The sequence below is a fragment of the Marmota monax genome, unplaced genomic scaffold, assembly GCF_021218885.2.
Source record: "Marmota monax isolate L192 unplaced genomic scaffold, Marmota_monax_Labrador192_F-V1.1 WCK01_AAM20220418_F8-fsc00128, whole genome shotgun sequence".
Taxonomy (NCBI): Eukaryota; Metazoa; Chordata; class Mammalia; order Rodentia; family Sciuridae; genus Marmota; species Marmota monax.
The window spans coordinates 4,605,201-4,675,167 of record NW_026693452.1 but is presented as its reverse complement, the minus strand read 5'-3'; the positions used below and the strand labels follow the sequence as shown (position 1 = coordinate 4,675,167).

Genomic DNA, 69,967 nt, shown 5'->3' with positions numbered 1-69,967 from the left:
ATATATATGACTATAAGTATAAATATATAGAAAAATTATATATAAAATATACATTGTATGTGCTTTTATCTCTAGTTAGGTTTATGGCAAGGAGAATTGTTAGGTTTTGTTTAAAGATAGGGTAAGCTGCAGAAATGAACATATATGAATGTATATATGAATTTGTATGTGAATTTATACGTATATATCTCACAATATGCAGAAATATTAATGAAAAGTGTTACTGTTTATATGTAACAATTTGTGAATCTATATCCCATAATATATAGGTGCATTCTCGTAAAGTGAGCCTGTCTATGTGAGTAGAGGTTTCTGTTGAACAGTAGATGTAAGGACAGGACTATGTTGTGAAAAAGGGTAAAGGTTAGAGTTAGGGTTTGAATGTTTATATCCATATATAAATACAATATGGATATATATGTAAAATATACATTAAAATATTTATATGTATCTGGATTTATACATAGTTTTGTGTTGAGATGGATGTTTACAATTTTATTTAGATATAGGTTATAAATATGTAACTGAATATGTATGAAAATTATATATAGTAGTTTGGTTACCAATAGGGTATATGTATATGTGTGTGTGTATATATGAATGTATACAACATAGATAGGAATATATGTATAAAAATATACATGGGAGGAGCTGGGGTTGTGGCTCAGTGGTAGAGTACTTGCCTAGAATGTGTGAGGCACTGGGTATGATCCTCAGCATCGCATACAAATACATAAATAAAAGTATTGTGTCCATCTATATCTGAAAAAAAAACCATTTAAAAAATACATGGATATTCAATGTAATGATTATAATTTCTGTGTAAAAGACTCATAGATATGGGAAGTATTAGGTTGAGGTCTGAGTTATAGAGTATGTTTATGGAGAGGGTTACCTTTGGAATGTATCTATCAATATGTTTGTATGTAAATCTGATGCTGAAGTAAAATTATACATGAAAATTTGTAAATATATGTAACTTTGACTATGAATAAAATAAATTAAAAAATAGATAAACAGAATAGAATTGACATCCTGAAATAAACCATATCTAAAGAAAATTTACTCAAAATGAGTCATCTAAATGTAAGAAATAAATCTATAAAACTCTTAGAAGAAAAAACAGATGTAAAATTTTGTGACCAGAGTTAAACAAGTTTCTTACACATGATTCCAGCATTACAAGTGACTTGAGAGTTAATTGGGCTCCATCAAAATTCATATCTGTTCTGCAAACAGTACCATCACAAAAGTGAAAAGACAATCTATATAAATGCAGATGAAATTTAAATGGTTCCTGAATACATTAAAGGATGCTCAACCTCAAAGAGAGAGAGAGAGAGAGAGGGAGAGAGAGAGAGATCAAAAAGACATTTTAAAAATTCAATGTGAAGTTCCAAGTAAACAATAAATACATCACTGAGGGAAGATTGTTTTTAGCAGTCTGCTTACAAGGTCTTTGTAACAACAAACTGGCTGTTTGTTGAAGTACATATGTGTAGATATATGTTAGAGATGAGATAATTTAAATTTTTTTTGTAGTTGTTAATGAACAAAATGACTTTATTTATTTATTATGGTGCTACGGACATAACCCAGTGCCTCACACATGCTAGGCAAAGTGCTCTGCCACTGAGCTACAGCCCCAGCCTGAAAAGGATTTTTTTCTCTTTAACTTTCTTTTTTTCTTTCTTTTCTTTTCTTTCTTTCTTTTTTTTTTTGTGAGGTACTAGAGATTGAACACAGGGCTTCACACATGCTAGGCAAGCACTCTACCACCGGATGCCCCCAGCCCCCTAAATGTTTTCCAAAACTTTGAAACAATTTTAGACATAACAAAAAAGTTTTAAAAATAGGATTTCAATATGTCCTTCATCCAGTTTCCCCCAAAGTTAACATGTCATCTACCATAGTACAGTGATTGAAAACAGGGAGTTAACACTGGTGCACTCTATTAACTGAACTGCAATCATTATTTGAATCTTGGGTTTTTCCACTAAGGTCTTTTTTCTTTGGAGGCTCCAATTCAGATTCCACATTGCATTTAGTTGTCATCTCCTTTAGTCTCCAGGGAATTTCCACAGTTTGTTTTGTCTTTCATGACATGGAAATGTTTGAATAGTACTGATCTGTTATTTTGCCAAATATCTCTGACATTTTCTCAGTAATCATATAAGAACATATGATGTCAGTATTTGTATTTGTCATTGACATATGCAAAGCAAGACTTGCAAGGTCTTTGGGGTTACTGGCTGTTTGTTGACACCCTTATTTGTTCATTCATTAATTGAAATTCTTTGTTGTTGTTATGTGTTGTATTATCTGTTTATTTTGAGATCACAGCAGTCTTTTCAACAAAAATCAATCTTTTGAACACAACTTTAAATGAGCTCAACTCTAGCCTATTTTGGAGCCATTCTAACATGGAGTAAGTTGAGAGGCACAGCCTTATCTCAGGTAAGGCAGGGCTTTCACAAATAACACAATATATTACATCTGAAACATGAATCAAACAAGGCTATACCAGCTTTTAACTTTCTTTTTGTGGAAAAAATGGCAAAATGTCCATGTTTTACAATGTCATCTTAAAACATATCAGGCTCTCCTTATTACCTTCCAAAAATACATTTAAATTCCTATTTTAGTGTAAAGAGTAACAAAAATTGTATACATAACTTATTGACAACACGATACCTTTATCCAGTTAAAAAACATCAAATGATATGAATAAATACAAAAATTTGTTATGTCTGTATAAATCTGAAAAAGACTATTGCTACACACAATTGCAGTTTGTAGGACACCAACTTGGTAAAGTACTCTCCTAAGCTTTACATTTAACTAACTTTAACTTTTAAAGTACAATTTAGAATCCATAGTACATGGTAACAAAGATTACAGGTCTGCATGGGTTAGCAATACTATCAAAAATCAAAGGATAACCTTAAATCTCTTATATATTTAGGAAAAAGTGTTAATGATAATAAATTGACTTAGTCAAAGCAAACAGATATCAAGACAGGTATTTAAATGTGGCCCTTCCATGTTAGATACAATATAGAAAAGAGGGCACTTATTGGTTACCTTGCCAGTAAACCTAGATAAACTCATTTTATAAACTTTTACATGACAGACAAGGGTCAGATGTATATACTTCTCAGATGTATACATATATCTAGTCACATTTATGTAGGGTGTCAACTCTATTGTTATAGTTGTTTAACCAGTTACAGAGTAATCATTTAAGACTTTAAAACAGCTACAAACCCTAATTACTTTAAGACTTATTTTCCCCAAGAATAAAATCTAACAGTTACAAACCTGGTGCAGTGGTGAACACCTGTAATCTCAGCAGCTGGGAGGCTGGGTAGGAGGATCATGAGTTCAAAGGCAGCCAAAGCAAAAGTGAGGTGCTAAGCAACTCAGTGAGACCTTGTCTCTAAATAAAGTACAAAATAGGGTTGGGGATGTGGCTCAGTGGTTGAGTGCCCCTAAGTCCAAACCCTAGTACCAAAATATAAAATAATAATAATAAAAAAGAAATAAAACCTAACAGAATCAAGAAAATTATCTTGATATGATAAGAGCAGATCAATGTTTCAGACTTTGCTTCATATCAATATATTAAAGTTTAAATAACTTTGACTAAGTGTGCTAATTTAAATACAAATTCTTTGAGATTTACCTTCTACAAACCTTCTGCGACTTACTTAGACATTCACAAGTTGTTTACATCTTTAGGTTTGTCCTCCTTCATCTTGGACTTTAGCACAAGAATATTATGTTACCAGACAAAATTACTTTCTCATCCAGAAATATTTCTTTTATTGTCTAATTTTCCATACCAAAATATATTTCCATATCTACACCTTTCTTTTATCTTTTCTAGTTTTGGACCCTTTCTTATATTCATAATGTGAAACAATCCTTATGAATGTTATCTGTGCATTTAATTTACACAACAAATTTCAGCCCAGGAGAGGGTTGGACTATCCAGCACATACAAAAACTGTGCCTTAATTTTTTCTCCCAGGTTTCATTCAAGGGGTTGGAGCACAGGATATTTCTGAGCCTGACCAGTCTCCCTTATAATTATCACAAAGTCATCAACTTTAAGGGAGTTCCCCACTGTCAATTGTACCCAGAGGCTCCTTCTGGGTCTTTTTCTCACACTAGGTATATTGATATGTCTTGGAGGGGGCCCTTTCCATCCTTTTCTTTAGGCTTCTTTGAAGATCCTTTCTCAGAGGCAGATGGTCAAGGGTGTGGCAACTTGACTGAGTTCAGTTTCGTTTTCCTCCAAATAGACCATGAATGAAATAGTTCCTCCAGTTCAACCCAAGGCAGACTTATCCATTTCCTAATTATCTTGCAGTTGGCTGAAAAGGTCAGTGCCCATGTGGTTTTGTTAGGTAATACTAAATTCCTTTCCAGAAAGGTCAAGCTAGTATCATTCCCACCAGAGGATTTATGAGAGTACCTTTTTGCTCTCTCACCAGAAAGAAAATGTTTTGCATATTTTAAACTTTTGCCAATTTGAAAAGTGAAAAAAAAAAAAAAAGTATCTCAGTGCTGTTTTCATTGGTATTTTTAAATTTTGACTTGAATATTTTTTTCAAACTCATCTTTGGAGCCTATTTTAAAATCTTTTTTTTTTAAATTTTTTATTGTTGGTTGTTCAAAACATTACAAATTTCTTGATATATCATATTTCACACTTTGATTCAAGTGGGTTATGAACTCCCATTTTTACCCCATATACAGATTGCAGAATTACATCAGTTACACATCCATTGATTTACATATTGCCATACTAGTGTCTGTTGTATTCTGCTGCCTTTCCTATCCTCTACTATCCCCCCTCCCCTCCCCTCCCCTCTTCTCTCTCTACCCCCTCTACTGTCATTCATTTCTCCCCCTTGTATTATTTTTCCCTTTCCCCTCACTTCCTCTTGTATGTACTTTTGTATAACCCTGAGGGTCTCCTTCCATTTCCATGCAATTTCCCCTTCTCTCTCCCTTTCCCTCCCACCTCTCATCCCTGTTTAATGTTAATCTTCTTCTCCTGCTCTTCGTCCCTACTCTGTTCTTAGTTACTCTCCTTATATCAAAGAAGACATTAGGCATTTGTTTTTTAGGGATTGGCTAGCTTCACTTAGCATAATCTGCTCTAATGCCATCCATTTCCCTGCAAATTCCATGATTTTGTCATTTTTTAATGCAGAGTAATACTCCATTGTGTATAAATGCCACATTTTTTTTTATCCATTCGTCTATTGAAGGACATCTAGGTTGGTTCCACAGTCTTGCTATTGTGAACTGTGCTGCTATGAACATCGATGTAGCAGTGTCCCTGTAGCATGCTCTTTTTAGGTCTTTAGGGAATAGACCGAGAAGGGGAATAGCTGGGTCAAATGGTGGCTCCATTCCCAGCTTTCCAAGAAATCTCCATACTGCTTTCCAAATTGGCTGCACCAATTTGCAGTCCCACCAGCAATGTACAAGTGTACCCTTTTCCCCACATCCTCGCCAGCACTTGTTGTTGTTTGACTTCCTAATGGCTGCCAATCTTACTGGAGTGAGATGGTATCTTAGGGTGGTTTTGATTTGCATTTCTCTGACAGCTAGAGATGGTGAGCATTTTTTCATGTACTTGTTGATTGACTGTATGTCCTCCTCTGAGAAGTGTCTGTTCAGGTCCTTGGCCCATTTGTTGATTGGGTTGTTTGTTTTCTTATTGTCTAATTTTTTGAGTTCTTTGTATACTCTGGATATTAGGGCTCTATCTGAAGTGTGAGGAGTAAGATTTGTTCCCAGGGTGTAGGCTCCCTATTTACCTCTCTTATTGTTTCTTTTGCTGAGAAAAAACTTTTTAGTTTGAGTAAGTCCCATTTGTTGATTCTAGTTATTAACTTTTGTGCTATGGGTGTCCTATTGAGGAATTTGGAGCCCGACCCCACCGTATGTAGATCGTGGCCAACTTTTTCTTCTATCAGATGCCGTGTCTCTGATTTGATATCAAGCTCCTTGATCCATTTTGAATTCACTTTTGTGCATGGCGAGAGAAAGGGATTCAGTTTCATTTTGTTGCTTATGGATTTCCAGTTTTCCCACCACCATTTGTTGAAGATGCTATCCTTCCTCCATTGCATGCTTTTAGCCCCTTTATCAAATATAAGATAGTTGTAGTTTTGTGGATTGGTTTCTGTGTCCTCTATTCTGTACCATTGGTCCACACGCCTGTTTTGGTACCAGAACCATGCTGTTTTTGTTACTATTGCTCTGTAGTATAGTTTGAAGTCTGGTATCGCTATACCGCCTGATTCACACTTCCTGCTTAGCATTGTTTTTGCTATTCTGGGTCTTTTATTTTTCCATATGAATTTCATGATTGCTTTCTCTATTTCTACAAGAAATGCCGTTGGGATTTTGATTGGCATTGCATTAAACCTATAGAGAACTTTTGGTAATAGCGCCATTTTGATGATGTTAGTTCTGCCTATCCATGAACAGGGTATATTTTTCCATCTTCTAAGATCTTCTTCTATTTCTCTCTTTAGGGTTCTGTAGTTTTCATTGTATAAGTCTTTCACCTCTTTTGTTAGGTTGATTCCCAAGTATTTTATTTTTTTTGAAGATATTGTGAATGGAGTGGTTGTCCTCATTTCCATTTCAGAGGATTTTTCGCTGATATACAGGAATGCCTTTGATTTATGCGTGTTGATTTTATATCCTGCCACTTTGCTGAATTCATTTATTAGCTCTAATAGTTTCTTTGTAGACCCTTTTGGGTCTGCTAGGTATAGAATCATGTCAACTGCAAATAGTGATAATTTAAGTTCTTCTTTCCCTATTTTTATGCCTTTAATTTCTTTCGTCTGTCTAATTGCTCTGGCCAGTGTTTCGAGAACTATGTTGAACAGAAGTGGAGAGAGAGGGCATCCCTGTCTTGTTCCAGATTTTAGAGGGAATGCCTTCAATTTTTCTCTATTCAGAATGATGCTATCCTGAGGCTTAGCATAAATTGCTTTTACAATATTGAGGTATGTTCCTGTTATCCCTAGTTTTTCTAGAGTTTTGAACATAAAGGGATGCTGTACTTTGTCGAATGCTTTTTCCGCATCTATCGAGATGATCATATGGTTCTTATTTTTAAGTCTATTGATGTGGTGAATAACATTTATTGATTTCCGTATATTGAACCAGCCTTGCATCCCAGGGATGAATCCTACTTGATCATGGTGCACAATTTTTTTGATATGTTTTTGTATCCGATTCGCCAGAATTTTATTGAGGATTTTTGCATCTAGGTTCATTAGAGATATTGGTCTGTAGTTTTCTTTCTTTGAAGTGTCTTTGTCTGGTTTAGGTATCAGGGTGATGTTGGCCTCATAGAATGAATTTGGAAGTTCTCCCTCTTTTTCTATTTCCTGAAGTAGCTTGAAAAGTATTGGTATTAGTTCCTCTTTAAAGGTTTTGTAAAACTCTGCTGTATACCCATCCGGTCCTGGGCTTTTCTTAGTTGGTAGTCTTTTGATGGTTTCTTCTATTTCCTCAATTGATATTGGTCTGTTTAGGTTGTCTATATCCTCCTGACTCAATATGGGCAGATCATATGACTTAAGAAATTTATCTATGCCTTCACTATCTTCTAATTTATTGGAGTATAAGGATTCAAAATAGTTTTTGATTATCTTCTGTATTTCTGAAGTGTCTGTTGTGATATTGCCTTTTTCATCCCGTATGCTAGTAATTTGAGTTCTCTCTCTTCTTCTCTTCGCTAGCATGGCTAAGGGTCTGTTGATTTTGTTTATTTTTTCAAAGAACCAACTTTTAGTTTTGTCAATTTTTTCAATTGTTTCTTTTGTTTCGATTTCATTAATTTCAGCTCTGATTTTAATTATTTCTTGCCTTCTACTTCTTTTGCTGTTGTTTTGCTCTTCTTTTTCAAGGATTTTGAGATGAAGTATGAGATCATTTATTTGTTGGTTTTTTCTTTTTTTAAGGAATGAACTCCAAGCAATGAATTTTCCTCTTAGAACTGCTTTCAATGTGTCGCATAGATTCCGATATGTTGTGTCTGTGTTTTCATTTATCTCTAAGAATTTTTTAATTTCCTCCTTGATGTCTTCTATAACCCATTGATCATTCAGTAACCTATTGTTCATTCTCCAAGTGATGTATGCTTTTTCCTTCCTTCTTTTATCGTTGATTTTCAGTTTCATTCCATTATGATCAGATAAGATGCATGGTATTATCTCTACTCCTTTATATTGTCTAAGAGCTTCCCTGTGACATAATATATGATCTATTTTTGAGAAGGATCCATGTGCTGCTGAGAAAAAAGTGTAACTGCTTGATGTTGGGTGGTATATTCTATATATGTCAATTAAGTCTAGGTTATTAATTGTGTTATTGAGTTCTATAGTTTCCTTATTCAACTTTTGTTTGGAAGATCTGTCCAGTGGCGAGAGAGGTGTGTTGAAGTCTCCCATGATTATTGTATGGTGGTCTATTAGACTCTTGAACTTGAGAAGAGTTTGTTTGATGAACATAGCTGCACCATTGTTTGGGGCATATATATTTATGATTGTTATGTCTTGTTGGTGTATGGTTCCCTTAAGCAGTATGTAGTGTCCCTCTTTATCCCTTTTGATTAACTTTGGCTTGAAATCTATTTTATTTGATATGAGTATGGACACTCCTGCTTGTTTCCGAAGTCCATATGAGTGATATGATTTTTACCAACCTTTCACCTTCAGCCTATGTATGTCTTTTCCTATCAAATGCGTCTCCTGTAGGCAGCATATTGTTGGGTCTTGTTTTGTGATCCATTCTACTAGCCTGTGTCTCTTAATTGGTGAGTTTAAGCCATTAACATTTAGGGTTATTATTGAGATATGGGTTGTTCTTCCAGCCATATTTGTTTATTTCTGTTACTAAACATGGTTTGTTTTCCTCTTTGATTATTTTCGCCCCCTTTACTGTCCTACCTCCCACTGTTGGTTTTCATTGTTATTTTCCATTTCCTCTTCCTGTAATGTTTTGCCAAGGATGTTTTGAAGAGATGGTTTTCTAGCTGCAAATTCTTTTAACTTTTGTTTATCGTGGAAGGTTTTAATTTCATCTTCCATCCTGAAGCTTAATTTCGCTGGATACACAATTCTTGGTTGGAACCCATTTTCTTTCAGTGTTTGAAATATGTTATTCCAGGATCTTCTAGCTTTCAGAGTCTGTGTTGAAAGATCAGCTGTTATCCTGATTGGCTTACCCCTAAATGTAATCTGCTTCCTTTCTCTTGAAGCTTTTAAAATTCTCTCCTTATTCTGTATGTTGGGCATCTTCATTATAATGTGTCTAGGTGTGGATCTCTTATGATTTTGCACATTCGGTGTCCTGTAGGCTTCTAGGATTTGGGATTCTGTCTCATTCTTCAAGTCTGGGAAGTTTTCTCATATTATTTCATTGAATAGATTGCTCATTCCTTTGGTTTGGAGTTCTGTACCTTCCTGTATCCCAATGACTCTTAAGTTTGGTCTCTTAATGTTATCCCATATTTCTTGGATTTTCTGCTCATGGTTTCTTAACAGTCTTGCTGAGCTGTCTATGTTCTTTTCAAGTTGAAATACTTTGTCTTCATTGTCTGATGTTCTATCTTCTAAGTGTTCTACTCTGCTGGTAGTATTCTCCATTGAGTTTTTAAGTTGGCTTATTGCTTCCTGCATTTCTAGGATTTCTGTTTGTTTGTTTTTTATAACCTCTATCTCCCTGTATAGTTGATCCTTTGCTTCCTGGATTTGTTTGTGTAATTCATTGTCGAAGTGATCTTTCATTGTCTGATTTTGCTGTCTAATGTCTTCCTTGAGACTCCAGATCATCTGAAGCATGTATATCCTGAATTCTTTATCTGACATTCCATCTGCTGCAGCTGTTACCTCTTCTAAAGTTGAGTTGACCTGCATTGCTTGTGGTCCTTTCTTTCCTTGTCTTTTCATACTGCTTGCGTTTCTTTCTGCTTGGTGAAACTGTTGTGTTTTTGAAATGTTTTTTTCCCCTATATATTTATATTGCTCTTGTATAGTTGAAAAGTCTCCCTTGCAGGGTCGGGCGGCGGTCTGGCTACCTTGCATGCGCGGGCGGTGGCTCTGCTCTCTCCTTACTCCAATTGGAGTGTAGTGACTACCACGCCGGCAGGTCACTGGGCCTGTTCCGGGCTTGGGCGGCGGCTCTGTTCTGCCCCTACTCCAATTGGGGTGACGAGTGTACCACGCCGGCAGGCCACCGGGCCTGATCCGCCGGTCGGCTGCAGGTCTGCCTACCCTGCAGGTGCTGACGGCGGCTCTGCTCTGCCCCCCCTCCAATTGGTGTGACTTGTCTACCACACCCGCGGACCGCTGAGCCTGTTTCGGGCGCGGGCGAAGGCTCTGTTCTGTTCCTACTCCAATTGGGGTGACGTGCCTACCACCCCTGCCGGCTGCTGGGTCTGTTCCACCGGTCGGTCGCAGGTCTGCCTACCTTGCAGGCACGGGCAGCGGCTCTGCTCTGCCCCTACTCCAAATGGGGTGACGTGTCTGTCGCACCGGCAGGCCACTGGGCCTGTCCCGCTGGTCGGTCGCAGGTCTGCCCAACTTTCGGGCACGGGTGGCAGCTCTGCTCTGCCCCTACTCCAATTGGGGTGACATGTGTACCACGCCGGCAGGCTCCTGGGCCTGATCCGCCGGTCTGTCGCAGGTCTGCCTACCTTGGAGGCGCGGGCGGCGGCTCTGCCCTGCCCCTCCTACCACGCCTGTGGACCGCTGGGCCTGATCTGCAGGTTGGTCGCAGGTCTGCTCACCCTGCGGGCACGGGTGGCAGTTCCGCTCCGCCCCCACTCCAATTGGGGTCACGTGACCACCACACCGGCGGGGCCTGATCTGGTCGCGGGCGAAGGTTCTGTTCTGCCCCTACTCCACTTGGGGTGACATGTGTACCACACTGGCAGGCCGCTGGGCCTGACCCGCCAGTCTGTCGCAGGTCTGCTTACCTTGCAGGCACGGGCGGTGGCTCTGCCCTGCCCCTCCTACCACGCCCGTGTACCACTGGGTCGCGGGTCTGCCCACCTCGCGGGCGCGGGTGGCAGCTCTGCTCCGCCCCCTCTCCAATTGGGGTCCCGCGACCACCACGCCGGCGAGCCGCTGGGCCTGCTCCGGGCGCTGGCGGCAGCCCGGCTCCTCCCCTCTGGCTCGACGACAAATCGAGAGAGACTCAGGTGTCTGTGTCTCACCCCCCTACCAGGAGACCAACTGTTTCTGTCGCCGCTGGTATTGATGAAGTCCTCTCCTCCGCCGCTTTCTGATGACATCAGATCTCTGCCATGTTGGTATCCTATGCGAATGGCAGCATTTCGTTCCCTTTGCCGGGCAACCAAAGCAACGGGTGATTCCTGACCAGTCCTCAGCAGGACCTGGACAGAGAAGCAGTTTCCGCGGGCTCCTTAGCCCTGGGCCAGGGCAGCTCCGGGAGCCGGAACTCGGCCACTCCGTGCTTGGTGTATGCTCTGATAAGAGCAGGCTCCAAGAAGCACTCAGGCACTGAGCCTGAGTAATCTGTCTGCAAGCTGCAGGCGAATGGCAGCCTGAAATTACCTGTTCTCCTATTTTAAAATCTTAAAATATGACTTAAAGTGTCACTTTTGTGCAAATTGTTCATCTTTATTTCATTCCTCTAATGTGTTTTTTGAACTTTGTCCCTCAAGTTTTAAGAGTTATTTATACATCATGGATCTTAACCCTTTGAAGATAACATATGCTGCAAATATTTTCTCCCAGTTTGTCAGCTGTTTTTGTTTATAGATTTCTTTGCCATACAATTAAAAATTATGTACTCAAATTTATTAATCATTTATGTTATTGCCTCTGAATTTTGACTTGTGGTTTAAAAGCCTCCCACCCTCCACTGAAATTAGTGTGACTTCAACCATGTTTTCTCTTATGATTTCACTTTTTAAAAATTTAATTAATTTACTTTAATTAGGTATGATGACAGCAGAATGCATTTTGATTCATTGTACACAAGTGCAGCACAATCTTTCATTTCTCTGGTTGTACACAATGTAACATTGCACCATATGTGCAGTCATACATGTACCTAGGGTAATGATGCCCATATCATTCCACCTCTTTCCTGCCCCCTCCCTATCCCTTCTTCCCCTTTGCCCTTTCTCCATTTTTCCCATGTGCCTCACTCCCCAATTAGGGAACAGCATTCACTTATCAGAGAGAACATTTTGCCTTTGGATTTTTTAGAATTGGCTTATTTTGCTTAGCATGATATTCTCCAACTCTATCCGTTTACCTGCAAATGCCATGATTTTATCCTCTTTTAATGCTGAGTGATATTCCATTGGGTATATATACCACAGTTTCTTTATCCATTCATCTATGGAAGGGCATCTAGGTTGCTTCTACAGTTTAGCTATTGTGAATTGAGCTGCTGTAAACATTGATGTAGCTGCATCACTATAATATGCTGACTTTAAATCCTTTGGGTAGGAGTGGGAGGAGTGGAATAGCTGGGTCAAATGTGGTTCCATCCCAGGTTTTCTAAGGAATCTCCATAGTGCTTTCCGTAGAGGTTGCACAAGTTTGTAGTCCCACTAGCAATGTATGAGTGTGCCTTTTCCCCCACATCCTTGCCAACACTTATAGTTGTCTCTATTCTTGATAACTGCCATTCTGACTGGCGTGAGGTGAAATCTTAGTGCAAAGGGGAAATCCCACATACATACAAATCTGAAATTATATATATGACATATATGTATATGTGGCGTTCCCTCTTGCACTAAATTTTCCGAGCAGGCTATAGGGACTCATCATGCCACACAAGAAAGGGAGAGCTGGTACTGCAGTTTGAAAACACACCACTGCCCTCCCCCCAATTTTTTGATACTTCTTTCATCTAAAAGTGTATCCTTGCCTCTTAAATCTGAACCCTGTGACTTTTATGGCCATAGAACAATGCAGAAGTGACTCTTCCATTTTCTGGGCCAGGTCTTATCAAATCAGTACCTTCTCTTTTCTGTATCTTGTGATGCTTGCTCTGGGAACCCAGTTGCCCAATGAGAGGAACTAAAACCCAGAACATTATGCTTTGTCTTAAGGGCCAGTTTCTAGCCCTTAATACAAAGGGCTAAAATCTTTAGCTCTAGCAAGGGCCTAGGAGATCGTGGCAGGAGGATTAAAAGTTCAAGGCCATCCTGGGTAACTTAGTGAGACCCTCTCTCAAAGTAAAACAAAAAGGGCTGAGAATGTGGTTCAAAGCACTTACTTAACACATGTGAAGCCCTGCGTTCAATTCCCAACACTGGGGGGGGGGGGGAGCCAGTTTCTGATGAACTTATAAGCCAATTAATATTTTTCTAACCAGAAAATTGGCCCTTATATGAGTATTTTCATAGAAAAGTTAAACACTTCTGGAAGCAGATGGGGACAAAATGTTTAAATTCCACAACAGACTTTTTATCAGGTCATGAATAAGTAAATCTTAATTTCCTTTGTTTATATTCTGGGTCTATTGCTATAAACATGGTTAGCAATCATGGCTTTTCTCCAGATGAAGAAATATCATTTCCTGAAAGGACTCTCATTCCAAAGATCATTTTGCTTTATTATCCTTTGTTTTTTTAGTTAAATATACAAACTAACTACAAGTCATTAAGTTTTATGAGAATAGAAGAATGAAGAATCTACATTCTTCACCTAAGGAAGAGCCAGCTTTGACAATTCATGCAGTTCAGAGAAATCATGCAGATCACACAGTTAAGCCCATCATTTTCTCAGAGGGAAAACGAAACAAAAAGACCACATGATTTACAACTCACTTGGTAAGGGAGAAGATGCATATTGCAAAAGAAGTATCAGTAAACATTTCTGTGCTTAGATCTATGCTCATGTCAGCAACTGGAGTCCAGTTACGTCTGATAGAAATACAACTCCTAGGCAGTAGTAAGTAGGAGTATGGCTTCATGATCATGAGTATGCACTACGGAAAATGGTTGTTTCTTTTCCCTGGGTAAATCATATTTTTATTGTGGGGCCCCTAATTACATACTAAATTTCGGACCTTTGTAGCTAGATGCAAGACTCAGTTTCTTGGGGAAGCAGTGCAGTTATAGGTAGGTGGAGCATTCTTCATGAAATTGGGAAATTTAGCTGGTTGCAGTGATGTATGCCTGTAATCCCAGTGACTCAGGAGGCTGAGGCAGGAGGATCATGAGCTCAAAACCCAGCCTCAGCAATTTAGCAAGGCCCTAAGCAACTCAGTGAGACCCTGTCTCTAAATAAAATATAAAAAAGGGCTGGGGATGTGGCTCAGTGGTTAAGCGCCCCTGGGTTCAATTCCTAGTATTAAAAAAAAAAAAAGGGAAACTCTTGTTAAGGGGAGACCATGAAACAGAAGGACACTTACCTGTTCCCTTCCCTCCTCCCAACTAAGACAAAAGAAAAGAAACAAGAACTTGAGGGCAGGGCTACAGATATAAATAGCTCTTAGAAATCACTAGAACCAGGAACTTGAAGAGTCAGGACATTGTGTTTCCCGGCTTTGTTCTATTTAATTACAGACTGGCTTTTCTGAAATAGGGAGTAGTCATATGTATCTGGGTGGACACAAATCACAGAAATGACAGGATTCCTCACTATAGGCTGGAGCAGAAACTGCAGAGATCCCACCTGTGAGAGCCTGAGCTTGCCTGGCACTGGGGAGAAGTAGGAGGAAGAATGAATCCACCCCAATGAATCCCTTCATCCTCTTGTCATTGGCTTTAATGGGACCTTTGCTGTGTGCTTCTGACATCACTGCCACCACACTACCCACCCTGTGGATTCACCTCTGTCTGGAATCTCCTCCCAAGTATCAAGGAAACCTCCTGATTCTTCCTAGCTTCTGCCCTATTCCAACCAGGAGAGAAAAATACTGTGCCAACCAGAAACTGTAGCCATGGTGGAAGTTTCCAGAAACTTTAGAAAATTCAGTTATGGCGCAAACCTGCCATCCTTGACATATAATTAAAACAGTGAGAGACCAATTTTTGGGGATCCCCTAGAAAAAGTAGAAATTTGTTATACCAAAACCAAAAAATGTATGTTTAGCACTCCAACTTCCTTTGTGTCATGAATCTTTTAAATCTTTAAAAAAAATATTTAGTTGTAGATGGACATGATACCTTTATTTTATTTATTTTTATGTGGTGATAAGGATCGAACCCAGTACCTCAAGTGTGCTAGGCAAGTGCTCTACCACTGAGTTACATCTCCAGCCCAAGAAATTTAATCTTTAAGAAGTCAAAAACATTATAAGAAGATAATGATGGCAAACTATAGTTAAAAACTTGACAATTGCAAGATTTTCTCCAGAAAAATTGCAAGCATGTATTTAAAAATGTTTTTAGCAGGGCATGGTGGTGCACACTTGTAATCCCAGTGACATGAGAGGCTGAGGCAGGAGGATCAACAAGCTCAAAGCCAGTCACTGAGGCCCTAAGCAACTTAGTGAGCCCCTGTCTCAAAATCTCAAAATAGGGCTGGGGATGTGGCTCAAGCGGTAGCGCGCTCACCTGGCATGCATTCGGCCCGGGTTACATCCTCAACACCACATACAAATAAAGATGTTGTGTCCACCAAAAAACTAAAAAATAAATATTAAAAACTTCTCTCTCTCTCTCTCTTAAAAAAAAAAAGAATTTGTACTTCATTGTAATGAGTGAATTCATTCTTAAAAAAAAAAAATCTCCAATAAATAAATAAATAAGGACTAGGGTTGTAGCTCTGTGGTAAAAATCCCCTGAATTCAATCCCCAGGACATAGAAAAAAAAAGTTTAAAATGTTTTCAAAGCAGTACATGGAAATGATTGAAAATTTTCAAAAACTTCAGAAGGTTTTATGGTGACAGACAGCAGTCTCCTGCTCTATTTTGCATGGTTGCATGATCTCATTCTTGCTATAGAAAGGGAATTAATTTTTATTCTTGTTTCTGTTTTTAGTTTTCTTGTAATTTATCTTAAATTTTTCAATAATATATTGTACTCTTATTTATTTTTTCTTTCTTTCTTTCTTTTTTTTTTAATTGAACCTGGTGTGCTTAACCATTGAGCCACATCTGCAGCCCTTTTTATATTTTATTTAGAGATAGGCCTTTGCTAAGTTGACTAGGGCCTCACTAAATTGCTGAGGCTGGCTTTGAACTCAGGATCCTCCTGCCTTCGCCTCCATAGTCACTGGGATTACAGGGGTATGCCACCGCACCCGGCTTGTATTCTTATTTCTTTATTAATAATTTTAGACACTAGGATCACCTGCATGGTGGAGGAGGAGTTATCTCACTTACAGGTTCCTGCATCTCTCCCCTTCCAGTACAGACATACTTCCATTTTTGATTCCTTTATAATTAAAGTAAAAATCTGAAAAACCAGCCTCTACCTCAGAGCAAAGCCTGTCCAGGGAAGGGACATGACCTTTGTCCTTGGAAAGACCCACAGAGCACTCCTAGGCACATTCCCAGCCTGCTAAGTTGTGTATCTACAAATAACAGGAGAGATCTGCTGCGCCAGGTGTCCCTGACTCAGTCAGGCTAGGTGGGGGCCCATAGCAACCCCCTAGCAGCCACCAATCAGCATGAGACAGGGAAATACCTGGGATGCCAGATGACCCTCCCAGTAGTTTATGGTGGTTGATAACATGTGGGAAACCATGTAGTACAGCATGAACACCCCTCTTGGCTTAAACCAATCAGTACCATGTAGTACAGCATGAACACCCCTCTTGGCTTAAACCAATCAGTTCAAACGAATCCCCTTCTTGTACTAACCAATCACCCCTCCCCAACTTGTTCCCACCAGTGAATGTGCTAATCATGTTTTAGAGTTGTTGTTTGATTTTCCCGCGGTGTGTGATGATTTGCTAAGAGATGCTACGATGTATGTGAAGTCCCTGCCTTCCCCAAAGAGTGTATAAAACTGCTGCAAACCCTGGTGCTCGGGGCCTCTCAGCATCACCAGTTGCTGTGGTGCGCGCGGAGGACCGAGCTAGCTCGCAATAAACACCTCTTTGCTGCTTACATTGATCTTGGTCTCTGGTGGTCTTTTGGGGGTCCCGAATTTGAGCATAACAAATCCACTTATTTTTGGTTTTACTTTGGACAGTATCCCTTGACTTCTTGACTTGTGGGAGGAGGAAAGCAGTATCCCTACCATTCTGTTCTTTCATTTCTATAGCCCAACTTCTGTTACCTATATTTTTAGGATTTTAGGTAAGTTTAAACCTTTCATATGTTTTCAAAGTTAATAAATCTTATATTCTGTTCTATAATCACAATTAAGTAATTTCTATTTTGTCTAATTGTTGAATCTAAGTAGTTAAAAAAGCACTGTTAACCTTATCGTGATTAGGTAAGTATTGTTACCAGGTTAGCCAGGCTTTATTTTCCTTTAACTCTTTAGAAACATTCACATAGCCCTTGCTATTTGCTGACCACTTCTCCAGCTGCTGTACAATCATTAACTAACTTAATCCAATAACTGTCTTATGAGGAATCACCTTAATTACTTAAAATAGTTCAATAAGGTTAATAATAAAGAAAACCTTACCTTAAAATAAGGTTAACAATAAATAATAACAAAATTAACTAATGAGGTTAGAAACTTTTTTTCTCTAAAGTTTCTTTTTCCTTATCCTTTGGTATCAGGGACTGAACCCAGGGGTGCTTAACCACTGAGACCCCCCTTTTTTTAATATTTATTTTTTAGTTGTAGTTGGACACAATACCTTTATTTATTTATTTTTATGTGGTGCTGAGGATTGAACCCGGGGCCTCGCATGTGCTAGGTGAGCACTCTACCATTGAGCCACAACCACAGCCCAATCTCAACCCTTTTTATGTTTTATTTTGAGACAGGTCTTGCTAAGTTGCTTAGGGCTTCGCTAAATTGCTGAGGCTGGCTTTGAACTTCCCATCCTCCTCCCTCAGCCTCCGGAGCCACTGTGGTTACAGGTGTGCGCCACTGCACCAGGCTCTCTAAAGTTTCTGATCATTTTTCTTTATTTTCTTACCTTACCTACTTTAATCATCTCCTTAATGTTAATTTTCAAATCTTTGGAATGCTGTTTTCCCTAGATAGCTCCTTCCAGAAATCTCTACCCTCTTGCTCCAATTTGGATTGACTATTCTCTACACCTGCTGTGCTTCTATTCATTTGAAACTGTTTTTTTCCTCCTCCCTGGAATCTCTAGATTCCAGGTCCTCTTTCATGATTTGTTCTCTTATTTAGCTAGATCACATTTGACTTTTTAAGATGGGGATGTGACTTTTCTTTCTTTCTTTTAGCTGTAGATGGACACATACCTTTATTTTATTTATTTTTATGTGGTGCTGAGGATCGAACCCAGTGTCTCATACCATACGTGTGAGGAGGCAAGTGCTCTACCACTGAGGCACAACCCCAGCCCCCACCCCACACCACTCCCAGCCTCGCCCGTGACATTTCTTGAGTCCTTCAATGTCTGAGAATAATTTTCTTTGCCTTCTACTTTACTAGTTTGACTAAATTAGAATTCCATGTTTTGAAAAAATTATGAGAGAGATGGAATAGAAGGAGGAGAAAAGGGGAAAAAGGAGGGGAAATGAAAAAAAATAGCAGAAAACATGATGGCGGGCACCTCCACACGTCAGCAATCACATTAGACATCTATGTAAAAATACAAAAGTTGTGAGATCAGATTTTAAAAATAAATAAATCTAGCTGTATGTTATTATCAAGATTTGTCAAAACATAATACACCGAACCTTTATAAGACAAAGAATAGATAAGTTCTATTGGACAGCTAACCCAAATTAAGCTGATATGGCTATATTGGTATCAGGCAAATAATGCTATAATGCAGAAAAAGTGAGTCACCTCAACTGTCTACCATATCATGGGTGAGCTCAAAAACACACAGTGGGTGGGGTAGCAAAAGTCAGAGGAAAACATGTAACAGATGATATTTATACAAATTTCATATGGTGAAAACATACTATATGGTAACATATATTTTAGCACCAAAATTAAATTGGCCACTAATATAGACATATGTGGTGGAACTGAAAGAAAATCAAAGAAGCTACTAGTGCAAAATTCAGATCACCACTGCCTGGGAAAGGGGGCTGAGCTCAGGGCAGGGCCCTGAGGTGTGTCACAGGTGCTGGTAGTCTTTAGCAGAGTGGTGAGTTCATATGTGTTCATTTTTAAATTATTATTTTAAAGCTGGCTTGTATGTTATGTGCACTATAGATTTCCTTTAGAATTTGGAAGATATTGCTCTAGTCTACCATTTGATGTAGCTGATGAGAAGTCAATTGAATTCTTATTCCTTTGGAAGCCATTTCTTTTTGGAAGCTTTTTTTTTTTTAAAGAGAGAGTGGGGGAGAGAGAGAGAGAGAGAGAGAGAGAGAGAGAGAATTTTTTAATATTTATTTATTAGTTTTTGGCGGACACAACATCTTTGTTTGTATGTGGTGCTGAGGATCGAACCCGGGCTGCACGAGTGCCAGGCGAGCGCGCTACCGCTTGAGCCACATCCCCAGCCCTTTGGAAGCTTTTAGGATTTTCTGTTTTCCGCCCTTTTTTCCCCCCTTAAATTTCACAATGAGGGGAGGGGTATAGTTACAGATTTTTCCCTTTTCCTTTTGCTGGGCCTCTCATGGAGACTTTTGCTTTATAGACTCATATTCAGTTACTGCTTCTATTTCTAGTGCAAGTATTTTTTTTAATTTAAAATTTTTATTAGTTTAGTAGTGTTAAGTATATTCATATTGTTGTGCAACAGATCATCTTATAAAGCTGAAACTCTACACCCGTTAAACAACAACATTCCATTTGTATCTCCTCAGACCCTGATAACAATCATTCAACTTTCTGTGTTACTTCCTGGTTCTTTTTAAAAGTTTAAAATTTTTTGTTCCTTTTATTTATACATGACAGTAGAGGATACTTTGACTTAGTTATACAAACATGGAGCACATCTTATTCTAATTAGGATCCCAGTCTTGTGGTTGTACATGATGTAGAGATTCACTGCGGTTGTCTTCATATATGTACATAGAAAAGTTAAGTCAGATTCATTCCAGTTAAATCTTAATTCCATCTCCCATTATTTTCTTTTTCTTTCTTTCTTTCTTTCTCTCTTTCTTTTTTTTTTTTTTGTTGTTGTTGTTTTTTATGTTTTCCAGTACTGGGGATGGAACCCAAGGCTTCGTGAACACCAGGTAAATATCTATCCCCAACCCTTCCATTGTCTTGAATGTTTCAAACAAGAATCTCCAGTGTTTTAACAAGGAGAGTATTTCCTACTTCTTTTTAATTCTTCTACGCATGCTGTAGAACATTGCTTCTTCTGTTTTTTTTTTCAACGGCTATTCCCCTACCTACTTTATCTCTTCCAGAAATTAATTCATCTCTGTCCCATTTGCTAGCGACTAAATACTAAAGCAGCCCATTACTCACTAATTGGGTAATCCACACACTGGTCAGTCCATTGCTTGGTTCCTTTCTCAGGGTTTCAGATTCCTGTAAAATGGAGGTAATAATGTTAGATATATCAGGGAGCAAGATAGAAAAAAAATCCTAGGCCTCATGCAATTTATATCAAATATCTTAACCGCAGATAAACAGATTGATGTTCCCTCACCTCATGGTTTAATACAATGAAGGAGTTAATTTGGCACACAGGGAAAATAGACTATTTTGATCATTATGTTAAGAGAAACTGGTGGCAGTGAGTGGGCATGTCTGTGTGCACTTGGGGTAGATGGGAGAGAGGACAGATAATATGGTTACATAACCCACATCTGTTGCTTCTGATTGCTTGACCCAAGGTAGCTTTCATTTGGGTTCTGCTTCATGGATTAATACTGGGAGATTTCAATCAAACAATTATCTTTACTGATGGGCTTCTTCTGATCTCAGTTGAAAAGATACTGAGGTCATTTGGGAGCATATCAGGGAGTAAAACTACTCTTAGTCAATTCTGTGTCTCTGGACTTCTGACTGATCATGATTTCTGCATTTCCTTGGGGTGAGGCCTGACTCCTTGGAAATTCCTTCTGTGGGATAAAACTTCTCCACTTCCTTTCTTTTGTGCCTTGGCTGATATGCATATAAAAATACCTCAGAACCATTAAGGTGTTACAAGTCTAGACCCTGTTTACTGAAGGAATGTGCTCTGGGCATGCTCAGTAGATTTTTACTTCAGTTGCTCCCAGGGAGGCCAATGTCAGAGTATATGTTCTCCTTGCACAGGGCCCTGGCACGCACTTACTCTTCCATTTGCTGCCTGTTATGCCCTTCCTGTATCTCTTGGCTCTTTAATCCCAGTTCTCCAGATCTCAGTTCAGCTGTCTGTATCCCCAGGAAGCTTTCCCCAACCTTGACCGTGTCACTGTGCTGTGAGTTCTCAGTCTGTATATTGCTTCCTTGCTGTTCTTCTGTTCATTACCAGGGTCTGCACTAGGTCCCCTCTGTCATCTGGCTGTATTAAGACTGTTCCTCCTGAATTTCATGCCTTCTCTTCCTACATTCTCCCTTCCTCCTGTTCTATTGTTCTCTCACTCTTTTGTGACATTTGTTAGAATCAAAAGGGAGTCACTTGTGTGGAAACCTAACAATAAGAAAATAAAGTCAGGAGATGATGAAGGGGTTTGTGTGAGTGTCTGTTTAACAAGAACTGACATAAAAGACTCTGCCAGAACCATAACCTTGTACAAAGGCTATCACAGCCTTACATCTGCCCAACCACTGCTTGGACTACACTACCCTTATAGCTAAGGATCATTGTCTGAGAACAATGTCTGTAGCTGTCCTCACTTAACCTTTAAGAACCCTCATCTGACCTGGCCTCCTTGGGTACGCACATGATTTACTATAGCACAGTTTCCTCATTGCAGTGCTCATTTCCAGGTAGATTCATTATCTCTGGAGAATCTCTTCCTATTATTTTAGGTTGACTCTTCCTTTCTGAGAGTTCAACTTTTCCTGCCTGATTGCTCCTCTTCAGTTTCAACTTCAGGACTTTCATACACAAGATGGAATTTTCATTTAAGAATGATAGAAGTAGAAACACCCGTTTGAGGAAAAACTAAAGCAATCTAATATTTAAAGATCAGCTCTGAAATACTTAATGGAAGGTAAATTGACCATGAAAGTACTAGTTTGGCATTTGAACACAAAATGGAAGTGACTAAACTATGAGGAAGTGGCTGAATTTACATGCAGTATTTTATTATGTCTCTGTGTCCTCCTCCGTTGTCACATTCTGCACTCTGGATTCTGTGGGAAGGCACTGTTCTCTGTTTCCCAGGAATTTTGTTGGTCTGGTTTTTTTTACTTCTGAAAAAGATCTCTTTTTGTTTTCTTGTTTTTGTTTTCCTGACATTTAACTTTCACAGCATAAACTTTAGAGCAACAAGTGTTACATGTATCAGTGAAGCCAGATTTAAAGATAGGTAGTTAGTGTAGTTAGGTAAATCTGGGTCTAATATCGAATAAAATAAAATGGAGGCCATTATAGAGAATGGAGTCCAGGAAACCAGAGCAGCACTTGGGGGAATTGAAAATGTCCCCAAGGCTCGGAGCCTATCCCAAGGACATGTTAATGAAGCAGCTCCCAGCAAACGCGGGAGATGCTAATCCAAAAGCCCTACCTGCCCAGATTACTCCTTAGGCCCACCTGTCCCCCACCTTTTGGGCTTTCCCACCTACATTCCATCATTGCAAGATAACAGAATAGAGGACAGGAATGCGACAGGAATTCGGGAAAGCTGAAAGTAGGCCTTAGCTATTTTATCTCCCCCTTCCACAGATTCCACCTCTTGGGTCCCCTTCTTCTTCCGGGAGAAGTCTTTTCTGCTGTCCTTTAATAAAGCTTCTACTTTCCGCTCTAAACTTGCCTGGGCGTGCTTCTCTGGTGTTATACTTCAGCATTGGGGAAGCAAGGACTCGTCACCAGTAAACAGCAGTAACATCAGGAAGCAGCTCAGTCTGGAACTCAGAATCATGGGAAGATTAGTGGGACCAAGCAGCATCAGCCATCAAAGCCATGGATCAGAGGAAGGGAGGAAGGGAGAGAGAGAAATTCCAGGCAGTCCCCAAGTGCCCTCCTTCCTCCAACTCAGCCCCACCTCCTGAAGATTCCACCTTATCTCCCAGTTGACCTTCAATTATGAACCCATTAATGGATTAATCCACTGATGAGATCAGAGCCCTCATGATCCATCATGATCCATCATGATCCATCACTGACCACAAGGTCCCACCTCTGGACACTGCTGCACTGGGGACCAAGCCTTCAACACATGAGTCTTTGGGGGATATTTCAGATCTAAACCATAATTGGCCCCCTATGGGGACCCATAGGGGTGGGTAAAAGCTAATAATTAAAAGGGAAAGAGGAGCAGGGGCTCTCCACTGTACAGCAACTTTATTATATTCTGAGTTAGAGTAGGGGTGAAATGCAATCAGTCACAGTCCTTAGACCCACAGACTAGAAGGAAATAAAAGAGGTCCTCCTTAGAACCTATAGCTCAATGTACCAGGAATTTTTGCTGTTAGAAAATGCAAGTAAAAAGGTAAAAAAACACTTTCAAAACTAAGTCCAATCAAAGATTCAGGGGTAAGGTAGTGGATACAAGAATATTAATAATCTGTTTTCTAGGAGTTAAGATAACCAACCAAAGGGAAAAAAAGCACTTGCATATTATATCAAGAATTTCTTCAATTTAAAAAAATATTCAAGGGAACAAAATACAATGAACTTTTATGTTTCTTGTTAGATATTTTCCCTGAAGTTCTGTGGAAAATTTTTATCTTTCCTTTATTCATTCTGGCCTCATTAGGCATTGTAAATGAACTACAGTTATGTATTACCTAATTCAAATGCTGTTTATCTCTTAAAATTTCCAAGTTATTACTTAGACTTGAATAAGAAAAATAACAGAAAATAATGGAGAAACTGGTTTCTTTTTCAGCTTTTTTTTTTTTTTTGGTACTGGGGATTGAATTCAGGAATACTTTTAACCACTGAGCTACTTTCCCAGCTCTTTTGGTTTTTGAGACAGGGTCTTGCTAAGTTGCTAAGGTTCTCTCTAAGTTCCAGAGTCTATCCTTGAATTTATGATCCTCCTGCCTCAGCCTCCCAAGCTGCTAGGATTACAGGTATGTACCACCCTGCCTGGCTCATTTTCAGCTTTATAATATATTTTGTTCTTGTAATCAATGCATGAGTTTATAGTGTTGCTCTTGATTTTCTTAGCTCTTATGAAGGTAATTCAGATCATGAATGGCTGTTAAGCTTGGTGTATCTGTGGGGAGTGATTACCAGAGGATTTTAGTTGCCATCTTGCTTTTCCTCAATGCAAAAACTGTAGAAAATAAGAAACTACTGAGAAATGTTGTGATTCAGCCAGTGGTTTAGCTTTGCACACAACAAAGGAGGAACTGAACTAGTTTAAGAAGCAGGTTGGATTAGAAAAACAACAATAATGAAAACAAATATTAAATCATAGGCATGCTGTCAGGACTTGCTGCTTGTGAACACTTGTAGAAGAATGGAACTTTTCTGCCACCACTGGAGTAGACATTACATAAGAACCAGACAAGAAATGGAGGCAATAAAAGATTTGGGGGAGATTTGCACCAGGCTTTAAGAGTACTATGACTGTTATTCAGGTTCAGAAGTCCCTGGAAGGGTGTTCTTCACCTGGAAGATGGGCATGAACATCTTCCCCAGAGAAGACCTAAAAATTCAGAGCAAAAAGCAGCGACTGTAATAGAAATGACCTACAGAACATTCTGCAGGGGATGGAGCAGATTGGGATTGCAGGAGATGCCAAGGGTTGTTATGATGTGACATGCTCTGTACCCAAGGTACAGCAGAGACTATAAACAGCACCAGTATGTGGGAATGAGAGCAGAAAGGCAAGAGGAAAAGTAAAAAAATAAAGTAGAAAGGAAGGAGAAAGGGGAGGAAAGGAAAAACAAGGTACTTTAGTTCAGAATTTCAGAACTTTTCCCATTAGTTCAGAAGCTTACCCCAACATTGTAAGCACAATCCATATATGAGTTATTGAACTAGAGCTCTCTCAATGACCACGTACAAAAAAAGTACAGTTTAGAATGGAGGACCACCTGCTTTAGGAATAATTGTGGCTATTGTTAAAATTCAGACTTCTCGGATCTCACCACACACCTGAATCAGAATCTCTGGAGAAATCAACTTCTGCTGTAAGCTCCAACCATACTTAATGCTCTGAAAACCTTTTTGAAAAGATTTTGGCCGATATGATGGAACTGATGCCACCATATCTGATAGCCCAAGTTGAAGAGCTGGTGACCACTACTACAACCCGCCAAGATATTTCACTGGGAACAGACGGGTATAGTTGTGATCCTACGAGACACCAGGAGCCTCATGGCATCTGTGGCAGGTTATCCTTTTCAAAGATGGTTGCAACAATATCCCCTGTCCTTGTGCACACTTGTAGAACCTTGCCATACCCAATCAAGAGTTAGAGTTAGCTGCTTTTTGCTCTGAATTTTTAGGTCTTCTCTGGGGAAGTCCCTGAGCCCCCAACCTGGGTGGATTTTTGCAATTGCTTCAACCAACGAAGTTCAGAAGAGAAGATAGAGATGAGGCTAGATCATGAAAATGTCATAGACGTCCATGTTGTCTTCTTGAGATGCTTGCTCTGGAAACCCAGTGATCATACTGTGAAGAAGTTCAAGCAGCCTGAGGAGAGGCTCATTTGGAGAGGACCCGAGGTCCCTGAACACAATCCCTGGCTGAGTGCCCAGCCAATAGCCAGGATCAACTAGCTGTGTTAGTGAGTGAGTCATGTCAAAATGATGTCCTCCTGCCACATGCGAGTCTTCCAGTTCACACTGCATATGCTGAAACAAGTTTGGTCCTACTCAAACTCTACATGCTTGAGCAGAATACATAGTTATTATTATATAAGACACTAAGTAGCAATAGGAAACTCTGTAACATCTTCCACTGGAGGTGTTATGTATGGACAATTATTCCATATTCTGAAGACAGGATGAATTCTCTTCTCCTGTTCTTTGCTTTGGAAATCTTCTTCATGTCTTCTTTCCTCATTCCCAAATTCCTCAGAGAAGTTGCTAACTCTTTCTTGGCTCTAGCTACTTCTAATGTGAAGGTTTAAACTTTATTTATGGTAACTTTTATTCACAAACATTTATAAAGAAAGAATATTGTGACTGTTTCCTGAGCCCCAAGGTAATTTCCAATGAAGCTATGTTGAAAATATATAGCTGAGTCCCACCCCTTCCTTCTCCCCATTCCTTCCTCCCAGTGAATTCAGCTTTAGAGTCAGGGTGTCAACCCCTTTGGGGATGTAGTTCCTAGGATTAGAAAGCTGAGATAGAGCTAAAATGTTCTGCATAAGAAAGATGTGAAGATCCCATGGCTGGCATGCTGTTGGAGGTTGACCTTGAGGAGGATAGAAATGCTTAACAGGAATTTTAATTAGACTTATGACATAAACTCTCTCTCTCTCTCTCTCTCTCTCTCTCTCTCCCTCCCTCCCTCCCTCCCTCTCTCTCTTTTTGGTCTATGTTCTCCTCAATAAAATCTTCATTGCTCAGTCTGAGTGTTTGTATCTCCCAAATTCATATGTTGAACACCTCACCCTCAAGGTGATTGTATTTGGAGAGAGAGTCTGTGGGAGGTGATTAGATGATTTGGAATGGGGTTGGTACCCTTATAAGAGAGACCCTGGGGAGATAACTTGGTCCTTCTATCATGGGAAGACACAGCAAGAGGGCACCATTTATGAAACGAAATTCAGACCCTCACTAAACAATGAAATCCTTTGTTTTCAAGCAAGAGAAACTGATTCTGACTACCATAACCCCTGCCCCAAATGATTCATTGGTAGTAATACATCTGAGTAACTATTAAACATCCCCAACTGATGCTTCATGTCCACAGCCCAGTTGTACCAGGGCAGATGGGTAGGTTTCGGAGAGGGCCAAAGAAAATGCCCGGAGACAGCATGGGAGACATGATGTCCTGGGAAAGGTTTACAGGAGATCAGTGACTGCTCCAAGAAGAGTTCAGTGCAATGGGCTGAACACACAGCACCTCTGTCCCTCAAGGTGCTTCTCCAAGCAGGCTCTTCTCTCCCATTGCATTTTGTCTGTGGTCACTGGTCGAATGAGTGACACGTAAGCTTTCTACAGTTACCCTGTTTTGTGCCCATTCAAAGGGGGTTTTGTTTGTTTGTTTAGGCTGCAAAAGCAGGGATATCATCAAAATTAGCTTGCGCAGTTTGCTTGTCTGACCAGCATCCCAAGGAGCAACTGTCATGGAGTATGTTCGTAAAGTAGATTTCTACAGACAACACTAATGTGCCCTAGTTCCCAATGTGCATAAGAGAAAGCCAGTGTCCTTCAAGATAATATGTATCTGGACTTTGAGGCCCAGGCTTTCTCTCATTGTTCCCTCAACTTAGCTAGATTTTTTGGGACAGAGATATAGTGTCCCAGATATAAAGACATAGTGCATTCAGGAACATGGATTTCTACTGTCACGCTTTTCTTTAGAGATGATGCGTGGTGTAAGGCAGATCTAGATGGATCAGAAAGCCACAGCAGCATGAGTTTGTGGAAGTTCTCTGTGGGAGGTTGATATCAATGGGTGTCAGGCTCAACCACTTCCCCCCTGGGGACTCTAAAAGGGAACTGAGGGTGGCTATCTTGTGAACCATGCAGATGCCTGGAATTTAATTGATTATAAACAGGAAAAGCCAGATAAAACTCTGAGCAAGTGTGCAGAAGCATGTATTTTCACTGTGTGGTTCTGCTAGGACCTTAGAATGATGCTCCTCTTCGACACCTCTTTATATTCACTCAGATTCCACAATGTACCTGTGGAACTTGAGCTAGTTTTCAGACTATTAATTTCAGATTCCGATTTGGTATGTACTCAACCTGTTTTTCACTTTATGCAGGTACTAGTGGTCTTTTCCCATACATGTCCATAGCCCATTTCTTCTTTCTGCTCCAGCTAAGTTCTTTTGATCTGTGAACATGACCGAATATGAGAATATTTAGATGCTATCTTTTTGGCATTTTAAATAATCTTTCCTCACAGCCTTCATGTAATTTCCCCTCTCTGCTAATTTTTTTCTCTCTTCTTGCCATGCTTATCTCCAAAATGCTTTTTAAATGACTCCTGCCTTACACATGACTGAGTCACATTCCCCAGCTGGGTGCTGAGGCGCTCAGTCACAGAAATGTGGCAGAGCCTTCCCCATCCTTCTTGGGTTTGAGGGTCAGTGTCTCCTGCATGGGTGTGTCTTGCTACAGCCCCATGGGTGAAGCTATGCTCACCTGTTCCTTTGTAATATAACCCCTTGCCCTATTTATTATAGAATCTTCCATGGAAGTTCCTTGTGTGTGTCCCCTTCTCTTACTGTGCCCTTGGGTGTGGCCTACCCAGGTGTCAGTCAACCTGCTGACAGTGGACATCATGAAGATAGACTCAGCCCCCTGAAACCTGACCCCTTGCCTCATTTGAATGGCTTCTCCTCAATAAAAGGGGTCAGCGTGTGCTCTCGTGCTCTCTTTCTGTGGACCCTTTAGGTCAGAGAAGCTGTCACAGCGACCCCAAAGAAAAAGGTATTTGTGTCTCTTGTGTGGTTATTTTGTGCAGCCCAGTCAGCCCAGTTTACCTGGAGTGACCCCTGAGCCTTTTAATCGCAAGAACAGAAACCCGGCACTTTTGTAGTCATTAAGCCTGGGCTGTATCATCTTTAAGAAATGATCTCTCCTTCTTCCTTTCTTATTTGCTGATCACTCATCTTTCTCCTGAAGTTGTAGTCATTGCTATGGTTTGGATGAATGTCACCCAAAGGTCCATACAAAACTTCATCCTCAGGGTGGTGATACTGGGTGATGCACTTTTAGGAGGTGGAACTCATCTAACCAGAGAGCCTTAAGACACTGGGAACATAACCTCAAGAGACTGTGGGACTCGGGTCTCTCTGTCTCTGTAAGCGTCCTGGCTCATGTTGTAAGTGGTTTACCCTGACATGTTCTCCAGCACCATCTGCTACCCTCATCAGAAAATCAAATCAATGGGCTGTTTGCTCTTGGATCTGTGAACTATATAAACCTTTTTTCTTTATTAGTTAATTGCCCCAGGTATTTGATTGTAACAACATAAAACTGACTAATGCAGTCATGGAGTGAAACAGAACTGGTATGTTTTAGCACCAAGACAGAAGCGGTAGAAATTTTTAGTCATCAGCTATATCTGATTCTTTATTTCTGCAGTTACTGAAGGTAATTACTCTCCCCTGCCTCCACCTTTTTGACTTTCATTTAGGTGAAAACCTCTGAATAATTCTGGGTAATGACTTTCCAAGGGAAGTAAATTTTATTACTTGCAGGCTAAGGCCTTAAATTATTGGTGTGAATTCTCTAGAATACTCTACCTTACCCCTGATGATTATTGAATCTGAACTGCTGAACCACAACTGAGAAGACAGCTGCCCTGGACCATTTCCTAGGCTCATGGCAGAAACTTTCATTGCTTTAAAACACCTAATATTTTGCGGTTGATATTTTAGTGCAGCATAACCAAGCCTACATTTACTGGAAGATATGAAACATGTTCTGAAAAGTTTCTAAACAATCTCAGTTTGTATAATTATGGTTTGGTTTTATCATCTGTTATTTATTTATAGAGAAATAAGTTTATCACTTAAAAATGCATTTTTTCAGTATATGGAAAATTTATCGATTTCACTGCATAAACAAAGGAGGGGTCATTGGTTGTTATTTATAAATATTAATATTCATAGAGTATTAATAAGTCTACCTAAGTGATTTTTTTTTTTATGGTGCTGGGGATTGAACCCCGGGCTTTATGCATGCGAGGCAAGCATTCTAGCAACTGAGCTATATCCCCAGCCCAAAGAACATTACTTTTTTTTTTTTTTAAAGAGAGAGAGAGAGAGAATTTTTTTAATATTTATTTTTTTTTTACTTTTCGGCGGACACAACATCTTTGTTTGTATGAGGTGCTAAGGATTGAACCCAGGCCCCACGCATGCCAGGCGAGCACGCTACCGCTTGAGCCACATCCCCGGCCTGTACCTAAGTGATTAAAAAAAAACTAGAAATTTAAAATGTTTTAAAGCCATTTGACTAACTTAAATTCATTTCTGAAAATTGGGGTAAGATAGCACTTAGTAGATGAAGGAATTAATTCCGTTTTTTTTTTTTTACCAAGACCTTTGGAAGTTAAAAAGATGCGTGTGTTGGGTTGGTAGGAAAATATATGAATGAACACTTTAAACTTTATTAGTTTTAAAATTTACTGTTTGTTTTTTTTTTTAAATATTGCCTTGTTCCAAATATCAAAACTTTAGTTTCTCCCTTGCCTAACTGCCAAATTGCTACGTACATTTAAAATTTAGGTTAAATATGGTCTGTGGACAATGTATACAAGTACATAAATATAATATGATGCCCTATAAATAGGTATGATTTTGTGTTATGTATCAGTTTTAAATTGATTAATTTTTTTTTTTAAGAGAAGGAAAAATTATGGCCCATGACTCACTCAGTACAATCTATTAGGAAAAGTCACATCCAAAAAAAGGTCAAAATTCAGGTTAGGATCTCATTGTGCTTCCTTCCTCGAAGACCTCATTAATTTATTCATACATAAATATTTTTCTTTTTTTCCACATTTTTATTTGTGCATGATAATTGAACATAATGATGGGATTTGTTATTACATATTTATACACACACGATATAAGAATATAATTTGACCAATATCACTCCCCTGTACTTCCCCCTCCTTCCCCTCTTCCCTCCCCCTAATCCTTTTTCTCTACTGATTTCCCTTTGATTTTCATGAGATCACTTTGTCCTGCAGGGGCTCAGGCCCTGGGAAACAGATTTAAGATCCCAGCAGGTGAAATAAGATGCAAGGCACAGTTGGATATGCTTTATTCAGAGATGGCAGCAGCCCCTGAATCTTTTCACAGGCTTTTTAAAAATTTTATTCTAATTAGTTATATATGACAGTGGAATGCACTTTGACACATCATACATAAATGGAGAATTTCTCAAGAAAAAACTGTACATGATGTAGAATCACACTGGTCATGTAGTCATATATGTATATAGGGTAGTATATATGTATATAGGTAGTCTGACTCATTCTACTATCCTTTCTACCCCCATATCCCCTCCTCTCTCTTTACTACCCTCTACCTAATCGAAAGTAACTCTGTTCTTCCTTAACACCCCACCCCCCCTTATTGTGAATTAGCGTGGGCATATCAGAGAAAATGTTCAGCCTTTGGGATTGGCTTATTTTGCTTAGCATGATATTCTCTAGCTCCATGCATTTACTAGCAAATGTCATAATTTCATTCTTCTTTAAGGCTGAGTAATACTCCATTGTGTATATAGACTACATTTTTTTTTCATCCATTCATCTCTTGAAGGACACCTTGGTTGGTTCCATAGTGTAACTATTGTGAGTTGAGCTCTATAAACATTGATGTGACCATGTCATTATAATACGCGGATTTTTAAGTCCTTTGGGTATAAACTGAAGTGTGAGATAGCTGGGTCAAATGGTGGTTCCGTTCCAAGTTTTCTGAGGAATCTCCATACTGATTTCAACAGTGATTTCACCCATTTGCAGCCCCACCAGCAATGTACGAGTGTACCTTTTTCCCCACATCCTTGCCAACATTTGTTGTTGTTTGTAAGAAGTAATTTGCCCAAGGCCTTCAGCCGTGCTCTGCCTGAAGTCAATAGGATATGTTACAACTTAGAATAAGCAACTTGTTATTCTCAGTCCAAAGATTGCTCTGTAGATAAAGAAACACGAGTTACCCTAATGTGGTCTGAAAGCGGATCTTTGTTATCTTCACAGCAGAGAAAAAGGAAGAAAACTACTAATGTTTGGGAAAGCCATGAAATGGGCTACTTGGCCAGTAACCTCTTCCTGGAAGGGTCCATGTGGGTCTTTATTGACCTCTGGCAGATACTTCTGAAAGGACCCCTGCTTTGTGTAAGAATCACTGGGTGATCCCAGGAGGTCCAGGGTGAAAAACAGGTTCTATGAGTGTTCATCTTTGATCCACTGAAATAACTCTGAACTCCAGTTTTTTAAAATGTTGAGCTTAATTCCTAATTCACTGTGTGTGTGTGTGTGTGTGTGTGTGTGTGAAAGAGAGAGAGAGAGAGAGAAAAAAAAACACAAGAGAGAAGAACAAGATATCTATAGTAGCTGGGCACAGTGGCACACACCTGTAATCCCAGGGGCTCAAAAAGCTAAGGTAGGAGGATTGTGAGTTCAAAGCCAGCCTCAGCAACTTAGCAAGGCCCTAAGAAACTCAGTGAAACTCCGTCTCAAAATAAAACATAAAAAGGGCTGGGGATGTGGCTCAATGGTTAAGTGACCCTAGGTTCAATCCCTGGTACAAAAAAAAAAAATCTATATTAGATTCAGTTAATAAGAAGCTAAAAGTTCTTAAATGGTAAGATTATAAATGACTTATTTTTTATGAATTTTTTTTTTCTGTTGCTACAGTGATTTTGTTTCTGATATAACAGAGAAAACATGGGGGACAAAAAATGGACAAATAAATAATAATAATGTTAAAATTCTAATGCTGTGACCCTCGTCCAATGGAGGAATGGATTTCAGACTGAAGATGATTTCGTCTCTTGGACTTTTTAGTTACTTTACTGAGCTGCTTCCCAAACTTTTGTCTCCAGAATCTAAGTAAGCACCCCTTCCTCTTTGGTGTTTTGGGGTTATGGGCCACTTTGAGACTCTCACCCTATCCCATGTACATACCTATACATACATGCCACTGTACATATGGTTTCAGGAGGTTCGTGGTCCAGCCGTAAAGTTGATCACTCCTGTGTGTTATGCTGCTTTATGAGCGAGGGGTCTTATTAATGAGAGTAGTAGGGAAAGCAGAGCGATCAAGCCACTAAGCAAACAGGAGAAATGCAGCCAGGCCCCCAAACACTTCAGTGCCCCCTGGGGAACAAGTGAGTCATTTTATGGGGAAAGAATAAAAATAATAATAGTTGTTTATGGAGCAATTATTTACTTGCCAAGCCTTGTGATAAGCACTATCCATATATTATCTCATGTAATTCTTACCTCAACCCGAGGGAGGAGGCAATATGATTACCATTTTATCAGTAAGGGAGCGAGGCTTAGGAAGGTCAATAACTTGCTCTCTGTTACATGGGGCAGAGGCTAAGATTTCAGGAACAAGAATCCACCATATCCACCATGTTACTTTTTGTTTAAAACTTTGCAATAGCTCTCCAGCTTACTCAAAGCCAAGACGTCCATATGATGATCTAGAGTTTCTGACCTTTGCTAATACTCGGAAGTCATCTTCTCCTATTACCAACACGTCCCCACAATCTACTCTCACCTCTCTGGCTACTTGTTGTTTCTGGAACAATCCAGATAAGCCCTACTTCAAGGCCTTGGCTCTAGCTCTTTGCTCTACTTGGTCTTTCCCCGGGTGAGTCATCCACTTATCTTTTTAAATCTTTATTTTTTCACTGAGGGTTTTCCTGATAACCCTAATTAAAATGAAAACCCCTTGACTCTATTCCTACCTTTTCCCTACTTTATTTTTCTCTCTAGTACTCACCATCATTCCATGTGTAGAGACTTTGACTTAAGTTATAGTGTGGTTTTATTCTCCTATTAGGATGTAAACCCTGCCATTGACAAACATCACAGTGTCACTGATTTATTCTAGTATCAATGGACGTTAGAATTTGGTGAAGGTCTAATGAGGAAGAGGATATTGACAACTTCCTGTGAGATTCTTATTCATTCTAACAGGTAAACTAGCAACTTTATAGTGGAGAATTGTGGTAGACTGAATGATCTTAACTGAATGATCAAAGTTAACCAATAGCAATTCACCCTTAATAGGATAAATTGACATCAAGTGCCTGCTAATATCATGCACTATAATTATAGTATCACTTTCGTGGAGTTTTTGCTAAAAACATGCATAATCTCAGGGGCTGGAGTTGTGGCTCAGTGGTAGAACGCTCACCTAGCATGTGTGAGCCCTGGGTTTGATCCTCAGCACCACATAAAAATAAATAAATAAAGGTGTTATGTTCAACTACAACTAAAAAATAAACTTTTTTAAAAATGCGTAATCTAACTCTAAATATAAGGAAACATTTGACAAATCAAATTGACAAATACTCTGTAAAATAATTGATCTGTATTTGTAAAAATTATTGAGGTCATGAAAGACAAGGTCATGAAGAGTGATCCATGCTATAGGGGACTCGAGGGGAAAAAAACTGAACACAACATGTGATCACAGATTGATTTTTATATAAATAAGTTTATTGGGATACTTTATCAATTTTAACTAGGGTCCATATATAAGCTAATAATAGTATTAAATAATGTTAATTTCCTAATTTTGATATTATTATTGTGATTATACGAGGATCTCTTTGTTTTTTAGGAAATATATACTGAATTATGTGTAATAGATCATCAGGTTTGTAGTTTAGTCTTTTTATTTCCTTATTTTTTTGTTGGTGCATTATAGTTGTACATATTGGTGGGATTTGTTGTTACATCTTCATGCATGCACATGGTATAACACTGTAATTTGGCTAATATTATACCCCAGCATTTTTCCCGTCTCCCCCTGCCTCACACTCCTTGGTTCCTTTCCTCTACAGATTTCCCTTTGATTTTTAGGATATCCACCCCCACCTTTCTTTTTCTTTTTCCTCTCTGGCTTCTGCTTATGAGGGAAAACTTTATGACCCTTTACCTTCGGAGTTTGACTTATTTTGCTTAACGTGATGGTCTCTAGTTCCATCCATTTTCCTGAAAATACCACAATTTCATTTTTCTTTGTGGATGAATAAAACTCCTTTGAGTATATATACTACATTTTCTTAATCCATTCATCCCTCAATGGATACCTAGGCTAGTTCCATACTTTGGCTATTGTGAATTGTGCTGCTATAAGCATGGGTAGGCATGTATCACTATAGTAAGATGCTTTTAATTCTTCAGGATAAATACCAAAAAGTGGTATAGCTGGGTCATATGGTGATTTCATGCCTAGTCTTTTGAGGAATTTCCATACTGTTTTCCATAATGGTTAGACTAATTTCCGGTCCCACCAAGAGTGTAAAAGTGTTCATTTTTCTACACATCCTTTCTAGCATTTGTTATTATTTGTATTTTTGTTTAAAAATTTTTAAAATATATTTTTTAGATGTTGATGAACCTTTGTTTTATTCATTTATTTATATGCGGTGCTGAGAATCAAACCCAGTGGCAAGTGCTCTACCACTGAGTCACAATACCAGCCCCTATTATTTGTATTCTTGATGATTGCCATTCTGACTGGTATAAGATGAAATCTCAGTGTAGTTTTGATTTGTATTTCTCTAATTGCTAATGATGTTGAATATTTTTTCATGTACTTGTTGGCCATTTGTATTTCTTCTTTTGAGAAGTGTCTGCCCATTTATTAATTAGGTTATTTGATTTTTTGGTGTAAAGTTTTTTGAGCTTTTTATATATTCTAGATATTATTCTTCTGTTAGAAGAGTATTTAGTAAAGATTTTTTTTTCTAGTTCTGTGGGTTCTCTCTTCTAATTGTTTTCTTTGCTGTGCTATAGTTTATTCTTAAATGACTCAGGAAAAAAAAAGGTCTACAGAGGAGACAGAGAAAATAAAGCAGATGTAGCAAGATTTCAATATTTGGGAATCTGGGTTAAGGGTGTTCAGAAATTATTTGTAAGATTTTGCAGCTTATTCTTTAAGTCTGAATGCAAGTTAAAATAAAGGTTTACTAAGAGATAGAAGGATGTAAGCTCCGTGAAGACAGGGATTTTGATTGTTTTGTTCATTGATATTTCTCTGACATGTGGAATACCATTTGGCATATTCTACCTGCTCAACAACTCCTCATTGAGTAAATGAACATGAGTACTTTAGTTTGGATTGTGAAAGTTCCCTAAAGGGCAATGTGTTGAAGGCCTAGTCCCTAGGCATGGTGTTGTCACAGGTCAGTGAGGAGCTGGAACTCTAAACCTCTATTCTGTGTTCCAATGAAAGAAAATTTACAGTCAGACACCAAAAGCCATCCAAGAGAACTTTATTATAAGTGAAAGTAAAGTAAGACTCAAGCAAAGAGCTTTCTAAAAAGAGAAAGTGGGTTATCTTTGAGAAGAGAACAACAAAGGAGACAGTGCCGTCTCTGCATTTATTACTGCCTGATGTTTGCCTTGAGAGCTGGGGCCCACCTTCTGTACTCATTGTCAATCACTATTCAACTCCTGCTTCACTGGGTGGTGGAGTTTTTGACCCTTTCTGTAACTGTCATGGTGGCCATCCTATTCAGGGGGCTTCATCTACAAGTCAATCATATGTTACTTTGGTTACTGGTCAGAAGGTATCTTAGTGAGCCTGTGTCACTAAAGAAACTTCCCTTCCAAGATATATGGAGGCACCTATGACCATAACTCCTAGGTTTACCCTGACCTCAGTGGACCCTGTCAAGGGTTAGACCTTTTAATCCCTCTTTCTTGAGGCATTTCCCCAATTAATCCCACTCCCCCTATCAGCTCCTTTTGTTTCTATTTGCTTACTCCCGGGGTCTGTGTACCAATGTTTTTCTACAGGTTATCTGCTACAAATCATTTATTCATCTGCCTTGGAAGGAGTTTAAAGAAGGCCCTAAAAGAGACTTAAAGAAAACCTGTGACCATGCCATGCATTCCACTGCTCACTACTAACTTCTATCTGCCAGTGTTATTGGGAGGTAGTGGAACCCTTGGAACAGTCCTTAGGCTATTGAGGGTGTGCCCTTGAAGGGAACTGTGGGACTGTAGCCTTTCCTCTCTCTTTTGCTTCCTGCTGTGAGGTGCACAGTTTTGCTGCCATATACTCCTGCCACGCTGGGCTGCTTCACTACAGGCCCCAAAACAACAGGGTTAATCAGCCATGTGCTGGAACCTTCCAAATGGCAGACTAAAACAACCCTTTTCTCTTTATAAGTGAATTATCTCAGGAATTTCGTTACAGTAACAGGAAAGTAATACAACTAATTTGTGACTTACTATTCCATGTGCTCCATAGCCCTTATTGAATGAATGAACACAGACTTATGACTAGATTCTAGGTGCTCCTTCATCTTTTTTTTTTTTTAAGAGAGAGTGAGAGAGAGAGAGAGAGAGAATTTTTTAAAATTTATTTTTTAGTTTTCGGTGGACACAACATCTTTATTTTATTTTTATGTGGTGCTGAGGATCAAACCCAGTGCCCCGCGCATGCCAGGCGAGCATGCTACCACTTGAGCCACATCCCCAGCCCGCTCCTTCATCTTTGTTGAATGAATGAGCACTGACTCAGGGTTTACCAAAGAGGCAAATGTGTCAGCTCTGAGGGGATCTACCACACACACCCATTTTTACCAAAGTTTTCTGAAAAACTGTTACCACCCTGAAGATTTGTAGCGACACTGGTCTGATTCTGGGAGAATCCTGGAGAGATGAAAGGCCCCCTGTTGGCCCCCACTCACCTGCCTCTCTTGAGCAGCTTTTCCAGAGACACATCTATTGGGCCAATGAAATATTTTATTAATTATTAAGATATTCTGAAGTCTAGATAGCTGCATGGTTCCTGTACATCACTATCAAAATTTAGGATGATGATAGTAAACAGACTAGGGTCAAGCCAAGACAGCTAGCAGGGCAATCATGGCTATCCAGGCAGATGGAAGGGAAGTCCTCAGGGTGTTTGTGTTAAGATCTATTGCCCAGCGGACACTCCGGAGACTCACCAGGATGTCATAGCAAGCAAGTCTCATCCAGGAATGATGGTTGCATTCATTCCTCACAAGGAGTATTCCTTCAAGTCAGAAGCAATTCCACGTGAAAGGCCCAGGGGAAGGCAAGCCCCAAAGAGGCCTCAGGACAAGGCAAAACCATAGGAAAGAATTAATCATCATGACCTTGACTAAGATCAAAACATTTTCAGAAAGGTGCTCCTTTAGAAAATAGTCCTTTTTTTAAAAAAAAAGATGGATTATTCTTTTTAATTTTTTTTATTTGTTCTTTTTAGTTATATATGACAGTAGAGTGTATTTGGACATATTATACATATATGGATTATAACTTATATTAATTAGGATCCCATTCTTGTGGTTGTACATGATGTGGAGTTATACTGGTTGTGTATTCATATACGACCACAGAAAAGTTATGTCCAAGTTATTCTACTGTCTTTCCTATTCCCATTTCCCCTCCCTTCCCTTCATTCCTCTTTGTCTAATCCAATGAACTTCTATTCTTCTCCCACGCCATATTGTGGGTTAGCATCTGTAAATCAGAGAGACCATTTGGCCTTTGGTTTTTAGGATTGGCTTATTTTGCTTAGCATGACAGTCTCCAGTTTAATGGACATTCTGAGGAAATAAGGTTATCATCTAACTCTTTAAATCTTGTTTCTAGAGCCTAGAGTCCAGGAGTTGAGGGAAAATTGCAAGTTGTTATACGAACTCACATTTAATTGCAAAAGCTCCTGAACTGCCAGTTTGAGCATGTCCAAATATTTTTCTTTCCTGCCCTTGATTACATCTGGTTCATGCTTACATAGGAAGTTTGTGGCATCAGGACATCTGAGAAGAACAATGAATGGGTTTGGGTGTTGAATATTAGAAAATACCTAGTAGAGAAGTTCTCAGAACTGAAAGTGAGAAAAACCATAAGAATAGATTGTGGATGTTCATTTGGGAAAAGGGTAGAGTCCTGTTAATGTTATGAGGTGGAAGCAGGTAGAGTTTAAGGGGTGTTAGCATCCCAAGCTTAAAGATCTTACCGCAATTTGATTTCAAAGAATCTGCACAAAACAAAAAGGGCCGAAGACAGCTATTAAGAATACAAACAACAATAAGTGTTGGTGAGGATACGGGAAAAAGGCACACTCATACATTACTAGTGGGACTGCAAATTGGTGCAACCACTATGGAAAGCAGTATGGAGATTCCTCAGAAGACATGAAATGGAACCACCATTTAACCCAGCTGTCCCACTCCTTGGTTTATACCCAAAGGACTTAAAAACAGGGACACAGCCATATCAATGTTTATAGCAGCACAATTCACAATAGCTAAACAGTGGAGCCCTTTCAGTAGATGAATGGGTAGGGAAACTTTGATATATATATATACACAATGGAACATTACTCAGCATTAAAGACTATAAAATCATGGCATTTGCAGGTAAATGGATGGAGTTGGAGAAGATAATGTTAAGTGAAGCAAGCCCATCCCCCAAAACCAAATGCTGAATGTTTTCTTCCATATGAGGATGCTGACTCATAATGTCAATGGGAGGAATGAAGGAAAGAACTTTAAATAGGGCAAAGGGGAGGGAGGGAAAGGGAGGGGCAAAGAGGGTAGGAATGATGGTGGAATGAGTTAGACATCATTACCCTAAGTACATGTATGAAGACCTGAATGGTGTGAAGATACTTTGTGTACAATCAGTGACCTGAAAAATTGTGCTCTATATGTGTAATATGAAATGAATTGCATTCTGCCATGTATAATAAATTAGGATAAATAAATAATTTTATTTTTAAAAAAGAGCCTAAGAAAATAGAAACAAACAAAAAACTGTTCTCAAATATACTCTGAGTACTAGATTCTTTTGAGAAGCTCTGGAGTGGAGTCTTGTTATGACTGTACCCTGGATGAGAAAAGAAATCTTCCCCCCTTTTGTTGATTTAAGCAGAAGATGCTTTCCAAAGAACTTGGAGCTTCTATCATGACCTCAAATGCAGGCCAGTTCTCAAAAACGGTAGAAGGATGAACCACACAAAGTGTCTTCAATTTATATGAGAATAGGCTCTGAAATAAGGAAGATTTTCTCCACAGAAAAAGTGTTTGGTTGTATAAAAGTACTAAAAATAGAGATTTTTAAAATGCAATGCAGCTGGGCATAGTGGTGCCCACCTACCATCCCAGCTACTCAGGAGGCTGAGGCAGGAGAATTGCTTGAGCCCAGGAATTGAAGGCCACTGGGCAATGTGGCAAGACCCCACCTCAAAACAAAACAAAACCAAGGCAAAAAATAAGCGATGGTTCCTGAAATGGAAAAATCACAATCATCACAAGAATATCACCGAAAACAGGAAAACAGTATCATCCCTGTGGGAAACAAAAGGCAAACAGAAGACAAATCAGAGAAATAGGTCAATAGGATGGTGTTTCCAATGAGGTGAAAAATTTAAAAAGCTGGACAAGGATTACAAACAAGACAGGCAGGTAAAATAAATGAGTGAAACAGGCTGGAGAAAAACAGCAGACAATAGTGGGTGGTGGACATAAATATGTCAAACTGCAGAGTCGACATCCCTTGCTGCTGCACCTCTGCAATGTGAGAATGAGGACCTCTCTCTCTAGATTGTCCAAAATTTTAGGAGAAGCTTGAAATCCAGATTGGAAAAATAAATTATGGAAAATCCAGATGTACAGATTTTCTACCAGTACTTTAAAATTAAAGCAAGAAATATGTCAGGAGGCTTCATTATGTACAAGACAAAACACATCTATCTGTGGGCTTCTAGCTTGTCACTTCTGAGTTAAAGAATATAGCATAGTGCTCAACGGGGTGATAAGTAATAATTTTATTATGTCTGTGATCTGCATTATGTCAGCCACAGGTACCTACAAATCTTGTTTGAAAGCAACCAAAGGGGCCAGTTATCCATTTAGCAATGGCTGTACTCTCTTTGCCCTTTCTGGCTGAGAAACAACTGGATTTTTTTTTGTACCAAAGGGGCATTTAACCACTGAGCCACATCCCCAGTCTTTTTTATTTTGAGGCAAATTCTCACTAAGTTGCTTAGGGCCTTGCTAAATTGCTGAGGCTGCTCTCGAATTTTCAGTCCTCCTGCCTCAGCCTCGCCAACCGCTGGGATTACAGGCATGCTTCATCAAGCCCAGCAACTGGATTCATTTTTAAGAATAAATTCAGAAGGATACTGCCTGTAGAAACAAAGACAGGAAAAGGTTAAACACCTAACAACTAACAATGAGAAGACATTTTATCATAACTCACCTGATTTGGGGTGGGCATGTTCACTAACTTAGTATAATATTTCTGATTAATGTTGGTATTTGGGATTAAAAACATGATGAAAGGAGAAAAGAGCTTCTCTTGGGTTTGGGGGAATTGTTTATTATTATTATTATTATTATTCCCTTTTCACTTGTCTCTTTCTTTTTATCAGTAATATGATTTTTTTTGCTCTTTCCAAGACACCATTCTAAATAAAGTTTATTTTGCCTTTGAAGTGTTTTTAAAGAACTATATTTATTTTTTTGTGGGGTGCTGGGGATTGAAAAGTTATATTTAATTTTTACCAAGCTATTCTACAGAAACTATCTAAATTGCTTCTTAGGAGAATGCTGTGAGAGAGAGATGATGATGTTAGGTAGTAGCTAATAATGAGCAGTGAAATGTATAACAAGGTCACCAATGTTCTTTTTAAATTGATTTAGAGTCTTCTTTAAACTCTTTCAAAGTGGATGAGAAAACCAATGGTGATAGTATATTTGTAGGAAATAAATAGCAGCAAAATGAACTAATTGGGGAAATATGTCAAAAAAGGATTAATGGGACCAACCCTTGACAGAGTCCATTGAGGTTGGTGTGAAGCTAAGAGTTATGGCTATAGCTGTCTCCATAAGTCTAGGAAGGGGAAGAAGATTCCTTTAATGGCATAGGTGCCCGAAGGTAATCTCTGATCTGCAACTGACCCCAGTGTCCACATTAACATGGGATCAACTTGTAGATGAAGCCCCCTGAATAGGACGGCCACCATGACAGTTCTGGAGAGGACCAATTAGGGTCAAAAACTTCACCACTCAACGTGAAGCAGGAGTTGAACACCTGATTGGCAAAGAGTGCAGAAGGTGGTCCCCAGTTCTCCAGGCAAACATCAAACAGTGATAAATGTGGAGACAGCACTGTTTACTTTCTCTGCTTGGAGATAACTCACTTTCTTGAGAGACCTCTCTGCTTGAGCCTTACTTTACTTTCACTCAAAGTGGGGGAGGCTTACTTTACTTTCTCTTGCATGGCTTTTGGCGTCTGACTTTAAATTTTCTTTCATCAGAACACAAGAACCAAGTTTGGAGTTTTAGTTCCCCACTCTCCTGTGACAATGATATTGATGGTGATGGTGATGATGCCCGTTTTGCAGATGATAAAACTGAAATTCAGAATTAGGAATCTAAATAGAATAATTAATTGAAATAGAGTACTTAGTTGAACTAATTAGTGCATGGGTTGGAAAACAAAGCCAGGTGCTGTGACACCAAATCCCACCCTTATCCCTCTATAGGCTTTCAGAAAAGTACAGCAAATCCTTAACAAAAAGAAAACTTCCAGAAATAATGTTGACCTTTACTTCTCCATAAAATTGTTATCATTGTAACAAACAGGTCCTGCTAATGTCAGCATTCATCGCTAATATTTTAATGGAAGAAATGGATTTCTTGATAGAACTATTCACTTTTACTAACTTTCTTTTGTGAAAATGTCAGTCCAGACAGAATATGAAGAAAGAAGTTTCAAGGCCTAACGGAGAAACCAAGCTTTGCAAAACCACTAGGAAACAGTGTGTCTCAAAAGGATGCCTATGCCCGGTGCCGTGGCAGACACCTATAATCCCAGCAGTTCAGGAGGCTGAGGCAAGAGGATTGTGAGTTCAAAGTCAGCCTCAGCAATAGTGAGGTGCTAAGCAACTCAGTGAGACCCTGTCTCTAAATAGAATGCAAAATAGGGCTGGGGATGTAGTTCAGCGGTTGAGGTTCCCTGAGTTCAATCCCCAGTAGTCCCCCTCCCCCGCAAAAAAGATGCCTATGTTTTTCATATTTCACCCAGCAATCAATTTAGGTCTCATGGGATCTTACCTAATCAGAACCCTCAGGAGAAAATGTGCTTGGTTTCATGACCAAAATTAAAACTGTCTCCTTTACAATTTCAGATCTAAGGACAATGCTGTACTATGCTGTTTGGTTAACCAGACAGGTCTTTTTTTTCTTTTTTCTTTTTCAGAGCTAGGGAGTAACCCAGGGCCTCCCACATGTTAAGCAAGAGCTATACTACTGAGCCACACACCCCTGCCCCCCTTTAACTTTCTATTTTAAGACAGAGTCTTGCTAAATTGCCCAGGCTGGCCTTGAATTTGGGAGCCTCCTGCCTCAGCCTCTTCAGTAGCTGGGATTTACAGATGTGTGCCACCATACCCTGGCTGGCTGTTAGTCTTGGTCCCTGCTTACTTCTAACACTTCCCCTGACCAGTGGCAAGAACTCCCCTTATTGCTTTGCTTTGCTACCTCCAATTTTCCTCAACCATGCAGCTAAGGAAGGCCTCAACTGAAGGTTCTAACACAGTGCTTCCCACACGTGGATTGCACTAGGTTTGGCTGCAGTGCTTGGTTAAAATACAGATACATCACTCTGATTCAGTAACCCAGGATGGACCTTGATGTGTAAAAGTGTTAAGAGATGACATTGATACAGTCAGCTCTGGAGACCACTATTTTACATCACTTCACTCTCCCAGTCCCTAATCAGTCTTCTTAGCTCCTCACCTTGCCCTCCTGCTCTCAGTCCTGATTTATATAGTGTATTCTGACATCTGTGGCTGTTATCATTTGGTCCCCCACAAAGCTGGAAGTTTTACGGGAAATCAAAACCCAAAGAACTTTGAACTGTCTTCAAAAATGTACCTCTAATATTTATTATCAGAAACTTGCTTTATGACCCAAAGGAAAAATAACCCAGACTGAAAAGGCTATATAATGGTCACAGTTGGGAATTATGTTTGAAACTACAAGGTTTTGAAACTACAATGTTTAATTGGAATCCAAAGGTCTTTCTTCTCTTTGAGTGAGAGGGTAATGACGTTTTTAGTAATATCACAGATTACAATTACTATCTGGTGATAAAAAGACTACTAACTGGCATGCTAGACCAAGGAAGGAATCACCATGGAATCTCCCCCTTAACTTTGATGTTGGAGATTTAACCCAGGGGTTCTTACTACTGAGCCACATGCCTAGCCGCCCCCCTCCCACTTTTTTTTTTTATTTTTTAAATTTTGAACAGAGTCTCACTGAGTTGCGTAAGGTCTCGCTAAATTACTGAGGCTGGCTTTGAACTTGTGATCCTCCCAACTTATTCTCTTGAGCAACTAGGATTACAGGTGTGTACCACAATGCCTGGGTTGACCATGGCCTCTTAGAAAGAATAAATCAGTGGAGAAGCTGTAGTTAAAATCATGAGAATAGAGAGCATTACCTAGCAGGCAAATTTAAATTTGTAATGGGGTTGGGTTATATTTTTTAGTTTTTGTATCGTAAGAGTGTTCTGTTGTTCTATTACAATGGAGTCTTATTTATTAAAATATTCTATATACTGCTTTCTGTCTATAGAGCCTTTGTCTCAGAGAACCACTATTTTATTGCTAACTGTTTAAATTGCAACCTATTTAAATTGCAGTAGGAAGCTTGCTTATAATATGCAAATTTCCTTTTTTCTTTTCAAACTTTAGCATAGTAGGAATCACCTAAAGGACTTGTTTTAAAAATGTCACATCCAGCCAGGCACGGTGGCACACACCTGTAATCCTGGCTATTCCAGAGGCTGAGGCAGGAGGCTTGCAAATCCAAGGCCAAGTTGGGCAATTTAGCAAGACTGTATCTCAAAATTAAAAAAAATAAATAAATAAAAAGGGCTGGGAGTGTAGCTCATTGGTAGAGCACCCTTGGGTTTAATTCCCAGTACTACAAAAAAGAAAAAGAAGTTATATCCCCAGAATTTGCATTCAACAGGCCTGACAATGGACTGAGGAACAGGTATGTTTAATGGCACCTCAAGTGCTTACGTGGCAGTAGTGTGATGTTTGCAAAAGGGGCGTGGCGCAGGGCTCCACCATAGCAATGTTGTCTAATATTGTCACCATTAGAGGGTGGAGGGGATCTGGAGGAGACCTCAACTTGGACTTCCCAGGTTCTTAACTCTGAGCAGAAAAGAATTTAAAGGTGAGTCAGGGTTTACCAATGAGAGAGAAAGCTTTATTAGAAAGCAAAAGGTAAAAGAACACACTCAGAGCAGGGCAATCTCAAGGGTCAAACTCCCTCCCAGGGCTTAAGGTTGGGTTTTTATTAGGGTACATAATTAGGTAGAATATGTATGATCCAAAGGGGCTGGACTTCCCCTAGCATTGGGAAATATTGAGGAAGATCGTGTTTCCGCATTAAGGGGTCTGCTCTAGTATGTAGGTTTTAGCTTAACATCAATGTCTCTGTCAGGCAGGTGATCAGTGATCAACTGGGTGATTGGGCTGAGGGTCAGGGTCTAATCAAATGTTAGCCTCTAGCTTTATGAGGAAGGTTAGTGTTCTCTTTCCATAGAGGTCTTGATTTTGTCTTGCTACATGTCAGAAAACTTATTGGAAACTGGAAAGTTACATAGTAATTTATGGGTTGTTTAGTGCATCATTACTTTCTGGTCCTTTTCTGTCCCCTTTGTCTAGCTTATAGGTTGTTGACAAATTGTTCATTCTGTATTTTCATAGGGATGTTTTTCCTTTAGAGACAGGAAAAGAAAAGTGTAATTCACTCAGAATTTTTTTTATCCAGTAGCTTGGCTTCATTTTGAGATTATACATAGTTTCTAAGCCAGAGGGAGTTGAAGAAAAATTTGAATAAAGAGGAGAAAGTAATTAAGAAGAGAACTCATTAGGTGGAAATCTGTGGTGAAACAAAACCTCTAAAACCACAAAGACACTTTCACTGTCCTGGAAGGCCGGGCATTGCTTGAAGAACTGGTGATATTTAATTTTAATCAAAATAAACTTGTCCACAATCTTGTTGGTCCCTTGGAAGTACATAAGATAAACATTGGACTCAGGACCCTGAGCTGAAGAAGTCCAAACACATGATCTGGGTACAAGTTTGGGGTTTTGTTGGTTTGTTTATTTGTTTATTTTAAAGCTAGTAGAGATAAAATTATCACTAGATTTTAGAGAAATTGTGGAAGGCTGATTGGAGGACATGAGATTCTTCTCCAGAACATAGAAAAATAGAACCTTCCAGACAGTGTAAATAGTTTGAGGAAATGCCTAGGGCAAAGAATATGTGGAATGAAGAACAGTAAAAATGTGAGCTTTTAGGAATTAAAGGTGAGTTGAAGTAAACAGGCATATCTCAATGTCTCTGTTCACATCCACAGCAGACGTTGCTAATTGATTCCAGAGCATTCCTACTGCTTAGAATCCTTCACAAGAGTAGACAAAATACTACTTCCATTTGATGAAAGTTGACATAGTATGTGATCTCAATCTATTGACTAAATAAGAATAAATTGCATGGGTAGCAGGTGGTCCAAATCTGAATGTTATGTATATATCTCTGGGCTTAAAGATGCACTGAGGTCATTACCTTTTAAAAATATAATGGTAAAATCAATATACACATATACACACATACATAAATGCATATATATGTATGTGTGTATATATACACATATATATGCATCAAAATATACATAGAACCACTGCTGCCGCCACCATTTAAATGTGTGTGTGTGTGTGTATCTTTGACGATAGAAAACTACACCAGTCAGTAGATATTCTTTACAGAAAATTACTTTTTAAATGAAAAACAATGCTTTGAAGAAAAAGTAAATAGATCAGTATACCCAATCAAACTCAGTTTAGTGAATCTATCAAAATGGAAAACTACACTAAAGTTTAAGAGACCCCCAAAGTAAACGCTCTTCCAGGGCCTAGACTGTATCTCATGAATTCTTCCAGTGCTTTATAACTTTGCCCAGCACTGGATGCATGTTTGTTGTGTTGAATAGTTTGGAATAAAGATAAAATTTACTATGTTTGATGTAGATAAAAAAATACCACTAAGTAAGTTTTGAGATATAAATATAAAGTTCAGATATAAATCCTGGAATGGGCATATGCTTAATGAAACGGAGAGAAACCCTGAATAAACTTACTAGCTTCACTTCAGCAATTTTAGAAGCCACATATCTAAGCAGACTATCTATTGGCTTTGCAATAGATAACGCTGCTGATATGGGTCATTTTTCAAGAATTTAGAGGCCACATTCATCATCCCACACTGTTTGAAACCACTAATCCTTCACTTGGGCTTGTGTAGCTGTCCAGTGGGTGATTTTTGATATCAGACGGCCAGAAAATTCACCTTCAGATCCCTCTAAGGCTGCCATTTTCTGAACATGTGTCCTGTGAAGAGCCATGAAGTTTGACTATGCACGTAAGGACCACTGAACACTTCACTTTCCTTACCTTTCATTCACCTTTCCCCATGCCTCAGACCATCCTGTTTCTCTACTCCACAAATACCCCTAAGCCCTAACCTCCTGGAGGCAGATTTGAGACTTGGGTCTCTTGTCCCTCATGTTTGTCCACCTCCTGTATAAACACCTTCTATTTGGAAAATTCATTTCAGTGGATGGTTTACTGCACAGTGGGAAAAAAGGGCCTGGTCAGTGACTGCAACTGCTATGTATGAAAATTACATCTATCGTAGCATATATTATTTATCTGCTAATTCAATTAACTCAATTCCTAATCTAACACAGGGATTCAAATCATCTACTTTTTTTTTTAAAAACTGGGATTGAATCCAGGGGTGCTTTACTGAGCCACATCCCCAGCCCTTTTTATTTTTTATTTTGAGACAGGATTTCAATAAACTGCTTAAGTCCTCACTAAGTTGCTGTGGCTGGCCTTGAACTTGAGATTCTTCTGTCTCAGCCTCCTGACTCTTTTGGATTACAAGTATGCACCACCAGGCCTGGCTTACCTACATTTAAATCCCTAAATTCCCTTACTTCAAATAAAATGCTTAGAAGTATATTTTGAAAACACTGGGGTATATGTGTGTGTGGATATATATGTGTGTTTGTTTATAGATTTTCACACTTCTACATATAGATTTACACTAAACAATTATATAGATCAGTGGTCTTTTTTTTTTTTTTGCCTCACAACTTTTCATTTCTCTGATTAGATCAGTGGTTCTTAAATTATAACAAGCACAGGACTCATCTACATATCCTTTTAAAATGTAGGTTCCAGCTTAGTAGATCCATACTGGGACCTGGGTTTTGCCTTTCAATTATCAGCATCTATGATGCTGATCCCTGTCCACCTTTTGACTAGCCAAGGATGAGATCATGGTTAGAAACAGTGGAGACAAATGAACCTGGCTTCAAATCTACTTTTACATTCTGTGTTTTCTTGGACAAGTAAACTGACTTCTCTGAGCCTCAGTTTTGACACTTTAAAATAAGGCTAATACACCATGTCTCACTGGGTTATTGAATTAATGTGATAAGACTATGTCAATGAACTATATCTATTAAGCATAATGTTTTCTCAGTGACCTCATGCCACCGTGCCTCTGTTAAACTAAATGTTGCTAAATAGCAGGGTGTAGGCTTGATTTAATCAAATGGAGAATTGCCTGGAAACCCAGTGCCCAGAACAAGGCCAAGTGGTGGGGGGACAGACGACCATTGGGTTAGGTATCAGAAGGCTTGGATTTTAGCCCTTGGAAGAAAGGGAACGAATCAGAAAAGAAGTTACATGTCCAAAGTGACAGAATAGCAGGGCTGGGATTCAAACTGGGAGAGATTCTAATCCAGTTTCCTACCAGATATATAAACCCTGACTCCAGTAGGCCTGACCAGCAGTCTCCATGAGGAATGAAACTGAACACATTACTTCTTAGTTCTAAAATGTTCACAATGCAAGTCCAGGAACTTAGGACCCACATGTGAGACCAGTGTCCCCATAGATTTGTTCACATTCAGTTCTGAACTTCCTCTCGTGTGTACATAAGTTCCTGCAAAGTCCACCCCCCCCACCCCTTCCTTTTTTCTCTTCCCTCTGCTTATTGCTCCTGTGTGCACAGTCTAACCTGACCAGTTCTGTACCTTTCTTCTCCCAGCCCCTCCCCTTCCTTTCTTTTCCTTTCCTTCTCTTTTTTCTCTTTCTTTCTTTCTTTTGCTCTCTTCATTCCTTGCTGGGATTGAACCCAGAGCCTCACATGTCAGGCAAATAGTGTTCTACCGCTGAGGTGCAGCCCCGGCCCACTTTTTTCTATTTCAATTGAAGTGTAACATACAAACAGTGAAGTACAGAGATCATATGATGCCCCAAGTTTCTCAAAGGGAGCAATTCTTGTGACTTGACCATGACCTGATTCAAGAGCGAGGACCTGGCTAGCACTCCAGGAGCTTCCCCCACTGATAGAGCCATCGTCATAACCCTCCACCAAAAGGTGGCTGCTACCCTGTCTTCTAACACAGGAGGCTGGTTTGCCTGTTTGAACCTTGTGTTTATTGAATTCTGGATTAATTTTAGATTGTTTATGCTTTTATTTCTGGCTTCTTCTGCTTGAAATTTTGATTGTGAGATTCAGCCACACTGGGTTTAGCATTAATTCATTTCAGGTGAGCTAAAGCCAAAGTCTCTGCTCTTACATTCTACCAAGTCCTCTGTCTTTTGGAAGGAGTTTTATCCTCAATTTGCATCCAAAGATTCAGCCAAGTATGGATCAAAAATATTCTGTTAAAAAAACTGCATCTGAACTGGACTTGTACAGATTTTTTTCCTTGACATAATTTCCTAGACAACACAACTATGTACCTAGCATTTACATTGTACTAGACAATAAAATAATCTAGGAGAGTGTGTGTGAATAATATACCAATTTATATAAGGATCCTCAGATTTTTTTTTTAATATATATCCATGGAGTTCCTGGGACCAATCCACACAGATAGTGAGGGGTGAATGTGGTATTTATTAACTACCCAGTCCTTGAACTGGAGTCTCTTTCTCTTAACTAGTCTGAGTTGTCCTGATTGGTTCAGGGAAAACAGACAAATAACTTTTCACTTTCGGCTTCTCAAGACGCTGAATTTCCCCTGTTCCCATCTCCTCTTTTCCTTCTTGTTCCTCTCTTTCAGGCATTCAGTGTCCTACCAGATAATTTCATGAGTCACATTAACCCATTCTATTCTCATTAGGGCTCTTAATCTAATTTCTAGAACAAGAAACTCAAGTCAAGTCAATGGAGAAGGGCCTGTGCTTTGTCATCTGTTAGGCCATCGCTGAGGAAAGGGCCCCTTCTTTTTGTACAGTGGGAATGGAGAAAGGAGAATAGTCACCTGCCCTATTTGGGTTCAGGCTCCCGCACCCCTGTAGCCTCAAGTTCCCCCAGGTCCCATCAGACTCTGCTTCTTTCAATGATTGCTCCCCTCCTCGAGCTTCTCTGAAGCTGGAACCACTAGCTGGGATTTTGATCCTGGGATTGAGTCCTATCTGAGTCTAGTTTTCTCCTTGACTCCCCCAGAACCTATGGGCGTCAGAGTTCAGCAGTAGGATTCTGCCTAAAGTACCAATGACGCCATTTCTGAAATCTTAATCAAAACAATGCATTATTCATTATTTCCTGTTATAGGGAGACTTATGCATAGTGACAGGTATGGCAATTCCTAATTTAAGCTCTACATTTCTGTAAATAAAATCTACTACGAACCATTTTTCTTCGTGTTAAAAATGGTGTTCAGGTCTGATAATGCTTAAATTAGGAGGCTTCTCAGGAATATGTCTTTTTGAGAGTACAAGACTGGATATTTTTCTGACACCAGCAAAGTTCAGTTATTCTTTTTTCATCAAGAAAGTAAAAGGTTGGGGCTGGGGATGTGGCTCAAGCGGTAGCGCGCTTGCCTGGCATGTGTGCGGCCCGGGTTCGATCCTCAGCACCACATACAAACAAAGATGTTGTGTCCGCCGGTAACTAAAAAAATAATAAATATTAAAAAATTCTCTCTCTCTCTCTCTCTTTAGAAAAAAAAAAAAGAAAGTAAAAGGTTGGGAGACTGAAGCAGGAGGATCGCGAGTTCAAAGCCAGCCTCAGCAAAAGTGAGATGCTAAGCAACTCAGTGAGACCCTGTCTCTAAATAAAATACAAAATAGGGCTGAGGATGTGGCTCAGTGGTTGAGTGGTTGAGTGCCCCTGAGTTCAATCCCTGGTATCAAAAAATAAAATAAAATTAACAAATAAAGTAAAAGGGATGGAGTATTATATACACAGTGCAGTATTACTCAGCCATAAAGAAGAATGACTTTCTTCTTTATGGCTGAGTAAATGGATAGATCTGGAGACTATCATGCTAAGTGAAATAAGCCAATCCCCAAAAGCTGAAAGTTGAATGGTTTTGCTGGTATGTGGAAGCTAACCCACAAAAAAGGGGGAGAGGAGAACCATAGTGAATCCCACCATTGTGTACCTCCGGAAGAATGGGGTCCTAACTAGAACAAGATCTATTACATGTTTGTATAATTATACCAAAATGGATTCTACTGTCATGTATAATTTAAAAAGAGCCAATTAAAAAAATGTAAAAGGAACTTGGCTCAGTAAATCATATAATCTGGGTTTGTGGGAGAAGAGATAAAGAGCAGATGATAAGCTGGGTCCTTTGAAGCCTCCAGGGTCATTTCACCATAGCTCGCCTCTCTCATGACCTAACTTATTAAGCTTCTTATCTACCTTTATTATTATCTAAATTATTCCATAATTTGTGAGATAGGTATACATGGTCCTGGGGGAAGATGCATTTTCACCCCAAACCCTTCAGGTCTGTCCTCCGAAGCTCCTCACAACATGACTTGCTCTATTTTTCCCAGTCCTTTTGATTTCCGCTTCTTTACACTATCTGGCCATCACTCTGAAAGCCTTCCCTTTTTGCTGCAACTGCTGTCTGTCCCTGCTTCCTGTCTCCTTCTTCTTTTTTTTTTTTAAGAGCTTTTCTTTTCTTTTTATTTATTTATTTATTTATTTTTTTAATTGTAGTTGGACACAATATCTTTATTCATTTTTATATGGTGCTGAGGATCGAACCCAGTGCCTCACACATGCGAGGCGGGTTCTCCACTTCTGAGCCCTAGCCCTCCTGTCTCCTTCTTTACCTATTAACATCTCATCTCAAAAACTAACTCCTCCATGAAGCCCTTTCTAATCCTCCAAGCTGGATTTGCCTCTCCCTTGCTGAAAATGTTCCAGGCGTGGTGGAGCATCCACTAGATTGCAGGGGAAGTCACCGGGCTCTAATTATGGCACTGATGCTTGGCCAGCTCTCAGTGGAGACAGCATCTTCACTTCCTTCTTCCCAGGGTCATTAAAAAAAAACAGGAAGCTGTGAGAACATCTATATGAAATTTAAATAGATGTATTCTAAGCACTTAGATGCTTTTCTCCTTGACTCATTTGTAGGATTGTCAGAGGGCAAATAACTGGATTTCAGTCATTGTTATGTCTTGTAAGGACAGTGTCCTGTAGATAGCCTAAAAAATATTAAGTGCTCAGTACCAGCTTATTTATTCACTCATACAAGTTTTTAAACAGGAGTGATTTTCAACCAGAGGTGGTATTGCTCCCAAGGAAATATTTGGCAATGTCTGGTGATAGGTTTAGTTACCACAATGTGGGGTAGTGGGATGGGGTAGAACTGCTGTTGACATCTAGTGAGCAGAGGCCAGGAATGCTGCTAAGCATCCTATACTGCCTGGGACAGCTTGCCTTCTCCAATTCCCAACAGGAGATGTTTGGCCCAATAGTGTAGAGCTGAAAAACTCTAATTCATACCCTCATTTTGTTCTTAAGTTTTGAGCAGTTTATAGTCTAACATATATAATAAAATACAAAATAATAAATGAAGAAACCAGGCACAGGGAAAATAAAGCCTGGAGCAAGTTTAATGAATTGCTTTAAGGTTCCAAAGCAGGTTGCAAATTAGACTCTCAGCTTCCTATCAGGCAAAGCAAAGAGGGAACACAAAGGTTTAGAAGATTGGCCATGTCTATAAAATAGGAAAAAAATTGAAACCTTTGGAAATATCTCATCAAAAAGGAGAAATTTATGACATAGAGTGGTCAAAGTACTTAACAGTGTATCTCTGCAATAAGTAGAACAGACATTTCCTAATAAAGCCTTGAAGACCAAGCAGTGATTTTTACAGTCACTAAAGCAGGCACTGTGGCACACTCCTGTAGTCCCAGCTACTTGGGAGGCTGAGGTAGAGGGTCACTTGACTCCATGAGTTCAGGGCCAGGCCAGGCAACACAATGAGACCTTGTCTCTTAAAAAAAAAAATGAAAGAAAAAATAAATTTTAAATACTTCTCATGATCTATGAGAAGCCAAAATGATCCCATGCAAGTATTTACCTCTGATGATATGGGATGCTTCAAAACTATAAGTAAAAACAAAAATTAGCTTGATTAGAGGATGCATATTCTTTGACATTCCTGCTGGAATAGAATTTTCACCAGTTTAGATTTCTTTTTCTTTCTTTCCATCTTTTTTTTTAAACCAGAGATTGAATCCAGGGTGGGGAGGGGTTAACCACTTCTCTTTTGGTATCTAGAGCTCAGAATCATTATTGAATTAGTTGACATGTCCCTACCATGACTCTTGTGGAGATGTGAAAAGGCAGCATCTAAGAACATCAAGAGTCTGATCTGAGTTCATATAGATCACTCTGCTGTATAGCAGTCAGCCAAGTGGGTGGGGAAGGCAATGAAGGGGGAGGACATCAGACATGTATCAAAGAGAGTCCAAGGTCACAGGACAGGGAAACATCGGGAATCTTATCAAAACAGAGGGACATCTGGAACTGAGAACTAGTATGCCAAAATTCCCCCAGCTGTATGTAGTTAATTATAAACTCTTAAAGAAATGATTGTTTAAAGATCATGTCACACCCACCTCTTGTGACCGGGTCATCACAACCCTCCCCTGGTGTCTAGGTCATCAGGACCCTCACAAAGGAAATCTGCTGAGGGCTAAATGAAAGATAATAAACCTCTTAATGGGGGATATGTGAAACTAAGGCAAGAACAAAGGAACCCCAAACCCTTAAAAACCCCAGACTCTAAGAGCCAAGCCTTTCTCTCCTGAGGCAGTCTGTGGGGTGCCTTATTGAACCTTACCCTAATTTCTCAGTTTTCTCATAAACCCCAACTATATTCTGTATGACTCACTTGAAAGTCTTCTTGCAGGATCATGGGACCCCCGGGGCTGCTTGGGTTCTACAGTAATCCTACAACTTAATCCTTTCTGCAGAATCAAAGGCTGAAATACTGATAGTTGAGTGAATGAATTTTTGGCGTATCTTAAAAGTTTCAACTTCACAGCTTCCATGCAGATATCCCGAAAGCTCTCAACTAAAATCAAATTCCTTGCTTAAGCAATTCTTTATTGCCTTTTTAGATTCTATTTCTCTCTTCACTCATTTCAATTATTTGCTGATCTCCAGTAGTAGATCAGCAGGGAGAAATCCCAAAAGGCAAAGAGGGAATGCCCAGCTTCTGCATTTGCAGAGAACTCAGCTCCAGCCATGCTTAATGTACCTGCTAGCGGGTCATGTTCACAGAAGATCAGTAGTTCAACTGTCTCAGATCTAACATCTTGGCTAAAAGAATCAGAAGAATCATGAAATGTAGCACTGTGCCTTAAATCTTGCTATGACTCAAATTTGAATTGACATTGTCTGTCCCAGGTGGGCTGAAGTTTACTTGGTCAGTCCATTTAACTAATAATAGCTACTTTAGTACAAATATCTCAATGAGATTTGGGCCATGTGTTTTTGTTTTTAACTTTTTTAGTGAGCAGCCAACTTTGGTAAATGACTTAAAATTTAGTTTGGTAATGGGAAAGTGAAAGGTTTCTGTCAAAATGCCATAATTTATAAGGGGGTGCATGAAAGAGGTCTAGGATAATGCTGGTCCTTAGACATAAAACTAGTGGTTAAAAACTTACAGAATGTTGAATTTGAGGAGTGCCTATAATGAGTAATTTGAACAAATCCCATTCAATATTTTATAAGAAGACAACAAAACCGTTTCATTGACTCCTCTAGTCAATATAAATGGGTCTCAAAACTTAAATAAAAATGTGATTTCCTTGTGGTTATGAAATTCTTAAATGTGGATAAACTGAATTCAGGAAGAAGGCATCAGCTTATGAATACTTGATTATGAAATAGTTCTTTTTTCTAAAAGCCTCCAGGTGTGTCCTTCCAAAACAAGGCCCATGGGCTAAACGGGACAACTATTAAGTGCACGTACATTTGTCTCTGTTTCTTCACTTCTGGAAGGAAAACCCAGGTGAGTTTCCATGCAGCATTAGGACTAGTTTAATAGGATGATGGCTACGCACTCAGGCCTGCCTTGTCCTCTGGTCTCCTCTGCACTTTGCCACTGCAGTCACCAGCTCTCAGGGGTGTCCTTAGGATTGGATTTCCCAGGAAGCAAATTAAGCTCATCCTTAGAGTGCCAATAAAGCTGGGGCAAAGTCAAATAGAACATAGGGAAACAGTTTAGTTTATTTGTTCTCAAATATCATCCTTAGGAGAAAGAATTAAATTTTATTGGACTTCTTTAAAATTATTTACACAAGGAGGGGCATGAGTGGGTAGCTGGCCATACAGTTTTCAACACGTTCCAGGGCTCTAAAGGTGTCTGTCTGGTACTGGTCATCTTTTAAGGTCAGCTAGTTTCAGGTCTCTAGTTTTTACTGAGCGTGAGGCCATTCATCTTTTTCTCCTACCATAATGTCGTAGTGCTCGAAGCAGAGTAGATACTCAATCTATGTTTTTAAACAACCAGGGGAATATACAAATGTATGAAAACAGAACTGTAAGTCTCACATCCACAATTTTGGTATCTAAAGACTGAACACCTGGACATCAGAAATACCACCCCACCCTTTCTCCATCCTGCCCCGAAGCCTTTAACCAACCATCTGAAGAGTTGTCATTTTCCCAAATGACCTAGAAGAGGGAGAAAACACAGCTTCTCTTTTGTCCTTTCTTTAAATCATCCAAGAGAGAAGGGGCAATCATTCCCTCTGCTGTAAAAACACCGAGAGCTGCTTCAGTTATATTGCCACAAAAAGAAAGCAACAACTCAGGAAAATAACAATTTCAAAAATTGTTTTTGACATTTAGAGTTACCTTCTGATAATCAAATAATGTTGAACTTCAACATGACTACAATAGACATTGTGTCCCCACCCTAAGCAAAACCAGCAAATCTTGAACCCAATTACAAAAGAAGAAATAAAACTTTTAGAAGAAATTTGGAACATTCTGTTTAGACCCATCAGTTTTACTGGTGATACAATGATCTCTTCTTTACTGATTAAGAAAAAATTTATGAATCATAGGAAAAAAATAAATGATCTTCTAGTAGTACTTTTCTTTCTTTTTTTCTTTCTTTTTTTTGTCATGCTGGGGATGGAACCTAGGGCTTCACTCATGCTAGGCAAGTGCTCTGACACTGGGTTACACCCTCAGCTCTTAGTAGCAAAAGAAAAAAGTATGATACTACAAGCCCTTAGGAATCACTACCACCAAATTTAATTTAAAAGACAATTTCACATTGCAGATGTGGGTTTTTAAGAGTAACCTAAGCAAATAGTTAGCATTTACCACTCGTTTCCTCCTTGGCTTGTCTTAGTTGTATAGTAAGATTTTACTGACTTTACATTTTTTGTTTTGGTTTAGATTTTGATTTGGCTTTGGTGCTACAGATTGAATCCAGGGCCTCAAGTATGCTAAGTACATACTCTACCTCAAGCAAGAATTTTTTTTTTTCTTTCTGTTGAAAGAAGATAGAAGAGAAAGACAACAGGGTTGCAACACTGAAAGATATTCTGTGTTGCAAAAATACCTACCACCCCTGGGCTAACTACAGTGGACCACAGCCCATGACAATCAGAAGCTTAGCAGAACACAGAACACTGTTCTTGCAACGAGATTGGGGGTGGAGGAATGAGGAAGAGTGGAGAAAAAACATCTTGCCTTTCTTCACTGACTTGGGGGAGGGGTGCCAATGTATTTATATTTAAGAAAGTAGACTCAGCATTCAATCTCATTGCATTTATTTTTTGTGACATTTTCCAGATAACATTCTTCACTAGGACAGATTGGAAAACTCACATTGGATGAAGGTCCAAGGCTTGTTTATTTTTTTCAGATTCTTAAAATTTCATTACTCCCTAAAAAGGACTCTAATGGTAGACTGCTTGCCTAGCATATGCTGGGCCTTGGGTTTGATTCCCAGCACTGCAAAACATAAAATTATAAAGCAGCATATGATTTCCATGTGGGCTAGTGAGGCCTAAACTAGCCCAGCTTGAGGTTCATTAAAAATAATAACAATTTTTAAAAAGCTTCTGGAAACTTGTTTAGAAGTAAGAATTGGGCAGCCAGCCTTAAATCTCAAAAAATTCCGAGACATTCAATATTCCTTCTTGCCACTGCAGGGTAGAAATGTGTGACGCATTTCCTTACTCATCCTAAGGGTCACAGCTGACACTCAGCTCTAACAAAAGACAGGCCACACAAGAAAAGCATAATGAATTTGTTTAATAAAGCCTTATGCAGGATGGAGGCTTCAGAAATGAAGACCTAAAGATCCTGGGAGCACTGTTTTTATGCTTAGGGTTGAGGAAGAATGAGGGCTGTGTGGAAATGTGATGGGACAAAGGATATGACCGAATGGAAATGGACAGAGGGGGAAATGAGGCAAGGCTCATCTGTCCAGATTCTTCCTGGGCTCTGTGCAGCATTCCTTCCTGCTGGATATATAGGACAGGACAGGATGCCCTCTGGAATGAGTCTTTAGGAGAGAAGGTAGAAGGGAGAGAGTGACTTTCCTAGGTTTTATGGCTTGCTCTGGAGCAGAGAGGTTTAGTTTTAATGACTTGCCATGGGAAAGAGAAATTCTGGTTTCTATCAATTGCTTCAGGGAAGAAGGAGGGCAAGAGATAGGAAGGCAAGACAAAGTCAGAGAGACCTTGCTCCTGAGGCTTTCCAGATTCTTTCAGTTCAAAGTACTTGGGATGCTTTAGGATTTCACGTTCTGAACCCTAATGCCTGGTTATTTGGCTATTCCAAGCTAAAGAGCTGGAAGGTCTAGACAAGGGGAGATACTCAAGGACTGGGGGCAAAGCAGGCACATGGTCAATGGCATTTTGGAACCATTGGTCTGGGGTCAGTGCGGAGCCTGCATTCTAGAAGGTAAAACTGACATCATGGAGGCCTGAAGGAGCAATTTCATAGCAAGTGAGGGTTGCAGAGGGCCTGAGGCCAGATGGAAGGCAGGGGGATGGAATAACAGAAAATCACAGTAGGTAAAATTGGAAGTTCTAAGGAATCAGGTGGAGGGGTGAAATGGGAAATGAATCACATAATGAATCATTAGGTAGGCGCACACACACATTATATTGTATTTAAATACCTTGATTGTTTCCAACTTTGCTGACTAAAAATCTATTAGTTTAGCAGAGGTTAAAATCTCCTTCATTCCTATAGGTATGAGTCTTAGGAGTCATATTTCCTTTCATGATACCTGAATATAAAAATTGAGTGACTCACTTGACTAAAACCCTGCTTCATGTTCTTCCTGGCCAGAAGTGTGCTGAGAGGCTTGTTCCTGGACTTGGCAGATAAAGTGGGAAGGGATATCCTGGTGCTGACTTATTCAGAGAGGCATTTGCGCCATCTATTACCATTCACACGTATCATTGGATAGAAAAGTCAGTATCAGCACAATAAATGCTATGTTATTTTGGGAGGCTAGTGTGTAAATAATAACCACTTCATATCTAGGTCACTAAATCAAAAAGATATGAGGCCCCATTTCTGTCCTGGAAGAGCTGACGACCTTGGAGGCAAGACAAACCACGAAGCCTGGATCTTATGAAGCAAGAGGTCTTCACATTCTAGGCCACTTCCTGTGTGGATCTTTGATAGTCCTTTTAATAAATAACTTTGATTATTGAGTACCCAGTATGTGCTGTGCACAAATAAGTTCATTTTGATGAATGTATCTATATATAGCTTTACCAATTGACACAGAAAAAAATCAGTTTTTATTATGATAAAGATCAAGAAATTGAGCCCAGAGAAGTTAAGTAACTTACCTGTGATATTGTGAAACACGTATTTACTATTTACCCTATTTCCTGGTATCCTGAAGTCCTCAGAATCTCCAGAATGATAAGTATGTTTTTGTGTGAATTAATAAGATGACTGGTGGCCAATAGCCTCTAGGTAGCTTTAGGATAGGATCTGGTCACAAGATAGACCAAGGCATGATCAGCAAGTTGGAATCTTTTAGTTCTCCCCACCCAGCCCAATTTCTAGGAAGGGGAGAGAGTCTTAAGGTTGAGTTGATCACCAAACAGTCAATAATTTAGCCAATTATGCCTATGTAATGAAGCTTGAATTAAAAAAAAAAAAGACTGGATCTAGACAGCTTCCAGATAGCTGAATATCTGAATAGTGGTGTGCCCCAGGGAAAGCACAGAAGCTCCATACTCCTGCCCACATGCCCCTGCCCACATACCTTGCCCTATGCATCTCTTTATTGTTCCTCAGTGTCCTTTGGAATACCCTTTATAATAGGCTAATAAACATAAGTCTTTCCTTGAGTGCTATGAATCATCCTAGGAAATGAATCAAACTCAAGGAGGGGTCCATGGGAGTCCCAAGTGATAGCTGATGAGTCAACAGCACAAGCCATGCCTGCACCTACAACTGGCCTCTGAAACGGAGAGAGAGCCTGTGGGATCAAGCCCTCAACCTGTGGGATCCAATGCTACTGTTATGTAGACAGTATCAGAACTGGACTGGTTAAGGGGACATGCAGCTGGTATCTGCTGCAGAATCTGGTGCCAGGATTGATTGACTGCTTGAAGTACGGAGAAAGAGCCCCACACAACTGCCTTAAGTGTTGTGATGACTTGTGTATTGAGCAGCCAGTGCCCAGCGGCCCTAAGTGGGTAATTTAGGAAAGGGGAAATTTGAGCCAGGCCTACCTGACATCAAAGCCCATGCTTTTCCACTACTCTCAAATACAAAATGGTGGTCACAGCTTCAACCTCATGGGTCTGCCCTGAGGACAGAGTGAGCATCAGGACAGAGAGCCTGGAAATGAAGAAGCGATGTGCTAGTCATGTTTTCTCCCTCTGCTGTCACACCTCAGGCCCCCCTCAGAATATGTGTCTGATTTTAGATTTTCCAGAGTGTCTTGGGCATCCCTCTTCTCCACAGTAGTATATCTCACCTGCCTGCCTCCCCAGTGGGGCAAGGTAAAGACATGAAATTTTGCCATTATGGAGTTCAGATAACTCTAGTGTTGGGGCCCAGACAAAGGCATGAGAATTCAGGATCCCATGGGATGGCATTAAAGTACCTTTGGAGTCGTAGTCTAAGCCATCCACACAAGAGGAAAATAATGCAGTAATCATTTAGGGAACAACTGAATTCTATCAAAAAAGAGGTTCTAGGTTTGGGGATTTACCCATTTTATCATTTACCTTATCTAGCTGCATTAAAGGGATCCATCAGGTCATCTGTAATTAGAATAAAATCAACCCACAGACTTCATGTTCCAGTCGCTGATTATTTTGTTCATTCATTTACCAAATAAACTTTGAGCAGGTGCTGCACATCAGGCCTGTGTGAGGCAGGAGGGATACAATGGTAACAAGCATGTTTCCTGCTCTGAAGACACCCATCCCATTCATTCTGATAAAGGAGAAAGACAAAAAAGAAAACCCATCTGGACATAAACCCCAACTAAACATACAAGTAGGTAAATGGCTGCATGTTGTTCTATAGGCTTCAAAGGAAACCATCAAGGGCTGACATTTGAACTCTACCTTCAGGTGGGCAGGAAAGGCCCCCCATGAAGGAGAGACCCAAAGAAGAGGCCCAAAGGACAGACCCAAAGGAGACCCAAAGGAGAGCAAGTGCTGGCTGCAAGTGTGTGGGGGAGAGCATCCTTCTCAAAGGAAGAGCAAGTGCTGGCTGCAAGTGTGTGGGGGAGAGCATCTGGATAGAGGGCAAAACCCAGCATGAGCTCAGCAGATTAAAGGAACTGAGAGGGGACTCCTTTGCCTTGCCCGATGAGCAATAAGCATTTTCTTCTTCTTTCTTTCTTTTCAAAATTATTGGTTCTTTTCAGTTATCCATGACAGTAGAATCCATTTTGACATAATTATACAAGCATGGAGTATATATTGTTCTAATTCAGTTCCCAGTACCTCGCCTTCCCCTTCTCTCCCCCACCCTCAGCTTCCTTCCCTCTACTGACCTTTCTGCCATATACCCATAATTATTTTTTAAAAATTAATTTTTTTTGTGGATGTGCATGATGGCGAGGTTCACTGTGGTATATTCATGTATATAGGAAAGTTATGTCAGATTTATTCTGCTGTCTTTCCTTTTCCTAGTCCCACTCCCTTCCCATTATTTCCCTTTGTCTACTTTACTGAACTTCTATTCTTTTTTTTTTGTCCCCGACCCCGCTTATTGTGGGTTAGCGTTCCATGTTAGAGAAAACATTTGACCTTTGGATTTGGGGAATTGGCTAATTTCACTTAGCAATAAGCATTTTCTTTCTTTTTTAAGAATATTGTTTTAGTTCTAGATAGAAACAATATCTTTATTTTTATTGGTTTTTATGTGGTGCTGAGGATCGAACCCAGGACCTCACACATGTGAGGCAAACGCTCTTCCACTGAGCCACAACTCCAGCCCAGGAATAAGCATTTTCTAATGGACAATGTAAAGAGCCCAGGAATGGAGGAAGTCAAGTATCTTTACAGGCCTGTTCTGGAAAGAGCTTTATTTTTAAGGAGACAGACTGGCAGTGCTTGTGTGTGCGTACATGTATGTGTGAATTTATGCCAAGACAATCGCTAGGCATTTGTTTCTTTCTATAATTAAAGAATGTGACACGATTACAACTTAGCTGGAGTTACTCCTTTCTTTGAAAATAGACTGGCAGCAAGCTTTGGGACTGAGAATAGGTAGACTTTGTGGCTGATGACTGAAGCCCTGAGAAAAACAAGGGTACAGTTATGTGTGACGTATGTAGTGGCACCCACTCCTCCACAGAAAATCTGAATTAAGCTTCTCCAGAGACCCTCATCATAACTGTTCTTAGACAGTCAGCAAGAATTTCTGAAAAAGTTTTCAGGCGGGAGGTGTGTTGCAGAAGCAGGATGTGATAAGAAAGGCTAACCTGAGGCCTCCATAGAGGCTTGAATTCCAGGCCTGGGCTCAAAGCCCAGAACAGTGAAAAAAGCTGCTTTTGTGTAGACTTCTGTAGATGGTGAGCCTCTGAGCCCCTCCTCCTACACACTGGGTAAAAAGTTCTGAAACTTTCTAAAGTCGGGGTTCAGGGGATTGATCCACTGTGGTGAAAGCCTTTTCCCCCTCTGGACCTGGCTGCAGCCAATAAACCTGCTTCCTGTTATTTCCTCGGTGTCCTGCCTCATCTGTTCCACAACAAGTAGACTGATTGAGGGTCATTGCCATTTTCAAAAAAGACTGAGTAGACATGCATGTCAATGCCGCGTGGGGTACTGACAGGAGTGAGTTCTGTAGGTGTTGTTCTTGGGGTTAGACATTCAGCAAGCATTTATCTAGGTGATATCCACAGTGGTGCCCAGTGTGGCCTCACCACTGGCTCACTGTGGGACCTTAAACTAGTTATTCACAGTCTCTGCACTTCAGGGTCCTCAAGGGATTGTTGATAGGATTAAAAAATCCACAGGTCCTAGCTCAGCTGTTAGTATTTAATAAGTATTCAGAAACATTCATTTTCCTTCTCCCCATCCCCCTTTGTTGTAAGAGTAGAAACAAAGAATCAAAGTGAAAGTAAATTGGGGAAGTACAATGAGTGGATGTGTCATGTTGAATGTGGACAGTGAGGGACAGGAAAGAATTAAAAATGGCTCCAAGTTTCTAACCTGGGTCACTAGGTTAACAGTTGTGTAAGTCAGGACTTTTTTTTTTTTGGACACAAGCCACAGAATATTAAGCAAATAGGGGATTTTGGGGGCTCACACTGTTGAAGAATTGCAGGCATAACCAGTTTTGGAACTCCTTGTTCCCTCAAACGAGGTTTCTACTCTTGGCTCTACTGTCCTTCATGCTGACTTCATTCCTCCTCAACTCCATGTGCACCTTAATGTCAATGGCTCCCATATCCTGGTGTAAGAAAATATGCAATGACAAGAGTTATCACAACTATTTGCTTATTACTCCATAGGCATTGTTCTGTATTTTACACATATTGACACAGAATTTTTACAACAATGCTATGAGATACATACTATTTTACAGGTAGGAAAACTGAGAAAAAGTAAGCAACTAGGGCCAAAGTTTCAAATAAAAGACAGAACCAGGATTTGAGCCCAAAGGGTCTGGTTTCTACAGGCCTGTGCTCTATAGTACCTCTGAAGTGGCCATCTTGTTTAGGTCCAATTGCACTGTTGTCATTTCATTTGGGTCCCTGAGGCTAGAGGAAGGTGCTGCTCAATTGGCCAGGTTGCAGTCACAAACCCTCTCCTGAAGTGGGCATGGATATGCTCTGAATGGTATATCCTCATATCCTGGGCTGAGAGTAGGGAAGGGAACACCCAACAGAAGATCTGGTCCCTTGTCAGAGCAAGGGGGATTGGAAGCTCCACAGCAAAACAAGAGCTTTCCAACACAATTAAGATTGACAGCTATAATAGAAAACACAATTTTCTATTCTATTCTATTTTACATTCTATTTTCTAGAAACTATAATAGAAAATAAAAGGGATTTAGGGAGGAAATAATGAACTCTATTAAAAAGCTGAAGTTTGAAGGGCTAGAAAAATATTAAGGCAAAGATATGATTCATATTTGATATCAAGATATTGATTCATATTTGAAACAAAGTGATAATAAAAGGCTAAAAATAAAATAGTAGGCAAATGAAGGTTAGGCAAATGAGAAATGAAAGCAGAAATGGCAACGTTTGCATCAGTGGAGTGGAATTCAGGATGAAAGCATTTATAATATAAGGAGCACCCTTAATGCTGTGATAAAGGACACATATGACAAAGGTGACACAGTGCTACAGACATCAAAAAACTTAGCAGCTAAATATGTAAAAATAAGGAGAATTTTATAAATACAGAATTACAATGGGAGATTTCAAAATGTATTTCTCGTTATTAGCCAGAATTAATAATCAAAAAAGCATTCAGACCAACAAAATAATAGAAATGCTAGTCCAAAAATTACTCAGATGAGCTTAATAATAGAAGCAGATATATATATATATATATATATATATATATATTTGGTACCTAGCATTGAACCCAGGGATGCTTAACCACTGAGCCATATCCCCAGCCCTTTTATTTTTTTATTTTGAGACAGGGTCTTTCTAAGTTGCTTAGTTCCTATCTTAAGTTGCTGAGGCTGGCTTTGAACTTGTGATCCTCCTGCCCAAGCCTCCTGAATCTCTGGGATTACAGGTGTACGCCACCAAGCCCAGCTAGAAGCACATGATTTTATATAGTACATATAAGCACTTCTTACATCCCACAGGAAGAGAAATATTTTTTCATTAAAAATATTTATATAAACGTTGTATAAAATTTTTCCATATGCATGGTTGCAAAGATAGCTTTGACAACAGACTATATAGGTCACATTCTTTGATCAAAAGCTGAAAAATCATTGATTCATGATAAATAATGACATAAAAACTTAAATAGTTAAAAATTAAGGAACAAACTAAACTTTTACATGAGTTTTGAATCAAAAAGGACTTAAAAGGGAACTTACTATCTAGAAACCAACAAAGAGAAAAACCACTTCTTATTAAGATTGACAGAATCCTGGAAGTTGTGCTTAGAGGAATATTTAGAGCCCTCAAATGATTTCACAAGTTAAAAATAAAACCAAAAAGTAAGAGAACTAAGTAATCATCTCAAAAATTTAGAAAAACTAGAAAGTTGGAATTTAAAGGTAAAAGTTGGAAATTATGAAATAGAAAAAAATAAGGGATAATTATGACAAGTCTACTGAAAATAAAAGTTTATTGAATAGAATAATAAAATAGACAATATATAGGTTTAAGAAAGAAAAAAAAAGAAAAGAAAATAGAAGAGATTAAGAATGAGAAAAGAGTCATACTCACAGGGTCCTGAGAAATTAAGAGACTCACTATGGGCAATCTTGTGGCCATATATGTGAAAAGCTGCAGGAAACATACAATTTTATGTCAGAATATAAACTAGTAAAATGGACCCAAGAAAAGAATGAAAACAGGAATGAACCAATTATTACAGAAGAATGGTAAGATGATTGGAGTTTACTTCTGGAAATATCTTAGAGCCAGATGACTTCACAGCTGAGTGTTAATTTGCTTCGAATGTTCTGATGATTAATTGTTCTAATGTTAATTTGCTTCTAAGTTCTGATGATTCTAATGTGTCATTATTGAAATGTTTGCTGCTCAAATTGTGTCCAGGGACTGATACGGCAGCATTACCTGGGATCTAGTTAGAACATGCATATTTATCTACTTTGAGCCATAGAAAAACCCTTAAGATTCATGTTTAAAAGCCAATATAATTTTAATATAAAACCCAAGAAGCAAAAAGCACAGATTAATAATTACTAATTAATACTATATAGAAGAATCTCACAATTTAGTGGTCAAAATGAAAAATACAATACTAATTTATAAAAATCTTTATTATATCAAAAGGACAAAAGATAATGAACAAGCAAGATTTATTTCACGACGGCAAGAATGGTTCAGTATCTAAATTCCACTAAGGTGATCACAATCCATTACATCACCAACCTAAGGAAGAGGAAAATCTCATTAGGTATTCAAATGATAACTGCTAAAATTCAGCAGCCATTTTAAATAAAAACTCCAAGTATAGAAGGAAATATTTAGACAGACAAAAGGCTACATACCGGAACTGATCAAGGCAAGTGAAATCTTTGTACATTTTTAATTACTGCTGTGATGTATTTTTTTTAATTTAATAAAATTAGGGACAGAAGAAGAAAAGAGTATTTTCGGAAACCAATACAAGTATTATCTTTTTAAAAATTGTTTTAGTTATAGATTTTTAGACCCAATATCTTTATTTATTTATTTTTAATGTGGTGCTGAGGATCAAACACAGTGCCTCACCCATGGGAGGCAAGTGCTCTACCACTGAGATACAACCCCAGCCCACAAGTATGATCTTAAGTAGGGAAACAGTAAAAGCCTTTCAATTTTAGTCAAAAATCAGACTGATTCTTGTACTACTGTTATAATTTAACATTATTTTAGCAAATGAAACAAGACAAAAAGCTGAAATAATGAGCATAAACATTAGAAAATAAACAAAAACATGTATTTTGATAGGGATATACATTTAAGAAAACCCAAAATAATTCAGAAGGAAAAGCAATAAGACATATTTAAAGAATGAGAAAAGCCAGTACAATCTAATCCCCAGGACACGGGAGGCTGAGGGAGGAGGATCACAAACTTGAGGCCAACCTGGTCGGTCAATTTAGAAGAGATCTTGTCTCAAAATAAAAAGGAAAAATGGCTGGGGATGTAGCTCAATGACAGAGTGCTGCTGAGTTTAATCCCTAGTACCGTGTGTGTGTGTGTGTGTGTGTGTGTGAGAGAGAGAGAGAGAGAGAGAGAGAGAGAGAATATAAATGGAAGCAAGATAAGTATGCAGAAAACAACAGCTTTTCTACTTTAATAAGAATCAAGTAAAAATAAAAATGGGACTATACTGTTCCATATGTAATATTCATAAAAACTGTAAAATTGCTGAGGTAGAGGTCTAACAAGAAACTAACAAAATATAAAGAACTGATTCTACCTTGTTAGGTGATAGAAGATCTGAATAGCCAAGAGGCCTCCATGTTTTGAGATATTATATAATAAAATAACAACAACAACAACAATAATAATAATATAATAATTCTCCTAAGATTGAGATCAAGCAGTTTTCATTACAATGAAAATAAGTGTTTTTTTTCTTGGAACTGGATAGAATGATTAAACATTATTAGGATATGAAAAAGAAAAAGGGGGGTTTTTCCTACCAGATCAGAAACTAAAGCTGCAGTAAACAAATCAATGTGGTATAGACATAGAGTTAAATTCCAAAGGGACAGTTATATAGTACAACTTATTTCAGGGGGAAAGAGATGGGTCATTTAATAAAGAGTTGACTTCTTTCTGGAAAAAAATTAAAATGACACTATCATATACCATATATGAAAACAAACTACAGATGAATTAAAGACTTAGATTTTAAAATCTAGGCAAGTAGATTGACAATGGAAACTTAAATGCTGTAAAAGTAATGATAGACAAATTTGTATACAAAATCTTAAAATATAAGATAAAGTCAAGAATAGATTGAAAATATTAATAAAGTATATGATAGAAAAATGTTAATTTTTAATATACAAGAAACTCTTACAAATTGATAAAAAAAATGATCAAATCCTGCAGAAAATATGCAATGGACATGAATTGACACTAAAGAGAAGAACAAATCCTAAGAGCCTCAAACATGTAAAAAGACACTTAAATTCACTTAGAGTCAAGGAGATGTAAGCTAAAATAACAATAAGTAAAAATTTAAGTCATGTAGTCACTTGCTAGTGGGTGGGATATAAGAAAAGTGTTGTCATGCCTATTGGTGAAAACATGATGTGTCAGAGTCTTTGGAAAAGGCAACGAGGCACTAATAAATAAGTTAATATTTATGAAATGCTTAAAGCAGTGTCTGTCACATAAGAAATGCTATGCACATTTTTGTTAATTTGTTTTTTTGCTGAGGATTGAATCCAGTAGCACTTTACCACTGAGCTACATTCCTAGACCTTTTTATTTTTTATTTTGTCTAGATTGCCCAGACTGGCTTCAAACTTGCAATACTCCAGCCTAACCCTAACCCTAAATCACTGGAATTACAGGTGTGCACCACCAAGTCCATCTGTACATTTTTGTGTAAAAGTGAGATTTCTCTAAAAAATAAAATCATCGCTGCTGACTCAAAATTTCCATTCTCAGGAATCAGTACTATTCCAAAGATTAGGGATACAGCAGGGAACCAAACCAATATCCCTGCCTTCATGAAGCTAATACTGTGGTCCTCTGCCATCTTCTTTATGCACCAAAAGTGTGTCTTTTTTTTAATTCCAATGCCTAGGCAAATACCTCACACACGTGACATATTCAATACATATTTATGTAACAGCATAGTGCTTTCAGCTTTATATCCCAATCTGAAGATGTTTGTAGATATGTCTCATCTTCTTTTTTGGCTGTTAACTCCTTGAAGGTTAGATGGTATCTTAGGCTTCTACAGTTTGTTGCCCAAAGGTGTAATGAAACATTGACGCAGAATGTTATGGTTTATGGTTTGGATCCGACTGTTTCCAAAGACTCCTATGTTGAAGATTTGGTTCCAAATGTAGCAATGTCCAGGAGTAGGGCTTTTGGGAAATGATTGGATCATGAGAACTGAATCTTATCAGTGGCTTAATCCATTTGATGAATTAATAATTCAAATGAATTTCTGGGAAGAGGTGGCAGGTGGGGCATGGCGGGAGGAAGTAGTCAGTGGAGGAATGCCCTTGGCGACTATATCTGGTCCCAGCCGGCCTCCCACCATCCCCCACCCTGGCTGCGGCGAACTGAGCGGCTTTCCTCTGCCACATTATTTTGCCAGGATATTTGGCCTCATCCTAGGCCCAGAGCAATAGAACCAGATGACATGAACTGAAACCTCTGAAACTGTGAGCAGAAAACTTAAGAGCAAATGGATTTTTGTAAAGACTAATAGTTTCAGATATTTTCTTCAGCTGCCAGTAGAAATATCTGGCAGCTAATATGAAATGCATGACTGAAGAGGAGATGTTAAGTCCAGAGGGGTAGATTTGAGGGCTTTCTTTTGAGGTGAAAGTTGAAGTCATGACAGGGAGTGGACGAGTCACTAGTGGAAAGAGAATGATACTCCCAGGGTTTGGGGCTGGAAAGGTAGACCCATCCAGTGTCCTTCTTTACTGACCATGTATCTCTGGGTATACTACATAATGGGTCTGAACCTTGTGTCCTCAATTTTCTGAAGGGCTAATAATGCCTGTCCTCCCCCACATGACGTGATGTGTGTGTGTGTAGGTGGTTTGTAAATCAGCAAACACTATGCAAAGTAAGGATCCTGGTGATGAACTGGAGGTGCCTGAGGATTGAACATGGGGATCATGGCCTGGCCTCTTCACCACATCAAGGGACGCCTACTCATCCTTCAGATCTCACCCCAAAGCCTTCCCTGACCTCCCCATGGACCCATGCCTCTTGGGTGTGCTGTTCCTGCAAGTTTCTACTTGCTACAGTGGCAATTTGATCCACACTTGGCACGCTCTCCATGCCTGCCTTGGTGCTCACTGAGTGAACCCAGAAGTGAGCACAGGCACAGCAAGGGCTGAGTTAGACTCCCAGGAAGGAAAACAAAACCACAGTGGGTGAGGAACCTTGGAACCCTTTTCAAAAAAGGTCAGCAATGTCAAATGCTTGGAGAAGTGAAGTGAATGAGAAATTTTGAAAGCACCCCAAATTAACTGCATCTAGAAGGTGGCTGCCTAAAACAATGGCTTAAATACCCACAAGTGGCAAAGCTGTTGAATGAAAATAGTCTCTGGGTTTCTACAGAAGATAAATATCTTGAAACCCATCCTATTTCTGTTGGGGTTGAACCCTGAGTCACCTTGCTCTGAGAAGGAGAGTACAAAAGGCTGCAAATCTAGCAGAGAAACCTGAATGGAGTCGTGGAGCCCCAGCT

At 39.2% G+C, this 69,967-nt stretch overlaps 1 long non-coding RNA gene across 2 annotated transcripts; it reads left to right on the top strand.

Annotated features, from left to right (window-relative positions):
* The first annotated feature begins 24,101 nt into the window (after positions 1 to 24,101).
* On the top strand, positions 24,102 to 62,829 carry LOC124101560 (uncharacterized). 2 transcript variants are annotated; one of them, XR_006854653.2, is made up of 4 exons: positions 24,102 to 24,221; positions 55,303 to 55,407; positions 60,753 to 60,902; positions 60,980 to 62,829. It is a non-coding gene; the product is annotated as an uncharacterized LOC124101560 (long non-coding RNA). The 2 variants fall into 2 exon arrangements; XR_006854652.2 differs by lacking the exon at positions 24,102 to 24,221 and adding an exon at positions 45,152 to 45,224.
* The last annotated feature ends 7,138 nt before the right edge of the window (positions 62,830 to 69,967 follow it).